Genomic DNA, 62,500 nt, shown 5'->3' on the forward strand with positions numbered 1-62,500 from the left:
GTGTGTGTGTTACGGCTACTCTTGCGTTCAAAAAGGTTAAAAAAAATAAAATTAAAGATAGAGTAGTCCTGAAGAGGAGGTCTATGACCCACTAAATTCCTTAATAAGCACTCACGGACATATTTATGGATTCCAAATGATCATAATTTATTTTCACAAAGAAAAATATTCTCCATGGTTGACTTCAAAATCATCAAAATAACACTTATATAGCGGTAAATAAACTGTCTCACTCCTCACTCTTTCAACATGATAGACAGACAAAAGGAGCACCCGGCTGACCTCTCTCCTTAATCATAGGAGACGGACGGTCCCACCAGGAGGAGGACCGGCTGAAAACAATTAGTCAATCATAATTAATCCAAAACATTCAACAATTAATCAACATCATCATTGGCATTATTTGATTTACCATTGTCAAAACAATTAATAAATAAATAATAGGCTCCAACAATATGTATATGTGTATGTATATAATATATATATATGTAAATGATATATATAAATATATATATACACATACATATATACACACATGTATGCATATATATATGTATGTATATATATGTGTGTGTGCATATATATATATATATATATATTATTTTTGTTTGTTTGTTTAGTTTTGTTTGTCACCCTCAGTATAAAACATTTGGATGACTGATAATTTGTACATTTATACAGTAGATAGCGTTACTTTGTCTATTTGAAATAAACCTATAAGAAATTGAAGGGCCAAATCAGACAGAATTAGATAAGTAATTAAATATTTTTTTTATGTGTCATTGATTGATTGAGTATTGCTGACACACACTGGGATGTGAGTTCTCCTTGCCCTCATGTGGGTTCTTCCGAGGATGTCGTAGTGGTTTGTGCAGCCCTTTGAGACACTTGTGATTTAGGGCTATACAAATAAACATTGATTGATAATAAATAAATCAGGAAATAATTACATCCAAATTAATTAAATTGTGACATGGTTAATTAAAGGCCTACTGAAACCCACTACTACCGACCACGCAGTCTGATAGTTTATACATCAATGATGAACACACAAATGCCAATACGGCCGTGTTAGTTTACTAAATTGCAGTTTTAAATTTCGCGCCGAAGTATCCTGCTGAAACGTCGCGGTATGATGACGCGTGCGCGTGACATCACGCATTTTGTTCCAGCACCGTTCCCAGCTATAAGCCGTCTGTTTTCATTGCGTAATTCCACAGTATTCTGTACATCTGTGTTGCTGAATCTTTTGCAATTTGTTCAATGAATAACGGAGGCGTCAAAGAAGAAAGCTGTGGGTGGGAAGCGGTGTATTGCGGCCGCCTTTAGCAACACAAACACAGCCGGTGTTTCATTGTTTACATTCCCGAAAGATGACGGTGAAGCTTTACTATGGAACAGAGCGGTCAAGCGAACACGGTTGGATTGGACCACACACACAAAGTACAGTGTATTATGCAGCCATCATTTCGAAAGATCGTGTTTCAAAGAGGGTCCCTTGCGAAGGGCAGAGATGGGCATCGCCACCACCCGTCGACTGGTGCTAAAGAAAGGTGCAGGGCCGACCTTCAGGTGGTACAGGTACGACCATATAATCTCACTAAAACACTAGTAACACAATAAGCAGATAAGGGATTTTCCAGAATTATCCTAGTATATTTAATAACATCTGAATCGCTCCCACTGTATAGTCTTTTTTTTCCCCCCCCTAGTCCTTCACTCTCACTATCCTCATCCACGGATCTTTCATCCTCGCTCAAATTAATGGGGAAATCGTCGCTTTCTCGGTCCGAATCGCTCTCGCTGCTGGTGGCCATGATTGTAAACAATGTTCAGATGTGAGGAGCGCCACAACCCGTGACGTCACGCGCACATCGTCTGCTACTTCCAGTACAGGCAAGGCTTTTTTATTAGCGACCAAAACTGGCGAACTTCATCGTCAATGTTCTCTACTAAATCCTTTCAGCAAAAATATGGCAATATCTCGAAATGATCAAGTATGACACATAGACTGGACCTGCTATCCCCGTTTGAATAAGAAAATCTCCTTTCAGTAGGCCTTTAAATCATGAAATTCAAAATTAAGTGACACATTTAAGTAGCCATTTAAATATGTATTTGTTCATTTAATTATGTCTCGTTTGGCTCCTCAATACAAGTGTGCTTTACTACAAAAATATAAAGTGTGTGTGGCTATAGATGTTGGTATGCATGTTTACTGTTTTATATACAAAAACAGTGGACTTATGTTAAACATTGACCCTTAAATATCAAAACATAAATACTGTAACATTTTATTTTATTTATTTCAGGTATAACTAGTTTTATAAGTCAGATATGTTTAAAGTGGGAAAAAAAATAGTTTTGGGGAAGCTGACATTTTTGTCATGCTTGTATGAGTGAAGAGTTTTAAATGACTTCTTAAGGGTTATGGATAGAAAATAAGTCCCTTTGACGTATTTTCATATACTGTTGATGTATATAATATCACCAACCATGTACGGATAGTGTACAAATATTGTACATTATTATTTTATACAGCCTATATATAAATGTCTGTGAAGGGCTGTTTTCAAAAGGCTCCTGATGGCTAATTAAAACAAATGTTGGATTTTAGCCACACCCACAACTCTGAATGCTAGGAAAAGGGTCAGGCAGGCACAATAGGAGCATGACTCACCAAAACATTATCATAAAGAGAGAAGTTTGTGTATTTTGCAGTCAAATTTCTATCCATCCATCCATATTCTACCACTTGTCCCTCTCGGGGTTGCGGGGGTGCTGGAGCCTATGCCAGCTACAATTGGGTGGAAGGTGGCGTACACCCTGGACAAGTCGCCACCTCATTGCAGGGCCAACACAGATAGACAACATTCACACTCACATTCACACACTAGGGCCAATTAACTGTTGCTAATCTGCATTAAATCAACTACATATATAACATTTTCCATTAAAACCACTTCTTGCTTTAAGAAACATTTATCTACAAAAACAGGTTGAACTTTAAACAGATGGAAATGTAATTATTGAACCGTTTAAAATGTTGCTCAAACTATTTCAAGTTTATAAATGTTGCCAATAAATATAATTTACAATAAGTGTTAAACAGGAATGATGAACTGACAGACCAACAAAATGCATTTTCTCTAGAACATTCTGCAAGTATGTAACGTAATTATTCCTCACAATGGACCAAACATGCCACTGCAGCTTCTCCACCTCCAAATGACCATTCTTAAAGCGTTAAAATAGATCATTGAGCTTTTATGGCACACAAGGCTGTCTGTAATTAAACAGTAGGCCATAAAATGTCATCTGATCTTCACTCTTCTTTTGAGGGGAGAGTATTCACTATAACTGCCTTTGGCGCTATAATTCTGTTGGTGTTATTTCCATCTGATTACTCTCCAGGTACGCAAACATAACTGTAAATATTAACTGTACCGTACATTTTATTAGGTAAAGTGTACTGAACATTGACCTAATTGCATGTTGTTAAATATTACTTAAAATGTTAATTTAAACCGCCTCGCACACTGGAAAAAAAAAAAAAATTGAATTTTATGCCCCATCTTAATATTTGTGTTACTTTTTAGCTTATCCCAACAATACTTGATTGTTGTTGTTTTCAATGTTAATAAAAATCCCTAACAAATACTTAAATACACATTTAAGTCATGTCCCTGGGTTTTCACTCTATCATGTGTGTAGTGTCAACATGCTATTGTTGAGAGTTACAAAAAAAAATGGTATGGCCATTCAGTGGAAGGACAGAGATATTTGTTTGTGTGAATAGAATAGAATTGAATAGAAAGTACTTTATTGATCCCTGGGGGAAATTCAGCACCACAGTTCGCTCACAATAAACAATAATAATAATAAATGATATATGACATATATTATATATATAATATATGAATAATATAAATATATTCTACATTTAAGTGCAGTCAAGGAACATATACAGTCTGATGGCTGTCGGTATGAAGGACGTCCTGTGTCGTTCCGTGTTCCATTTTGGGAGTCTTGGCATTCCACTGAACGTGCTCATTCTCTCTGCAGGGTCCGAGTGTAGTGGGTGAGAGGTGATGGCTAGGAGTTTTGCTAGACTTCTCTTCTCTGACACCACCGCCAGAGTCCAGCTCCACTCCCACCACGTTGGTGACGCTACTACTCATAAACTGCTGCACACAAAAGGGTGAGCGTCTGTCACAACATGCACCCTTCAGTGTCACCTATGCTATCACTTTCCTAACACACAACATGGTGGGGCTGTTTGTAGAATTGACTTAAATATTGTCGCACGGCCCGATGCACTCCACAGACATGTGTTGTTTACTGGAATCACCATAAAATGTGATCACACCGTAACGGGACAGACAAGCAAGTGCAAGTCAATTTGTTTTTACATGTATTCAGCCTATATTTAACCAGGTAAAATCCTATTGAGATCAAAAATCTATTTTCCAAGGGAGACCTGGCCTAAAGGGCAGCAGCAAGGTTACATTAAAAACAGTAAACACATAAAACATCAAATTTACAACATTAAAACACTTGCTCACATAACACATGCATACAGACAAGGTAGACTGCAATCTTTTACAGAAGCTTTAAATTCATTTTATGTAACAAGGGTTTGACGTTGAAGATTTGATTGTAGGTTATTCCAAGCCTTCGGTGCTGAAAACCTAAATGCTTTCTTGCCCAGTTCAGTTCTTACTTTGGGGATGACAAATTGCAGAACATTCATTGAACGAAGATTCTGACTTCCTTGTTTCTTTGTTAAAAGACAAGACATATAAGATGGAGTGATACCCAGAATTTTGTAGATGAAAACATACCAATGATAGAGGCGTCGAGCACATAAAGACGTCCAGTTAACCATTGAGTATAAGACACAATGGTGAGTAAGAGGAATGCAGTTGGTGATGAATCTAATTTGCCCCATGGTACACACTATCCAGCTTGTGGAGACAACCAGCAGTAGCATTCATGTACAACACATCTCCAGAGTCAATACCTGTTTCACAGTAAAAGAAAAGCAATACTAATAAAATCCCAGTAAAAGTTTTAGGTTTTTTTTACAATATACTAAATGTGCTCCTTAAAACTCAAGTGGTCATCAATTAAAAATCCTAAATATTTAAAAGAAGATACTAACACAATGTGTTGCCCAATTCTTGTTAAAATGTCCTCACCCAGTGCTGATCTTACAGTTTTTGATGTGGTAAAGGACATACACTTTGTTTTCTCTGCATTTAAAACCAGTTGAAGATTGCAAAGTTGTTCTTGTACTCTGTCAAATGCATATTAAGAGGCCTCAGCATGAGTGGGTGCTGTGCAGTATATGACAGTATCATCGGAGAAGAAATGGAAAGTTGAGTTCTGAATATTCTGTCCAAGATTTTTTATGTAAATAGTGAATCATAATGGGTCCAACACAGAACCTTGAGGCTTACCCCTTTTAACTTGCAGTACATCACCCTGAGTTCTACTTGTGAGGTATTTTGCAAACCATCTAACTGCTTTTTGAGAAAAACCAATAGCTAAAAGACGTTTGATTAAAATGACATGATCTACAGTATCAAATGCCTTTGAAAAGTCAATAAAGAGGGACAGACAGCACTGCTTCTTGTCAAGATTTTCAGTTACATAATTTATACACTTCATAGCAGCAGTAACAGTACTGAGATGTTTGCGAACACCTGACTGAAATGGTGACAGAATGAAGTTTGTGTCCAAAAAGTCTTTTATCTGTTCGCTGATAAGGGATTCAAGCACTTTTGCCAGAACAGTGAGTTTAGAGATCGGTCTGTAATTATTTAGATTACTAGGCTCACCTCCTTTTAATAGGGGGATTACAAGGGCAGATTTCCAAGCCAAGGGGATTCCATTTGAAATTAGAGTAAGGTTAAAAATGTGAGTCAGTGGTCCAGCTATAATTTCAGCTGCCAACTTTAAAAAGAGCGGCTCCAACTTATCTGAGCCAGCTGGCTTTCTAGGTTTAAGTTATTTTAGGACCCTCAAGACCTCTGTTGTGGTAAAGGGCGTAAAGTTAAAAAACTGGGTATTTTCAACGGTTCTTTCCGGAGTTAGCGGAACTTCAGTAGAGTTGTCAGAATTATAGAGAAAACCAGAGGAAATAAAATGATTATTAAACTGATTACCCATTTCTCTTCTGTCACTTACTCTAACACCTTCAACAAGTATACTAGGTGGCAGATTGACTGAATTACAGCAAGCGGACAAAGTTTTGATGATTTTCCAAAACTTCTTTGGGTGTTTGAGATTTTCAGTTGGGGAGAAATACAATTCTGCTTTTACTTTCCGAAGGAGAGAGGTGAATTGATTTTTTAATTGTCTAAAATTCATCCAGTCTGCTACTAACCTTGACTTGCGTTCCCTGGCCCAAGCAGCATTACGCTCATGCAATACATCTGACAGGTCCGTTGTAAACCACTGATTGTCACGTCCTTTAACCCTAAATTTCTCGCATGGCCCGATGCTCTCCACAAACATGTGGTGTTTAACTGAATCACCATGAAATGTGATCACACCACAACGGGACCGACAAGCACATGCATGCCAAATTTAACTAAGGTCAGGCCAGGATTTCACACCAAATTGTCCATAAGTAGGGATGCTTACCAAATTTGGTACTTTCACAGCAACAAACCGAATCTCGTCGGTACTACTCGGTATCGGTTCACTTAAAATCAAATGCTGCCATATTTCGATACGTTTGTTGCTTGTGACCTTCTGTCCATTTGCAGACTAAACACAAACAATTGGCAAGGCAACAATCGCTCAAGCAGCACTCAAAGTAGACTCAGACAAACTGCCTTTAAGTAATGTTGCAATTTTCAATGCTAAACAAGAAAGTATGTATGCCTGATAGAAAATACTCAAATGTAAAATTAGGCTCTATGTTCCAAAATGTGCTTGCTGATGCTAAATTTCATTGGCTTTGATATTAAAATGCTACTGTTTAGTATGAGTGATTTTGAAAGGCGATTTCAACACCTCCAAATGAATTCAAACTAACTGACATGCACTGTACAATCAAAGTTTGTAATAGGTTCAATACTTGCAGTATAAACACTTTGTAGGGAACACCATTGGAATAGACAGGCATACAAAGACTACTTCCTAGCTAGGCAAGACACTGTAGTCTATACACTACTGCCTTCTAACGTGTAAGTGCATCTGCATGCAAAATCTACTATATAATGATTGCAAATGAGACTCAGAAATTCAATAACTTAGAAAACAAGATATGACAACTCGACAACACATTTATAATTAGCCCATGTTTGAATGTTACAAAAAAAAAATGCTATTAAAAATACCATTTACTAACTCAAGTACTGAAATTGAGTACTTGTTTAGATCACCAGGTGCCGGGAATTGCCACCTTTACATTTTTATGTTTTTTTTATTTATGACCATTTTACTATTTTTTTGGATATCCTTTTTTCATTCTTAGGAAAAAATACGTGAAGCTAGGTAAACACAAATATACGGCGCTAAATATATCCTGTGGTGTACCCCAGGGATCCATACTAGGACCAAAAGTGTTCAATCTTTGTATAAATGACGTGTATAAAGTTACAAAAGATTTAAAGTTAGTATTATTTGCGGATGATACAACAGTGTTTTGTTCAGGAGAGAACACACAGAAGCTAATACAAATAAAAGAAATGAACAAAAATAAAAAGACTAGACTATCCTTAAACCTCAGTGAAAGTAAAAAGTTAAAGTTAAAGTACCAATGATTGTCGCACACACACTAGATGTGGCGAAATTATTAATAATTAATTAATTATTAATTATAATAAGGATATAATTTTTAATATTATTAATATCAATATAATGATTATAATTGATAATAACTTTATATTAATAAAATAATGCTATTCGGTAACCGTAGAAGGGAAAGACAAACACAAATAGACGGAATCGAAATTAAAAAGAGTAAATGACACCAAATTTCTAGGGTATAATGATTGATAATAAAACGAACTGGAAATCTCAACAAAAACGTCAATAATGAATAAAGCAAAACATGTTCTAGACCAAAAATCACTTCATATTCTCTACTGCTCACTAGTGTTACCATATCTGAGTTATTGTGTAGAAATATGGGCAAAAAGCTACAAAAGTACACTTCAGTCACTAACAGTGTTAAAAAAAAATCAGTTAGAATAATACATAATGTTGGATATAGAGAACATTCAAACCCTTTATTCATTGAATCGAAAATACTGAAATTCCACGACATAGTGAATTTGCAAACAGCTAAAATTATGCACATAGCAAACTATAACCTTCTTCCCAAGAATGTACAACAATTCCCTTCAAACTTAGTGTTTACAAAATACAAAGAAAACAAATCATGATTAAAATTCTGAATTCATTCCATTCATCCATTCATTTTCTAGATAATTTTATTTATCTTACCATATGAAATATAACTTACTTAACTAATTATTATTTATTTATTTTAAATGATATTGCTTATGGAGTATATTGTGAATACTTTGAAAACAGGAAGTGAACAATGTGTTAGCAAATGCCATGTAAAGGAAAAGGGGTAGTTCTGCTTCTTTCTTCTCCTTTTTAAACATGTTGAATTGAAAAACTGGAACTTGTGATGCATCATGTTGTATGCTTGCATGTTTGAAATAAACTCAAACACAAACAGAAATAAATAATTTCCCTTGTTTTTAATGAATATTTGGGCCTACTACGATACTATTATGTTGGTCATTATGGTGGTACTTGGAGAGCCAAGTGTTTTCTGTTTGTTTATTTATTTATTTAGCACATTTGAAAACAAACCCAGTTGGCCAATTGATGTACAGACATAAGCAATTAAAACAAATAGTGCAAGCAGTGTCACATTTACATTGTAACACATAAGGAGGAATTAAATACAATAGTAAAATATACCTTTAAAAAAGTGCAAAATCCATCCATCCATCATCTTCCGCTTATCCAAGGTCGGGTCGCGGGGGCAGCAGCCTAAGCAGGGAAGCCCAGACTTCCCTCTCTCCAGCCACTTCGTCTAGCCCTTCCCGGGGGATCCCGAGGCGTTCCCAGGCCAGCTGGGAGACATAGTCTTCCCAACGTGTCCTGGGTCTTCCCCGTGGCCTCCTACCGGTTGGACGTACCCTAAACAACTCCCTAGGGAGGCGTTCGGGTGGCATCCTGACCAGATGCCCGAGCCACCTCATCTGGATCCTCTCGATGTGGAGGCGCAGCGGCTTTACTTTGAGCTCCTCTCGGTTGGCAGAGCTTCTCACCCTATCTCTAAGGGAGAGCCCCGCCACCCGGCGGAGGAAACTCATTTCGGCCGCTTGTACTCGTGATCTTATCCTTTCGGTCATGACCCAAAGCTCATGACCATAGGTGAGGATGGGAACGTAGATCGACCAATAAATTGAGAGCTTTGCCTTCCGGCTCAGCTCCTTTTTCACAACAACGGATCGGTACAAAGTCCGCATTACTGAAGACGCCGCACCGATCCGCCTGTCGATCTCACGATCCACTCTTCCCTCACTCGTGAACAAGACTCCAAGGTACTTGAACTCCTCCACTTGGGAAAGGGTCTCCTCCCCAACCCGGCGATGGCACTCCACCCTTTTCCGGGCGAGAACCATGGACTCGGACTTGGAAGTGCTGATTCTCATTCCGGTCGCTTCACACTCGGCTGCGAACCGATCCAGTGAGAGCTGAAGATCCCGGCCAGATGAAGCCATCAGGACCACATCATCCGCAAAAAGCAGAGACCTAATCCCACGACCAACAAACCGGAACCCCTCAACGCCTTGACTGCGTCTAGAGATTCTGTCCATAAAAGTTATGAACAGAATCGGTGACAAAGGACAGCCTTGGCGGAGTCCAACCCTCACTGGAAACGTGTCCGACTTACTGCCAGCAATGCGGACAAAGCTCTGACACTGATCATACAGGGAGCGGACCGCCACAATAAGACAGTCTGGTACCCCATACTCTCTGAGCACTCCCCACAGGACTACCCGAGGGACACGGTCGAATGCCTTCTCCAAGTCCACAAAGCACATGTAGACTGGTTGGGCAAACTCCCATGCACCCTCAAGAACTCTCCCGAGAGCATAGAGCTGGTCCACTGTTCCACGACCAGGACGAAAACCACACTGTTCCTCCTGAATCCGAGGTTCGACTATCCGGCGTAGCCTCCTCTCCAGTACACCTGAATAAACCTTACCGGGAAGGCTGAGGAGTGTGATCCCACAATAGTTGGAACACACCCTCCGGTCCCCCTTCTTAAAGAGAGGGACTACCACCCCGGTCAGCCAATCCAGAGGTACCTCCCCCGACGTCCACGCGATGCTGCAGTCTTGTCAACCAAGACAGCCCCACAGCATCCAGAGCCTTAAGGAACTCCGGGCGGATCTCATCTACCCGAGGAGCTTTTTAACTACCTCAGCAACCTCTGCCCCAAAAATAGGAGAGCCCACCACGGATTCCCCAGGCACCGCTTCCTTATAGGAAGACGTGTTGGTGGGATTGAGGAGGTCTTCAAAGTATTCCCTCCACCGATCCACAACATCCGCAGTCGAAGTCAGCAGAACACCATCCGCACCATACACGGTGTTGATAGTGCACACCTTCCCCTTCCTGAGGCGGCGTATGGTGGTCCAGAATCGCTTTGAAGCCGTCCGGAAGTCGTTTTCCATGGCTTCCCCGAACTCTTCCCATGTCCGAGTTTTTGCCTCCGCGACCGCTAAAGCTGCACACCGCTTGGCCCGTCGGTACCCGTCCACTGCCTCCGGAGTCCTATGAGCCAAAAGAACCCGATAGGACTCCTTCTTCAGCTTGACGGCATCCCTCACTGCTGGTGTCCACCAACGGGTTTTGGGATTACCGCCACGACAGGCACCAATAACCTTGCGGCCACAGCTCCAATCAGCCGCCTCGACAATAGAGGTTCGGAACATGGTCCACTCGGACTCAATGTCCCGCACCTCCCTCGTGACATGTTCAAAGTTCTTACGGAGGTGGGAATTGAAACTTTCTCTGACAGGAGACTCTGCCAGACGTTCCTAGCAGACCCTCACAATGCGCTTGGGCTTGCGAGGTCTGTCCGGCATCCTCCCCCACCATTTCAGCCAACTCACCACCAGGTGGTGATCGGTAGAAAGCTCCGCCCCTCTCTTCACCAGAGTGTCCAAAACATGAGGCCGCAAATCCGATGACACAACTACAAAGTCGATCATGGAACTGCGGCCTAGGGTGTCCTGGTGCCAAGTGCACATATGGACACCCTTATGTTTGAACATGGTGTTTGTTATGGACAATCCGTGACGAGCACACAAGTCCAATAACAAAACACCACTCTGGTTTAGAGTGGTAATTTTTCCCAATCACGCCTCTCCAGGTTTCATTGTCATTGCCAACATGAGCGTTGAAGTTCCCCAGTAGGACAAGGGAATCACCCGGGGGAGCACTTTCCAGTACTCCCTCGAGTTTACCCAAAAAGGGTGGGTACTCTGAACTGCCGTTTGGTGCGTAAGCACAAACAACAGTCAGGACCCGTCCCCTCACCCGAAGGCGGAGGGAAGCTACCCTCTCGTCCACTGGGTTGAACTCCAACGTGCAGGCTTTGAGCCGGGGGGCAACGAGAATTGCCACCCCAGCCCGTCGCCTCTCACTGCCGGCAATGCTAGAGTGGAAGAGAGTCCAGTCCCTCTCGAGATAAGTGGTTCCAGAGCCCTTGCTGTGCGTCAAGGTGAGTCCGACTATATCCAGCCGGAACTTCTCTACCTCGCGCACTAGCTCTGGCTCCTTCCCCTCCAGTGAGGTGACGTTCCACGTCCCAAGAGCTAGCTTCTGTAGCCGAGGATCGGACTGCCAAGTGCCCTGCCTTCGGCTTCCGCCCAGTTCACAATGCACCCGACCTCTATGGCCCCTCCTATGAGTGGTGAGCCCATTGGAGGGATGACCCACGTTGCCTCTTCGGGCTGTGCCCGGCCGGGCCCCATGGGGACAGGCCCGGACACCAGGCTCTCGCCATCGTGCCCCAACTGCGGGCCTGGCTCCAGAGCGGGGCCCCAGTTACCCGCGTCCAGGCAAGGGAAATCTGAGTCCATTATGTTGTAATTCCATAGAAGTATTTGAGCTCTCTGAGCTGCTACCTTACCGTGGTAGAGGAGTTTGCGTGTTCCAATGATCCTAGGAGCTATGTCGTCTGGGGGCTTTCATGCCCCCTGGTAAGGTCTCCCAAGACAAACAGGTCCTAGGTGAGTGATCAGACAAAGAGCAGCTCAAATACTTCTATGGAAAGTGCAAAATATCCATCCATTTTCTACTGCTTATTCCCTTTGGGGTCGTGGGGGGCGCTGGTGCCTATCTCAGCTACAATCGGGCGGTAGGCGGCGTACACCCTGGACAAGTCGCCACCTCATTGCAGGGCCAACACAGATAGACAGACAACATTCACACTCACATTAACACACTAGGGCCAATTTAGTGTTGCCAATCAACCTATCCCCAGGTGCATGTCTTTGGAAGTGGGAGGAAGCCGGAGTACCCGGAGGGAACCCACGCATTCACGGGGAGGACATGCAAACTCCACACAAAAAGATCCCGAGCCCGGGATTGAACCCTGACTACTCAGGACCTTCGTATTGTGAGGCAGATGCACTAACCCCTCTTCCACCGTGAAGCCCACATTACATAAAAATACTAAGATTTAATAAATAGATAAAAAAGTAGAAAAGAAGAAACAAAACGACCTAGATGTCCTGCCTAACTGGAATTGAACACCATCGAGTAAAAATTTGTTTTTAGCTATATGAGAACCACTTTCCATGTTTACCTTTTGTAAATGACTTCACTAAAATACAAGAAAAGACTAAACTTGTGTACTTGTTGGAGGACATTTAGATGTTAGCTGTCCAGTTTTACACAAGTAAGCGCGCTGCAGGACTGCTTGTATCGGACATTTTAGATGCAAGCTGATATCATCAGATATTTGTTTTTTGCGGATATTGGGTCGATATTCAATATAAGTATCAGATTGGGACGCCCCTAAGTTAAACATATTCTCGTCACATTGACTCAGGATATCAAATCTGTAAAACAATTTATACATATGAGCATACTTGCCAACCTTGAGACCTCCGATTTCGGGAGGTGGGGGGCGGGGGGTGAGAGGGCGTGGTTGGGGACGTGGTTGAAGCGGGGCGTGGTTAAGAGGGGAGGAGTATATTTACATCTACAATTCCCCAACTCGAGTATTTTATATATATTTCATATATATATATATATATGTATGAAATACTTGACTTTCAGTGAATTCTAGCTATATATATTAATTTTATTTTATATATATATATATATATATATATATAAATAAAACAAAATAGTTGAATTTCAGATGGCACCTATCAAATACACAGTAATAAAAACAAAGTTCTTCTACTAACTGTACTCAATAACCAGGCGAGGTGATGAAGTTACATCTCTTTACTGTGGGCTTCAGAACAGACTCCCTCACTTGCAGTCAGGTGCGCAACACAACGTAAATTGTTGGCCAATCAAAAAGCAACCCCATAACGCTATGGCCAACATTCACCAGGAGATGGCAACAGACAACATAGGTCACTCTATTACAGACAGCGTCGCCATGGCTGTAACTTCCTCGTTCTTCTGCTTCGTCTCCTTGTGTGTGCCGAATGTTATTAAAATCCGTTGACGTTGTAACGTGATTGGGCAGGCAAGCTGTTTATATAGTGGGAAAGCGGACGTAAAAACAGGCGGGAGATTTTCGGGAGAAAATTAATTTCTTCCGGGAGCTTTTTGGGAGAGGCGCTGAATTTCGGGAGTCTCCCGGAAGGGTTGGCAAGTATGCATATGAGGCATTTATACATGAACATTCTTATACAGTATATTTACTGTAGCCATCAATGCGATGTGGCCCACAATGAAAAGGTATTTGACACTCCTGCCATGAGTCAATAAGCCCTTGTCTAAGGATGCCCAAACATTGAGGATCTGTAATACAATTGCATGTCTTCCGACTGCAACTGAATGGAAACACTCATAAAACTCAATTCGGTTATTACCTGGCAGCCAAGTGGTGTGGTTGTTAGGAAACCAAACCTATTCAAGAAACACCCCTTCCTCATGCTTTGGCTTGATCTGCAGAGTTTGTCATACTGCAAACAAATAGGTCAATGAAACATTGTTTCTGTTCTTAACCGTGTCCAAAGTCCAACATGGGCTCTGTGACCATATCAACATGAACAACAGAGACAACTGAGGGCCAGTTTTAGTCTTACTGATTCACCCAAATAGTGGAAGCTTGAGGATGGGTTAAGTTTAATTCAATATCCCCATGCAGAGCACATGACTCATGACTTTTTCAAGTGCTCTCAACAAACCGAGGATTGTCTGCGGTGCAGGAGTGAGTCACATTTACCCGCGCTGCCTATCCCAGACCTTTTGTTTGACCACGTTATCTGCTTGTTACTCCACCTCCCACACCCTAACAACAGAGGGCAGGTAGACAAGGGCAGCACAGTTCCCTTGCAGGGTCAGTAGCTATATGAGCCAGACGGAGGAAGGAGTTTTTTTACTAAGACCAAGAACTCTTTTTCATTTTCCCCCTGTTGATGTTTGCTGTCATACCTGTGACAACATGTGCACTGGAAGGTGTTCACGTTGCATTGCTGTGACTTTGTACCCGTTGGCACTCATATCCATCATTTGTAATATCGTGTTGTTCTTTCCTGATGCCAACACCAAGTACGCCAAAGACGGACATATTACTGAGGAGGTGAAGTACATGGGAGGTCTCGTCGGCGGCGGAATCATGGTGAGTTGTTTTCAACATGTCTGTGGCGTCTTATGGCGGGTGTGGCCGACCACGTGCTCTTGTGCATTCCTTTGTCAACATTACTAGTATGTGCAAGAAATGTACTTAAATCCACATGTGAAACAGGTATTCACGTACCCATATGCACAACGGCAAAGTATTTGACCTTGTTTGTATTTTGCTTACCTCAGTTAGGCACATATAAGAGCAAAATTAACATTTCACTGTACCTTGTTTTAACAGAATGCATTATTTATATTCATGTTTTCCTATCTTCTTGTGTTTTTCTATAAATACATGTTGAGAGAATATTATTTGAAAACGTGCAGTATTAAATGAATATAAAAAAATGTTTGGCCTATAATATATACATTTTTATTTATTCTTTTCTGAAATGTAAGTTTAGAAAAAACATTTAGTTAGGATTTGGTTCTTGCTAGTCCTAGTATGACAAGCCTGTGCACTCACAAGTCAACCGTATTTGAAAATTATTTATTTTACTGTTTTTATAAGTTTAAAACATATTGACAGTGTTAAACAGTCAATATGAGCTGACTTATTACAGTATATCACACCATACTTGCTTATATATATTGCAACATATTTTACTTTATACACTTTGTATATAATTAATACATTTTTTTTGCTACAAATATATAAAATAATTAGGCTATTGTTTGTTTCTACTTTTTTCCCCCAGTTTTTTTCATTCAAACCTGTGTTCTTAGTATTCATATTTCATTAAAATATTTGAACATCATATGTGTTCTTAAACATATTAACATTGTTAAATTATTGCTTTCCCGACAGTTGATATATATTTTCATAACTTTTTATATATTCAATACGTTTTGTTTAACAAATCTGGGGAATTGGGTGATGGGGTTTGGGGGCTGTTTTTTTTCTAGGCTATTATAGATTTATTTTCTTACTTTTTACTTTTCATGTTTCAATAGAATTAACTCTGAACAGTGAATATATTTATTTCGGAACATATTGACATTGTTAAATTAATACTTTTCTGACAGTCGATATATATTTTAATGATCTGTATATATATATATCTTATCCATTTAATTCATCTATAAATGTGGGAAAATACCATTTTCTTTAGGGTATTTTTTTTATTTTAATAGATTTTAGTAAACAATGTTGGTTTTCATGCTTTCATAATCAATACAAAAGATAACTCATTTTAACATTACTCTATATATACATATGTATTTCTTGTGCAAAATAAGACTTATTTAAAATAATGGTTTCAGAGTTGAAGTGTTCAATCATTTGATACCATGAAGGCAGTTTTATTATTCAGTATTTTTGAGTTACAAAGAGTAAAAAAAATATCCATCCATTTTCTACCACGTATTCCCTTTTTGGGTCACAGGGGGCGCTGTTGCCTATCTCAGCTACAATCGGGCGGAAGGTGGGTTACACCCTGGACAAGCCGCCCTCATCGCAGGGCCAAGGGGAAAAAAAACATGATTTAAAAAATTTTTGATTTAATATCGATGTGTGCCAGGTGTTGCTGCCTGCACTTTACATCCACCTGACAGGAAAACAAGGATGCTGTGGGAATCGCTGTGGGGTAAGTGGAAATTAATTAAATCACAATGAAAAGTTAAATATTAAAATATAGAAAATGTGTTTGTGTGTAAAGTTGTGTTGTTTAGCCGTGTGACAAATTTGTAACGTGATGCAGGCTACTTTTCAAGAAAATATGTGAGGAATGTTCTAAGCGTACTAAATGGACCGTTAAGGGAGTGTCGTCTTCTGGGTCATCAATCTTCTTAGACACGTTCACTTTGACCAAGATGTTCCTGAACTTTGCTTATCTTTGAACCCTCCTCAGATGTTCTTATCGATTGCATTCGCAGCAGTGGGCGTGGCCGGGGCCTTGTACAATTTGAGCGTGGCCGCGCTCGGTTTGAAGAATGGTCCCCTTTGTAAAGTCCTCCTGATATGGAGCACACCTTTCAAAGACAGGTAAAATCCTGGTTTTAGGGTGTGGAAATCATGCGATACTTTCAGTAGCCATTTTTTAAATATTGGGACGAATCTGTTATCTGCTTGTTGTAACTATCAAAAGTCAGTTAAACACTTTTTTTTTTCAACTCTAAATCTAATAATACGTATATTGAAATACTTAAAATCTAAGGCACATTTATTTAAAAAAATTTTTTCCAAGTCAGAGATGACTCATATTTAGGTAACATGAGTTTTTAACATAGAATTAGCAAATACATGAAAAATAGCCACAATACTTTCATGCTAATGGCATGTTGACACAAAGCAACCCGAGGGTCACTGGTTCAAATCCCACCTAGAACCAACCTCGTCACGTCCGTTGTGTCCTGAGCAAGACACTTCACCCTTGCTCCTGATGGGTGCTGGTTGGCGCCTTGCATGGCAGCTCCCTCCATCAGTGTGTGAATGTGTGTGTGAATGGGTAAATGTGGAAGTAGTGTCAAAGCGCTTTGAGTACCTTGAAGGTAGAAAAGCGCTATACAAGTACAACCCATTTATCATTTATCATTTAAATAACAATATTAGGTATTTCGATAACAGGACTGTACTGAGTTTAACCCTTCATCATGATAAAATATAATTGAATGTACAGGGGAAAAAAATAAGTAAACTGCACTTGTTGATCACTTGTCCTGGGTGTACCCCGCCTTCCACCCGATTGTAGCTGAGTAAGGGAACAGCGCCCCCCGCGACCCCAAAGGGAATAAGCGGTAGAAAATGGATGGATGGATGGGCACTTGTTGATCTTCCCATGGATCTGAATGATCCAACTTCCTCTGGACCATTTCACAATTTTTATACGAGGCAATGTGTTTTAGAGCAGTGGTTCTCAAATGGGGGTATGCGCACCCCTGGGGGTACTTGAAGGTATGCCAAAGGGTACGTGAGATTTTTTTTAAATATTCTGAAAATAGTAACAATTTAAAAATCCTTTATAAATACATTCATTTAATAACACTTCAACAAAATATGAATGTAAGTTCATAAACTGTGAAAAGAAATGCAACAATATTCAGTGTTGACAGCTAAATTTTTTGTGGACATGTCCCATAATTATTGACGTTAAAGATTTATTTTTTTGTGAAGAAATGTCAAGAATTAAGTTCATGAATCCAGGTAGATCTCTATTACAATCCCCAAAGAAGGCACTTTAAGTTGATGATTACTTCTATGTGTAGAAATCTTTATTTATAATTGAATCCCTTGTTTATTTTTCAACAAGTTTTTAGTTATTTTTATATCTTTTTTTCCAAATAGTTCAAGAAAGACCACGACAATGAGCAATATTTTGCACTGTTATACAATTCAAGAAAATCCGAAACTGATGACATCGTGCTGTATTTTACTTCATCTCTTTTTTTCAACCAAAAATGCTTTGCTCTGATTAGGGGGTACTTGAATTAACAAAAATTTCACAGGGGGTACATCACCGAAAAAAGGTTGAGAACCACTGATAACAGGACTAAGTGAGAACCCATGGACAATACAAAATTGTGAGCTTTAACTTAATAGTAGCCTATGTACACAATTTACAATTTCTAAATAATTGTAATTTTTTTTTATGGTAGAATTTCTTTTTTAGGAATCTGAGATAGGCAGCAAGTGTTATGTTTCCCCAGTATTCAAATTAGTTAAAATTATTATTTAAAAAAACATTGCGATCAGATTAGGACTGGCTATTTGCAAGGACTTTGAGTGGGGCACCTGTGCTTTACATAAGTCACGCATATTTTGCGTGAACAAGCGCATGTAAAATGTCAACTGACAATGACAGGGCACTTCATTTGAAATTTTACCGGTTTCCTAGCCTCTACCTGCTCTGTCACTGTAAAAAATAGAATGGCACATTTTACCCGACTTTAAAGGTTCCTCCTGTGGTGTGCAACAGGCTCGTTTCTAAGTCGAACACCTCGACCATCAAGAGCAGTCATTTTTTTCCCCCCCCCGTCAACCACTTCCTGCCTACACAATGATAGCGCGACACGAGTCACATCCGGTCTAACTGCGCTAACAAAAAATGGTTTACACTTAACATATTTATTCATGATGTTCCAATCAATTACAGTAAAAGTTATATGTGCAGCTTGTATATTTATGTGGAAGGCCTGTGCTAATATACCCCCTTGTGTGCTCAGTGATTACCTGACTGACGACACTTGGTGGGTGAAGTGCACCGAGCCCAGGAACATTGTGCAGTTCAACACTGGACTCTTCGGCACCCTGCTGGCGTGTGGCTGTCTGCAGCTGGTCCTGTGTGCCATCCAGATGATCAACGGCCTCTTTGGTTGCCTGTGTGGAACCTGCAGCAAAAAAACAATCATCTAGAAGACTGCGCTGACAGGTTGGAATCTTGTTAGCTGGGGGATTACTATTCCAGATGTCAGTGTCTTTTTGTTTGCATCTTCCATACGCCCTCTGCTGGTCCACATGACTACTTCACTAATTTCACCAATGTCCTACTAACATAGGTATAATTCACATTATTCCATCAATTGTTCATTGTTTTGCATTAGAATGCACGCGACAGCAGTTGCATTAAAACAAACACAAAGTAATGCTTCTACAGAGAAAAGTTTATTAATTTTCTAACTACAATATCAAGTTTGTTATATATAATGTACACAAATACTTCCAGCTGTTGGCATTTTTGTTAATAAAACATCTGTTAAAAATGAATATGACTTGAGAATTGTGTCCTGCAAAAAGAGTGGAATAACCCTGTTCAGAGAGCAATTAGCACAACACTAAGTGATATTCGGAGGGGAACAAAAGGTAAAAAGACTATTTAAAAGGCAAGTTTTGTGTTGAAACGACAATGGACAGATGGGAAACAATTGAGTTATGTTGGAGTGTTTTAGCAGAGCTGACAAATGATTTGGCTTGGCATCAATTACCCTAGGAAATCAGTTTGTGCAATAATGACACTACTTCTAAAACCAAGTGAAGAGAGAAAGATCAAATGTATCAGAACAGTGAGCACCTATACTTAAAAATCTTTGTGCGTTAAAAAGGAGTGTTTGTACTTTATGTAATATTTGTGTATTGAGGTAGGCAAGGATGGAGTGCAGACAATTCCACATGATCTATCTCTCACAAGTACTGGCAGTAGAATCTCTATAGGGCACTCCCATGTGTTAGCTCAAACAAATAAAATACTTTGAAAGGATGTAAACAAGAAATGCAGATCCTTCACATGGTTCAACATCAGTGGGAGTTTTCATGAGCTAATTAATACACTTCAAAGCTTGTTGAAAAAGTCTGCATCATTCACTCAAACTGCTTCATCATGATCTTGCGACTGGCCTCGTAGCCCAGGAAGAGGGCTCCATTAGCAGGAAAGGTGCGCACCATAGTGGGGGTGAGACCCGAGTAGAGTGCTCTCATACCTAAAAACCAGAAAGAAAGCTGAAGAGAACTTTGATGCATTAAAACTGTAGTCCTCAACTGGTTTGGCTGTGGGCTGACACCCTTGATGACAAGCAACTACTCACATTTGTCTCAATGAAATATTTCTAAAATGTATTTCCTACTAATTTTAAAGACTATAGTTTACAGCTGATAGAACACAGTATCGCATAGAATTTGAAAAACGGACCAAAATATCAATATTGTAAACTACTACAAACCCCGTTTCCATATGAGTTGGGAAATTGTGTTAGATGTACAAACAGAATACAATGATTTGAAAATCCTTTTCAACCCATATTCAGTTGAATATGCTACAAAGACAACATATTTGATGTTCAAACTGATAAACATTTTTTTTGTTGCAAATAATCATTAACTTTAGAATTTGATGTCAGCAACACGTGACAAGGAAGTTGTGAAAGGTGGCAATAAATAGTGATAGAGTTGAGGAATGCTCATCAAACACTTAATTTGGAACATCCCAAAGGTGTGCAGGCTAACTGGGAACAGGTGGGTGCCATGATTGGGTATAAAATTGGTTTCCATGAAATGCTAAGTAATTCACAAACAAAGATGGGGCGAGGGTCACCACTTTGTAAGCAAATTGTCGAACAGTTTTAGAACAACATTTCTCAACAAGCTATTGCAAGGAATTTAGGGATTTTACCATCTACTGTCCGTAAAATCATCAAAAGGTTCAAAGAATCTGGAGAAATCGCTGCACGTAAGCTGATATCACGGACATTTGATCCCTCAGGCAGTACTGCATCAAAAACCGACACCAGTGTGTAAAGGATATCACCACATGTGCTCAGGAACACTTCAGAAAACCACTGTCAGTAACTATAGTTGGTCGCTACATCTGTAAGTGCAATTTAAAGCTCTATTGTGCAAAGCGAAAGCAATTTATCAACAACACCCAGAAATGCTGCCGGCTTCGCTGGACCCGAGCTCATCTAAGATGGATTGATGCAAAGTGGAAAAGTGTTCTGTGATCTGACGAGTCCACATTTCAAATTATATTTGAAAAACTGTGGATGTGGTATCCTCCAGAACCAAGAGGAAAATAACCATCCGGATTGTTTTGGGCGCAAAGTTCAAAAGCCAGCATCTGTGAAGGTATGGGGGTGTATTAGTGCCCAAGGCATGGGTAAGTTACACATCTGTGAAGGCACCAATAATGCTGAATGGTCCATACAGGTTTTGGAGCAACATATGTTGTCATCCAAGCAACATTATCACAGACGCCCCTGCTTATTTCAGCAAGACAATGCTAAGCCACGTGTTACAACAGCGTAGTTTCGTAGTAAAAAAAGTGTGGGTACTTTCCTGGCCCACCTGCAGTCAAGACCTGTCTCCCATCGAAAATGTGTGGCGCATTATGAAGCATAAAATACGAAAGCGTAGACTGTTGAACGACTGAAGCTCTACATAAAAAAAAATGGGAAAGAATTCCACTTTCAAAGCTTCAACAATTAATTGCCTTAGTTTCCAAACGTTTGAGTGTTGTTAAAAGAAAAGGTGATTTAACACAGTGGTGAACATGCCCTTTCCCAAGTACTTTGGCTCATGTTTATCAGTTTGAAAATCAAATATGTTGTCTTTGTAGCATATTCAACTGAATATGGGTTGAAAAGGATTTGCAAGTCATTGTATTCTGTTTATATTTACATCTAACACAATTTCCCAACTCATATTCACACGCTGAATAAACGAACTGTAAAAACTGAGCCTTTAATTGGTTGATTTTAAAGAAACAACTTTTGCACCCCACTCTCATTTGTTGAGGTTGCGTGATGTGATGATTTTATTTATTTATTTATTTTTATTTTACCTCATTTTATTTTAATCTTCTATTTTTTTCTCCCATTACCCCCCTTTTATACCTGTATCTCATCTTTTTAGTAAGGAGCGCTGGAAGCCGGCAGACCCGTCAGCGATCCTGTTCTGTCTCCCTGTAATGTTTGTTTGATCTTGAATGGGATTGTGCTGAAAATTTAAATTTTCCTGAAGGAATATATAAAGTACTATCTAATCTAATCTAACCTAATGTAAACGATATACTGTAAATGATGTAATGATAATGTATGTCGATGACACATTCTATCTGTAATGGCCACAAGCAAACAAAAGCCTCTTTAATGCAGAGTCCTCGCCAACTAGCTGTCGGCTAATGTACCTCACAGTGCATCTTCTAAATCACGAATCCTTGCCTCTATAGTGCCAAATGACATGTGTTTTTACAAGTTTCATTAATACTGGAAAACTAGAGGACAAGTAACAGATAAACATGCTACATTGTAATATGATGCAAAAAAATGATTGCAAGAGGCTGCAATGTATATCGCAATATAGATTTTGAATTAATGCCCATCCCTAAAATTCGCCAGTCACCAGTTAAAGACCACTGCATCAGACCACAAAACTGCGGTCAAGATCGTCAGATACTGTACCTTCAGTCCGTGCGATGGTCATAAAGGTTTTGAAAAATCCACTCTGTTTACCCGTCATTGACATGACCTGGATGCGAGACTTGACACAGTCCATCGGGTAGACCACCAGCCAAAGACATGCCCCTCCCAAACCACCGCTGAATACAATTGGAGCCACGCCTACACAACATGCACAGTAAGACACAGAAACATGGAACAGCCCGCAATTGGGCTTTCATGATTATCCTTCACCTATGTCGTCTTTGTCACACTTCATGTAGTCGGCAAAGGCGCTGCGGCTGAGCTCGTAGGCACCAAAGAAGCAGAAGTAACCGGGGACCTCTCTGGCGATGGTTGTGGTCAGGCCCTGAAAGAAGCCTTGCGGCCCCTCATTCTTCATGATGGACTTTATCACCGACCACACCGAGCTTCAGAGAGAGGGCACACAAGCTACGTACGGATCAGCCGAACAAGACAATCAACAAGAAATACGGTTTTTGGACATAAACCTTTGCAAATTGTGTTGAAAAACTAAATACTTTTGTCAATCTAGTGTTTGTATTTGAATAATAAAGATGTGTAAAATAAATGAAAAAATTCATTTGTTGTCTAATCAACTAAGTTTTGGGGTGATCAAAGCTAAAGGGTTGCACTTCTTTGCAGAAACCAGCAGAGCGAACTGATGCTCTTTCCAGTGCATTGGTGTGTGAGAGTGACCGGAAGAAAAGCTCTGACTCACTCAGCCCTGGCACCAAACGACTCAGAAGTCCTTTGGTGCTACCTGTTGGTTTGTTTGTTGAATTGCTAGTCAAACAAATATTAGTGGAGCTATCTCATACTGTAGTGGGGTCAGTCTGGTATTTTCTCATTCAGCCAGTTTTTATAACAATGACAATAACATACAGGACATGCCCAATAGGCTAACAGAGAAAAATAGAGAATCAAATACCAATATTCCTAACATTGCATACGGTCAAAACTTGAAGTCCACCTACTTCTGGCTCCTTGCTATCTTGCCTGAGAGCTCCATCTCATACATGGCCTGTAGCCGACACTTGACCAGCTCCGTGGGGCAGAGAACCAGCGAAGAGAAAATGGACGCCACTGAGCCAGCACACGCTTTCTGCACATCGCTACCAAGCAGAGAAACAACCAGCTAAGAGATCCTCAACGCCTTCACTGCGTTTCATCATCCTACCTCAGCACGGCGTCACTGTGCAAACCCGCTGCAAAGCGGATGACCTGCTGGCAGAAGCCGTAGCTCATGAAGAGCACGGAGTTCTCTGCAATGTTGGCCATCAGAGCCGGCGATGTTCCCTGGTAAAGGCCACGTACGCCAACGAGCTTGTAGGTCGACGTGATGCAGTGGATGAAACCCCGGTAGAGTGTGGGGAAGGTCTGCATCTTCACCTTGGCTGTGTCCAGAGGTTGACCACTGAAGACACACGCAGCCCCACCTTGGAAAAAAGTGTGAAAACAAATATGTGGACAAAAGTATTGGTATTAGGGCTGCAACAGTTAGTCGACAATTATATTATATTTGTAAGCTTTATTATTCGACTAGTCAACTAATCGTTAAGATAACCGTTGACTAATCGACTATCAAAATAATTGTTAGTTGCCACCGTAATTGTGATGCATAAAAAGAAAATGTAAATTTATTTGATATGGGGTTTTAGTTATTAAACTGCGCAAATAATTCTGACTAAACCTCTCTGTACAAAATGAATGAACCCCATTTATTCAGGTGAACGGTGTGTTTTGTTGATCACATAATTTGTATAGGAAACATTGTACACAGCTTTTCAGCTTTTGTGCGCAGGACTTTACACTATTGGATTAGCGATCCCATGATCAAGATCGGGGGCTGATATTAGCCTTTTTTAACTGATCGGCAACAAGCTGATGAGTTTTGGAGCTCACTCAATCTTTACCACAGCGGTATCCCAGCGTTTACATGGCTAGAGAAAGTGCTCCCATGAAAGATTATTTCAAAAGGAATGCGTGCTCAGGGAGACAATTACATTTGCAGATTACACACAAGTTGCATTAATTCCAGGAGGGGGCATGTCTTGCTAAAATACCGGCTCCAATTTGAGAGCAAGCTGCAAAAAACACGTCATAAAAGCACATTGCAAAATCGCTTCTAAGATACTAATCTTCAACACAATGGCAGAAAATAATTTCTTTATTACCTCTTAAGGACTAGACGAAAAGGAATGACTAAGCAACCACACACTAGAAATCGACTGAATATCGGCCGGGGCCATTTTTGGTGCCGATATTTCGCATTTTGAGGTATGTTGATATCGGCATCTTTTTGTCGTTATTTGCCATTTTAATACAACAGAACTACATCAGCAGATACAATATACACATACATATGATACCAGTATTCAAAATAGAAAATATTAGTCAAGTAAATCATTTTAAACACTGCTCAAGCACCAGCCCAAATGCACTGCATCTGAAGGGTTGCCCTTTTTTTTTTTTTTCCACTGCAGCGCTTTTACCAATTTTCCCAGGAGATTTCCGATATTTTGAAATGCAAATGATGATTCTCTGCAGCATCAGACACACGTGATAAAAGTGTGGCAAAATCCCCTGATGTTGTTTGGCACAAAATTTCTATCAGCACAAATTGCTGCCAACTAACCCATAAAAGAAAAATTTGAAAATCAAGACAACATTTCCTGCAATGGGTGCATTTGTACACTTTATTTTACCTTTACATTTATTCTCATCTACCAACCTCTTTTGGCTATCTTTTTGACACTTACGGTACATGTCCCATGTAATGTACCACATAATTAGTTTTTTTAATTAGAACATTTACGAACATTATTATCATAATGTCAAATTCTATAACATGCATGCAAACAATTTAGATAACGTTTCCCATTTGGCAACTCTATCCCGTCGCCACGCCCCCTCGGTAATATACTTCCGTTGTTGTGTCCTCTGTTTACATCAGTCACGTGAAAAATATATCGTATCGCTGGCAACTAATAATTGATCTACAACTACAACTGGTTTGAAACTAACAGTGTTGTGATTGGAATCATCAAAATATGATTAGCAGCAAAGTAGAAAATCGACACCATTCGGGCTCGCAGAGAGAACACAGGCGACAAGTAAGCAAGCTAGATGATGCTAACTATGCTAACGAGCAGGCTTGTTTCAGCACTCCTGGTCATCTCCCTGTCCTGCAATTCATCTGACTCATAACAATACTAGACAATTCTACATTTGAAAAAAATATGATTTTTAAATATGTGTTATTGTGTTTACTATAGTCACTTGCTATAAAACATTTTCACTTCTATATTTTTTGTCAGGCAGATGGGCCTTAATGTTGGCAATGTTTAAATCCAGGCTTAAAGACATTTTTTAATTGTGCAACTGAAAGTATTGTGTCTACACTCTGATTTAAATTTGAGTTATGATTGTTCATGGTGTTTTTGTTTTATGATTTTAAATTTGAAATATGATTATTTTTGCTTTTTTGTAATTTTCTGTAAACCTCTTTGAACACAATTCTTAGACTGCCTTGAGTAAGAATCGTGCTCTGTAAATAAACTCGCCTTGCCTTGTCAAAGTATCGCATCAGGACTCGAAATTTGATCAGATCGGAGGCAAAAATGTTGTTTGGAACATCCCTAATTAAGAGTCCACTCTTCTTGGGAGGATTTTCAATATAGTTGTGGTGGTGAAGGTGTGTGTCTCACTACTATTGTCGCTTAAGTGTACAACCAAGGGAAGGCCAATTCACTGAGGAGAATGCTCAGTGGAAAGGAGAAGCAAATGAGCCAGAAAACCAAGACAGATGTATATGGCCATTTGCGCTCCACTTTATAAGTAGAATCAATATTTGCTAACATTCAACCTTTAAGAGACTCCCTAAACACAAAATAGATCCTGTATTGTGTGATTCTGCCAGCATGGGTACCTATTGCTCCGGCAGAGAGGTCAATGATGGCTTGGACCACCGGATGCGGGGCCATACTGACCCAGATTGTCAGAAGAGTTTTCTCTTTCTGTCAGGCACCTGTCAAAGACATAAAAGATATTTCTTAAAAGTTAAGTCAATGTTACTTTTAACACACCAATTCATCACAACAGAGTAAACATCAAGCACTCTCCTTACAGATTTTAAAATGTGTTCTCATCTATAAAGCTTGGGTACAATGTTGTCATCAATAAAAACACATCCACTCATTGGAATGAATGGTTTTGGGTTTCTGGCTAACGGAGATAGATAGAATTTAACATGCAGTTATACAAATAATACTCCAATGGCCCTGTGACGTGGTGACTTGTCCAAGGTGTACCCTGCTTTCCGCCGGAGCGCAGCTGGGATAGGTTCAAAACCCCCCCGCAACCCTAAGAGGGACAAGCAGTAGGAAATGGATGGCCACCTCATCACAGAGCAAACACAGGTAGGCAGAATAAATATTGCGCTATGTATGTTATTTAAATGTTGACAAAACAAAAGATTTGCAAACAATTGCATATTGTCTAAACTTTATAACTTTTTAATCATGCAACAAAATAATCAAAAATAAATACCGTACTTTCCGGACTATAAAGCGCACCGGTATTTGAGCGCCACATACTAAATTAGTGTGTTTTCCATATACTAGACGCACCGGACTATAAGTCGCAGATACATTGTGAAATTAGTTATTTACACAGAAAGATTTTGTAAATGTTTCTATACTTACCTTAATTGTTTACAAACAGTGCCTGTAAGGCTGATCAAACAAAATGAAAGTCTTTGTCATGGACCCACTAGCTGCAGAAGCTAGCTCTCCAATCAGCTAAACTCCAAGGTGACGTTTTGTTGAATTTACTGGAGGAATTTGTGAAACTGAAACAATACAGAGAAAAGGCCATTGTAAGGTATTAAGACTGATACAGACACTCGTAAACGTGTTAACTTAGGATAACAACGCTAGCTTGATTACATTACGATAGTACGTACAAATTTGCATGAAAACACTTGTATAGACATCTCACATGAGACGGTTTATTAAGTATGAATAGCTTTACATATATTGTAAAACTTACAAACGTTTCTTGGAGTGATGAATGGAAATCCATAAGAGTAGCGACGCTATGAATGACTAAATGGCGGAACGGCCCTAATACTTCCGGTTCAAAGGACTAAACAGAAGGAAATACTGTAGACGTTCACCCCGCAGCACCTACAGCAAGCGAACTCGCCTAAAAGAGGGCACCATAGCACAAACAATAACACACCTTTTCAGTGTCTCTGCTTGTGTATAAGTACACCTATCTGTTAAACATAACATAAAAAATCAATTAATTAGCCGCACCGTTTTATAAGCCGCAGGGTTCAAACTATAGGAAATAAGTAGCAGTCCGGAATTTTTGGTACTTAATTTAGAAGATATGAAAGCAATAATGGAGCATTGAGCATATATCATGGTGCATACTCCTGTTTTTTTTGTAGTATGTAACCTAAGACAAGGTTTTATCAATTGAAATTAGTCAAACCGAAAACAATGGTAGGTATGTAGAACACTGACCTATTTATAATCAACCTTATGATAGACTTGATACAGACACTCGTAAACGTGCTGTCTTTAAGTTAAGGTGGGGTAATAATAGTTTTTGGTGACATTTGTCGGCCACAATAATTCATGGGGTTAAGCTCATGATGCAGTAAGTTAAATGATGACTTTTGTTACTGTATAATTTCTAATATGCTTCTATCATTATTCTATACTTGTTCATATTGAAAATCCTGGTGTTTTGGACTGCACTATTGTAAGGACACTAATTATGTATGCCTATCTTGTTTGCTTATCTGTTGTGTAGCTGCTAGCTCCTACTAGCCTATAACCTGCCATGTAGAGGATTTGACTAAAATACAAGATCAACTGTGTGTGTTTATTGGAAGACAACTAGATCTTAACGGCCTGTCCAGCTTTGTACATAAGTGTACACACTGCAGGACATTTTACATGCAAGCCGATATAATCCAATATTTGGGCATCCTTTTTTTGCTGAAATAGGACCGTATCGGGCAATCCTTAGTATAAATATCTGCTTTTCACATTAATTTGTGATTTAAAAACAAATAAAACAACATGATAAATATAAAGAAATTACAGAAAATCATAGCTGAGATAGGCACCAGCGCCCCCCGCAACCCAAAGGATATAAGCGTTAGAAAATGGATAGTAAAAAATTACACTAAAAAGCTAATGAAAAATACTTATTTTGTAAATTAAATCCAGTTGTTCACTTTGACCAGTGTCCATCCATCCATCTTTTTTCGCTTATCCGAGGTCGACTCGAGGGGGCAGCAGCCCAAGCAGGGAAGCCCAGACGTTCCTCTCCCCAGCCACTTCGTACAGCTCCTCCCGGGGGATCCCGAGGCGTTCCCAGGCCAGCCGGGAGATATAGTCTTCCCAACGTGTCCTGGGTCTTCCCTGTGGCCTCCTTCCGGTTGGATGTGCCCTAAACACCTTCCTTAGGGAGGCGTTTGGGTGGCATCCTGACCAGTTGCCTAAATCACCTCATCTGGTTCCTCTCGATGTAGAGGAGCAGCGGCTTTACTTTGAGCTCCTTCCGGATGGCAGAACTTCTCACCCTATCTCTAAGGGAGAGCCCCGCCATCCGACAGAGGAAACTCACTTCGGCCACTTGTACCCATGATCTTGTCCTTTCGGTTATAACCCAAAGCTCATGACCATAGGTGAGGATGGGAATGTAGATCGACCGGTAAATTGAGAGTTTTGTCTTCAGGCTCAGCTCCTTCTTCACCACAACGGATCGATACAGCGTCCGCATTACTGAAGACGCCGCACCGATCCGCCTGTCCATCTCACGATTCACTCTTCCCTCCCTCGTGAAAAAGACTCCGCTGTGAACAAATCCAGTGAGAGCTGAAGATCCTGGCCAGATGAAGCCAAAAGGACAACATCAATCACAAAAGCAGAGACCTAATCATTTAGCCACCAAACCAGATCCCTTCAACACCTTGACTGCGCCTAAAAGTTCTGTCCATAAAAGTTATGAACAGAATCGGTGACAAAGGGCAGCATTGGCGGAGTCCAACCCTCACTGGAAACGGGTCCGACTTACAGCCTGCAATGCAGACTAAGCTCTGACATTGTTCATACAGGGAACGGACTGCCACAATCAGACAGTCCAATACCCCATACGCTCTGAGCACTCCCCACAGGACTTCCCGGGGGACACGGTCGAATGCCTTCTCCAAGTCCACAAAGCACATTTAAAATGGTTGGGCAAACTCCCATGCACCCTCAAGGACCCTGCCGAAAATATAGAGCTTGTCCACAGTTCCAAGAGAAAAACAGGGCTCAAATTTAACAGCGGCATTTGCCACGACCGCCCTTGTTATTTGCTGTAATGTCCTAAAAATACACCAACATTTATGGCAACAACATACCGTGACCGCCCTTGACTTTTTACTTGTTAAAGGAGTAGGGATTTACCGATAAACAGTATAATGACAGACAGTGGTAAAATTCCAGACGGTTATTAACGCCGTTTAAAGGCCTACTGAAATGAGATTTTCTTATTTAAAAGGGGATAGCAGGTCCATTCTATGTGTCATACTTGATCTTTTCGCGATATTGCCATATTTTTGCTGAAAGAATTTAGTAGAGAACATCGACGATAAAGTTCACAACTTTTGGTCGCTAATAAAAAAGCTTTGCCTGTACCGGAAGTAGCAGACGATGTGTGCGTAACGTCACCGGTTGTGGAGCTCCTCACACCCTCACATTGTTTACAATCATGGCCACCAGCAGCTACAGCGATTCGGACCGAGAAAGCGACAATTTCCCCATTAATTTGAGAGAGGATGAAAGATTTGTGGGGTAATGCATTTTAGGCAACTGCTTACTTCCTGAATACTGAAGCGCCGCAGAGTCTGCGCATGCGCACTTGAGCTGTTGGGCTCGGGAAACATGGCGGCAACTCCATTGAATTTGTTTCGAAATTGTTACCTCTGAGCGAACGGAGCCGCTTCGTTTCAATCGCCTCTACTTCTGCGGAGTCTCAGCATGTGATTACGAGCCCAAGGAGAACAATATTTGATGTTGCTCTTTCATTTTGAATGTGCAGCTAGCATCAATCCATCAGCTGCTTGGACTGAGAGTTAGCATGCATAAGGGGATGTGTCGGGAACGTTGTCACAACTTGTTTAAAAAGTTTGTAATTTGTTTACTGGGATGTTCACTCATCCTTTATTTAACTGCTAACTTTGTTAGTGTTCCAATAACATCAATACTAACTGAAATGTTGAGTCATTTCATCGAATTGAACGCTGGTTGTGTTGTCCGGGAGGCACAAACATTGTGTGTTAGATGTGAGGTATCACTCTTTTTTATTTTTGCTGGCCAAACTGTTGCACTGAAGTACATGGTTGTTGTTGAAGAACAAAGTTTGTTTATTTGACTTTATTTTCATTAGCCAAACTGCTTTGTGTTTTATATACCATCCACCCATTTTCTACCGCTTATTCCCTTCAGGGTCGCGGGGGGTTATTGATATCAAAAAGTAAACGCCATGTTTTTTTTTTACATTACTCGTGTTTTTCATTCCACAAAGTAATTACTTTAAAAACAATTCATGTGACATAGCATTTTGTTAATGTTTTACGGCGTATAGTTAATTCCTATATGACATATTTCTACTCAAACTCTCAATTGATCTGTCTTGATACAGCGTGCACATGACACACATAAGTACATGTTAATGTACGTAACTTAAAAAATACCTCTCTCTATGAAACTGTAAAACTAGAGATAAAGGCATCATGTAATTACAAATCTGACACGCTGATACTAGTAATGAACAAAAACACAAATGTGTCTTTAAGTATATAGACCCAGAATGTACAGCATTTTTATTAGATATTACAAATTACATGATGCGGTCACATTCACATCCCAACACTGCTTTACCAAACATTGTGAATAGTCATGATTAATAATCGTGATTTCAATATTGAGAAAAATAATCTTTATTATTATTTTGTCCATAATCATACAGTCCTACATATAGGATTTGACCTCATGTATTAACACTATTTTTATCTATATGGACAAAAAGTGCATTTAGGGCTTATATCCTCAAGATGCCATCTTGAAAATTTTTCACATTTATTTTCATTTATTTATAGTTCCTGCAGTCCTGGGTTCAAATCCAGGCTCGGGATCTTTCTGTGTGGAGTTTGCATGTTCTCCCCGTGAATGCGTGGGTTCCCTCCGGGTACTCCGGCTTCCTCCCACTTCCAAAGACATGCACCTGGGGATAGGTTGATTGGCAACACTAAATTGGCCCTAGCGTGTGAATGTGAGTGTGAAAGTTGTCTGTCTATCTGTGTTGGCCCTGCGATGAGGTGGCGACTTGTCCAGGGTGTACCCCGCATTCCGCCCGATTGTAGCTGAGATAGGCGCCAGCGCCCCCCGCGACCCCAAAAGGGAATAAGCGGTAGAAAATGGATGGATGGATAGTATTATTTTATTTCTGCCATATTACTTTGCTTATAATGCGTGTGTTGCTTTCATATGGACATTGAGCTTTCTACTTGAGTTAAATATATACATTTTGAATGTGTGTTTAAAAAAAGGTTAATAGAATTTCAGTATTAGTAGTTTTTGAAAATTTTGAGCACATTTAAAATTACCGCGATAATAATAACATGACAATGTTGGTCACAATAACCGTGATAAATGTTCACATCGTTACATCCCTATAATGCAGTGGTTCTCAACCTTTTTTCAGTTATGTACCCCCTGTTAATTTTTTTTTAATTCAAGTACCCCCTAATCAGAGAAAGCATTTTTCGTTGAAAAAAAGAGATAAAGAAGTAAAATACAACACTAAGTCATCAGTTTCTGATTTATTAAATTGTATAACAGTGCAAAATATTGCCCATTTTTAGTGGTCTTTCTTGAACTATTTGGAAAAAAAGATGTAAAAATAACTAAAAACTTGTTGAAAAATAAACAAGTGATTTAATCATAAATAAAGATTTCTACACATAGAAGTAATCATCAATTTAAAGTGCCCTCTTCGGGGATGGTATTAGAGATCCATCTGGATTCATCAACTTTAATTCTAAACATTTCTTCACAAAAAAAGAAATCTTTAACATCAATATTTATGGAACATGTCCACAAAAAATCTGGCTGTCAACACTGAATATTGCATTGTTGCATTTCTTTTCACGGTTTATGAACTTACATTCATATTTTGTTGAAATAGTATTCAATAAATATATTTATAAAGGATTTTTGAATTGTTGCTATTTTTAGAATATTTTTAAAAAATCTCACGTACCCATTGGCATATCTTCAAGTACCCCCAGGGGTACGCGTAACCCTATGTATATATATATATATATATATATATATATATATATATATATATATATATATATATATATATAACCTTGACCTTAAAAAGTTATAATTCGCGGCCTGCTAAAGCATAACTGCTTCTCCTGAATCCGAGGTTTCCAGTGTATTTACATTACATTTATGTGTAAACAAAAGTTAGCATACCGTTAGGGCCATATTAAAGAGATGGTTAAATCGGCCTGATAGGGGGGAAAATAAATGTGCTCTTAGTACACATATTTAAGTAATTAAGTGTACTATTTGGAATTACATTTCTTAAATAACTACGTAAAAAAACACTTTTGCTAGCAGCACACCTGCATTCCGACAATCATTACTAAGCCAAACACGGATAAAAGACGACGTTTTTCTGTCCATACACACTCGATTAAATCAGAAAAAAGACATGTATGGCAGTACATCAAATAAAAGAATTGAATAACGTACCTCTAAGAGGAGGCGGCCGGCACTTTCACGCCAAAGTGACCTCAGTGGTGTAATGACGCCGGTGACGTGCTAGCCACAGCTAACAGTACTGATCATGCTAACGTATGCCAGCCGTCCACACATGATTGTCTCAACTCTTATCTCTTTTGTAACATCATCTCCGCCTCTCGCATTAGTGTGCCGTCTTCAAACCAATGCTTGGAAGATGGATAGAGGCGCAGACCAAGAGGAGAATAATACAACGGGACTACTGGAAGTGATGTTGCGACACATCAGCGAGGAAAAGCTCTCAAGAGTTCCCACTCTGCTCCATTTTCCACGGACCGAAATAGTTTCTTCTTTGTTCTTATTTGGCCGCAACATGCTGTTTGAATGTGCAACACTGAAACTTAAATCAATTTAGAAGTAAATGACAAACAAATATTTGTAACTACATTCCGAAAAGTACAACAGTATAAGTGGTCTTACTTTTCCTTTACTTTGTGAACACGGCAGCTTCCGGTTCGCAGTCTGAACTGTTTGCAGTTGGGCTCACAGTGCTTTAGCTCCCCCTGCTGGTGTTTTTTTTGTCAAACCTCATTTTAGTGAGTTTGATTGATTGATTGATTGATTGATTGATTGATTGAGACTTTTATTAGAAGATTACACAGTACAGTACATGTTCCGTACAATTGAACACTAAATGGTAACACCCAAATAAGTTTTTCAACTTGTTTAAGTCAGGGTCCACGTTAATCAATTCATGGTATAAATATATACTATTAGCATAATACAGTCATCACACAAGTTAATCATCAGAGTATATACATTGAATTATTTACATAATTTAAAATCCGGAGGGTGGGATGTGGAGGGGGTTGGCGCAGTGGGGTTTGGTTTGGTTGATATGAGCACTTCGGTCACCAACAATTATATTCCATCCATCCATCCATTTTCTACCGCTTATTCCCTTTGTGATTGCGGGGGGCGCTGGTGTCTATCTCAGCTACAATTGGGCGGAAGACGGGGTACATCCTGGACAAATCGCCACCTCATCGCAGTCAACAAATATATCATCTGAGTAATGGACATTGAAACAGTGTAGGTCTGACTTTGTAGGATATGTACAGCAAGCAGTGAACATAGTGAGCTTAAAAAGCATGAGAAAAAGTATATACATATGATTGTTTACATTTGATTAATTACAATCCGGGGATGTGGGATGTGGTGAGGGGAGGAGGGTGTCAGTCTAGGGTTTAAGTTGCCTGGAGGTGGTCTTTTAGTGCACTTGTGTTGGGAGTGCATTCCATATTGATGTGGCATAGAAGGAGAATGAGTTAAGACCTTTGTTTGATCGGAATCTGGGTTTAACATGGTTTGTGGAGATCCCCCTGGTGTTGTGGTTACGGTGGTCATTTAAATTATGGAAGTAGTTTGACATGTACTTAAGTATCAGGGAGGTGTAGCCAATTTTATAGACTAAGCTCAGTGCAAGTTGTTTTACTCGGTCCTCCACTCTGAGCCAGCCCACTTTGGAGAAGTGGGTAGGAGTGAGGTGTGATCTGGGGTGGAGGTCAAGAAGTAATCGGACTAGCTTGTTCTGGGATGTTTGGAGTCTAGATTTGAGGGTTTTGGAGGTGCCGGGGTAACAGGAGGTGCATGCGTGATCGAAAAAGGGTTGAATGAGAGTTCCCGCTAGAATCTTCATGGTGCTTTTGTTGACCAGAGAGGAGATTCTGTAGAGAAATCTTGTTCGTTGGTTGACCTTTTTGATTGCCTTGATTGCCATTTTATCACAGGAAAGATTAGCCTCCAGGATGGAACCTAGGTAGGTGACGTCATCTTTCCTGGTGATCAAAATGTCACGTGATGAGTCATAAGTTGACGTTTCGGGTTGTTTATAACTAGGGACTAGTGTGCATTATTAAACAAACAAAAACATTTAATACAGTTTTACATTGGACTAAAACTAGTGCATGTGTACAATCTGTGAACAAATGAAATTGAAGGAGCATTATTCAAATATTTCGAAACAAAATGTGCAAGCACAGCACTGTGTGTTCAAGAGTGGGACAATGACACAAACAAATCAGTGTTGCCGGGGTCAATGTTCAGGTGTCGTATCACAAAAACACTGATGTCCTGCAGACTGATTGATTTTTTTAATGATGTGACCACAGCACTTGTATTTATCTGTCTATGGTTTCATTTACTTGGTTGAAACCAGTAATGGGCAAGCAACTTGGAACATGTCCTCTCAACAAGTTACTTTCAGTTAACTAAGTGACAGGGGACGCAAAAGTAGCTTGCTACATCAAAGCAACATTTAACTGCATTTGTATGGTCCCACATGTATAAAATCAATGTTAATGTACAAACCTTGTTTCCATTTGAGTTGGAAAATTGTGTTAGATGTAAGTATTAACGGAATACGATGATTTGCAAATCATTTTCAACCCATAGTCAGTTGAATGCACTACAAAGACAAGATTTTTGACGTTCAAACTCATAAACTTTTTTTTTTTTGTAAATAATAATTAACTTAGAATTTCATGGCTGCAACATGTGCCAAAGTAGTTGGGAAAGGGCATGTTCACCACTGTGTTACATGACCTTTTCTTTTAACAACACTCAATAAACATTTGGGAACTGAGGAATCTAATTGTTGAAGCTTTGAAAGTGGAAATCTTTCCCATTTTTGTTTTATGTAGAGCTTCAGTTGTTCAACAATTCGGGGTCTCCGCTGTCGTATTTTACGCTTCATAATGCGCCACACATTTTCGGTGGGAGACAGGTCTGGACTGCAGGCGGGCCAGGAAAGTACCAGCACTTTTCTTTTACGACAGCGGCGAAAAAGGTGGCGCTTAGATGGCAGCATATGTTGTTCCAATACCTGTATGTACCTTTCAGCATTAATGGTGCCTTCACAGATGTGTAAGTTACCTATGCCTTGAGCCCTAATGCACCCCCATACCATAACAGATGCTGGCTTTTGAACTTTGTGTTTACAACAGTCTGGATCAGCTCTGCTCTTTAAATGTCTCTAATGTCCAATGTTTTCTTTTATTTTTGATCTTGTAAGAGGGATGTGTACTATGGCTGTGAGTTGTTTTCTTTCCCTTAGACCAATTTTTTAATTTTATTTGTTTACCTGTATCTCACCTTTCTGTAAGGGGGCCGGAAGTTGGCAGACCCGTAAGCGATCCTGTTCTGTCTTCCTGTAATGTTTGTCGGATCTTGAATGGGATTGTGCTGAAAATTTAAATTTCCCCTCGGGGATTAATAAAGTATGTCTGATTCTGATTCCGATCTACTATCAATGGTTTCGCGCAGGGCGTAGTTAAAATTGTTAGTGAGGTTATCAATAGAGCCCACATACTTTGGGAATGGTGCCATTACTGAGGGCAGTAGGCCAGCAAGAGTCGTCGTTGTGGCAGCATTAATGTTGCGGCTGCTATAGCAGTTATTATTAGTATTAGCTTGCCGAACATGAGTCTGAACTTCGAATTGTATAGGGTAATGATCGGAAAATAATTTAGTATATGGGAGTATCATAACTTTGGAAACGGTGATACCTCTGACAAGCACTAGGTCTATGGTATTACCGTTGCGATGTGTGGGTTCATTTATTATTTGTGTAAGACCACAGCTATCAATTATAGTCTGGAGCGCCACGCACGGTGGGTCCGATGGGGTATTCATATGGATATTAAAGTCCCTCGTTATAATTATATAATCGGCGTGCGTCACTAAATCAGCAACGAACTCTGAAAATTCACTGATAAAAGTCTGAATAGGGTCCTGGGGGGGCAGTAGATAACAGCCAGGTATAGAGGCAGCGGTGTGACAGACCTCATAGTGAGCACCTCAAACGATTTATATTTATTATTTAGGTTAGGTCTAAGATTAAAGTTTTCGTTGTATATTTGTATAGTTAGGAGGAGAAGCCTCATTTACTGCAAAAAAGTCGTCTGGTTTAAGGAAGGTTTCGCTGAGACCGATGACGTTAAGATTGTTGTCTCTAATGACCTCATTAACTAATAACATTTTGGGAGACAATGATCTTATGTTTAAAAATCCCATATTATAGGTAGTGGGCTTTTTTAAGGAGTTTTTGATCAAATTATCCGTAATATCAATATTAATAATGTTGCGTTTATTATTCGTAGTGCACTTAAAATAATTACGACCATATCTAGGAATTGATATGATGGGTATTTTCAGATTGTTTGCTTGGTGCTGCGATAAACTGAACACATCATAATTTGTCACCTCAGTAGAACGCATGTCCAACTCTGGCACAGTCATAGCAGGAAAAACATTATGTGAGTTGTGTATAATTCTAAGAAAATTTCTATGTGTACAAGGATTATCCAGCCTGGCGCTGGCTAGTTCTAATTTAACTGACTCTTCACCCAGACTAGCAGGCTCTGTAATTGCCTGTGACCGGGCTTGCTCTAGTGCAGTTAGTCAAATGTGACTCAACGAGAAATGTATTCTCTAGACATGATAGCGCCTTCCCGGTTAGGGTGAAAGCCGTCTCTCATCAGCAAGCCAGGTTTGCCCCAGAAGGAGTGCCAATTATCAATATACGTTAGTCCCTGATGTCTACAGAAGCTAGCCAGCCACTTATTAAGCGAGACTAATCTGCTATACCTCTCATCATTGCCTCTCGCAGGGCAGGGGGCCAGAGACAATTACTCGATGCCTGGACATCTTTCTGGCGAGATCACAAGTCCTGGCTATGTTTCTCTTTGTAATCTCTGATTGTCTCATCCTAGTGTCATTGGAGCCAACGTGTATAACTATGTTCGCATAACTAGTGGTGCGTTAGCTTGTCGTACGTGTTTACTTGGCCTGTTGCGAGTTAGCTCCCTAAGATTAGCTTCAATGTCAGGTGCTCTGGCCCCGGGAATACACTTAATTGTGGCTGGTTTGCTAAGCTTTATATTTCGGGTGATGGAGTCCCTTGTGACTAAAGTGTGGTGCTCGGTGGACTGGGGTGTAGGATTAGCTAAAGGGCTACATCTGTTATGCATCTCAACCGGTACACCGTAGCTTATAGGTCGCTTAGGGCTGATACAAGCTGGGCTAGTTAGCTCGCTACAGCTAACGCTAGCAGATGTGTCCGCAACATCTAAAGTTACGAAATTACACTGCTCTAACTGGCGGACACGGCTCTCTAGCAGAGCCAACCTATCCATGAGTAAGGTGCACAAAGTGCAGGAAGCCATACTCACAAACTTTCTGTCGCCGAATGAAGTGCCAGTTGTTTTCTGGGAAGTGGTGCAGGGTAGCTCCCTCGTCGTAATTTGTGACGATAATAATTTTGCTTCCTGGTTTCGATGACCCGCCCTGTCTTGCCTCTGATTGGACAGTGTGTAATGTTTTGCCCAAACCTTAGCCAATTGAGACTCATCAAACGAACACAAACCAATTATTATGGATTTTCTCTGTTTGTATGGATGGGTTGGAATCGGGGGTTGAATCACCAAACACCTCTACCGTCCACTGCTCCCCTCACCTCCCAGGGGGTGAACAAGGGAATGGGTCAAATGCAGAGGACAAATTTCACCACACCTAGTGTGTGTGTGACAATCATTTGTACTTTAACTATTTCATCCAGGACATTGTATTTTCTCCATATTTTTGGCTGGGGCCTGGATTTCAATTCCCTTTTCTCTCTCTGTAGCTTTGATGTAATCTACCTAGCTACACGGGTGTAAAAGTAGCAAAGCTACAGAAAAAGCTAATCGTCAAAAAAGTAACTAGGCTACCGCCAAGCTACTGGAAAATGTACTTAAGCTACGTATCTTAGCTACATGTGGCTTGTTATTACCCATCACTGGTTAAACTTAGGTTGTGATATTTTGGTCAAATATAGCACTATTGGTCAGTTTTGTATTAAATCCCCATATGCCTGCATGAGTAGTCAAAAGTGAATTATGCTCAACATTTTGAGCATAATTACACACCACTTGATCTGAAGAATGTCTACAAACATGCAACATACACTAAAAAAGACACACCATGAAGGTATGATCTTGCCAAAATACCATCTGTTGGACCAAAGGAATCTGGGATTAAAAATATAAAGTCAAGCTAATACCTTAAAAAGTCAGATCAGTGATGGCTTACAAAAGTCTGGACAGTTTTGCACTAAATGTTGACTTTCGGCAATAAAAGACACACACGTCGTTTTTTGTATCACCTTGCCTTTTTATATATGCTGTATATAAAAAAAAAACATTGAGTAGGTTGTCTACATCACAGACAAGAATCATCAATATTGTGTTTGGAACCATTTTAATAAAATGAACCCCACAGAAGCCTGTCCCCGCAAACTCCTCTATACACATGATATTTTACATTGTTCGTGTTCAGTCTTTGTACATTTTACATCATTATCAAAGTGGTATCAATAGCTTTAAAATACATAGAATGCTCTTTTAATTGTCATCTTGATTGTACATCAATATCACTTACGTTATATAGCTTTTTATTGATATATTTTGCCCCTATTTGATGATATCCTGTAGCTGTCTCAGACTGTGAGAGGGGGTTTAACTACCAACTGTTTCGTCTGTAAGATTTGAGATTATGAGGTACAGTCAGCGAGGCTCTGTAATCCCTAATTAGAAGAATTCCACCGATGGCGTAACAACAAGATTATAAAGGAGCACTTCAACCAAGTCAATAGTTGAATTTACAAGAGTTTGGCAGTATGAACCACAACCTGTTGGCAGTGATGGGCTATGTTTTTTTAGAATATAAATTATTTTCTACAATATAATTCAATGCCATCTTGATTTGTGGGCCTTATTTTGATTTTTGTGACATGATTCTGTCCATCTATTTTTGGTATTACTGGAGAAATACTATTTTTCATGCCAAAATTACACATATTTTGACCAAATTAAAGTGATTTAAAAAAAATTCAGCTGTAAATGACACATTAAATTGGCAAAAACTGTAAGGCCGTGTGTTGTGGTATTATTTTTTAAAATAGAACATCGTTTTGGCAATTAAACACAGTATGTCCACCAATATTCTTTCTAAAGGTGCAAAATAAATTAGAATACCATGCAGGTATTTGATTTTAATACAGTTCAATTCAAACTTACATGCTAAAATAAAGGCTTGGAAAGTATTTGCAGCGATCCGCAATTTGTGACTATTTAAAAAATTCTACAAGAAACTCAGTGTTGGGACTAACGCGTTACAAAGTAATGCGTTACTGTCACGCCTTTAATTTTGGCGGTAACGAGTAGTCTAACGCGTTATTTTTTATATTCAGTAACTCAGTTACCGTTACTACAAACCCCGTTTCCACATGAGTTGGGAAATTGCGTTGGATGTAAATATAAACGGAATACAATGATTTGCAAATCATTTTCAAACCCATATTCAGTTGAATATGCTACAAAAACAACATATTTGATGTTCAAACTGATAAACATTTTTTTTTGTTGCAAATAATCATTAACTTTAAAATTTGATGCCAGCAACACGTGACAAAGAAGTTGGGAAAGGTGGCAATAAATACTGATAAAGTTGAGGAATGCTCATCAAACACTTATATGGAACATCCCACAGGTGTGCAGGCTAATTGGGAACAGGTGGGTGCCATGATTGGCTATTAAAGCAGCTTGCATGAAATGCTAAGTGATTCACAAACAAAGATGGGGTGAGGGTCACTACTTTGTAAGCAAATTGTCAAATAGTTTTACAACATTTCTCAACAAGCGATTGCAAGGAATTTAGGGATTTTACCATCTATGATTCGTAAAATCATGAAAAAGTTCAGAGAATCTGGAGAAATCGCTGCACATAAGCGATGATATTACGGACTTTTGATCCCTCAGGCGGTACTGCATCAAAAACCGACATCAGTGGGCTCAGGAACACTTCATAAAACCACTGTCAGTAACTACAGTTGGTCGCTACATCTGTAAGTGCAAGTTAAATCTCTACTTTGCAAAGCCAAACACATTTATCAACAATATCCTGAAACGTCGCCGGCATGGCTGGGCCCAAGCTCACCTAAGATGGACATATGCAAAGTGGAAAGGTGTTCTGTGGTCTGACGAGTCCACATTTCAAATTATATTTGGAAACAGAGGACGTGGTGTCCTCAAGAACAAAGAGGAAAATACCCATTCGGATTGTTATAGGCGCAAAGTTCAAAAGCCAGCATCTGTGATGGTATGGGGGTGTATTAGTGCCCAAGGCATGGGTAACTTACACATCTGTGAAGGCACAATTAATGCTGACAGGTCCATACAGGTTTTGGAGCTACATATGTTGTCATCCAAGCAACGTTATCATGGACGCCCCTGCTTATTTCAGCAAGACAAGTGTTACAACAGCGTGGTGTCGTAAAAAAAGAGTGCAGGTACTTTCCTGGCCCGCCTGCAGTCCAGACATGTCTCCCATCGAAAATGTGTAGGGCATTATGAAGCGTAAAATGCGACAGCGGAGACCCCGGACTGTTGAACGACTGAAGCTCTACCTAAAACAAGAATGGGAAAGAATTCCACTTTCAAAGGTTCAACAACTATTTTCCTCAGTTCCCAAACGTTTATTGAGTGTTGTTAAAAGAAAAGGTCATGTAACACAGTGGTGGACATGCCCTTTCCCAGCTACTTCGGCACGTGTTGCAGCTATGAAATTCTAAGTTAATTATTATTTGCAAAAATAAAAAAAAAGTTTATGAGTTTGAACATTAAATATCGTGTCTTTGTAGTGCATTCAATTGAATATGGGTTGAAAAGGATTTGCAAATCATTGTATTCCGTTTATATTTACATCTCACACAAATTCCCAACTCATATGGAAACGAGGTTTGTACATGGTGCGCTACTGCGTTATTTTACGTATTTTTTTATATAGTATCGACTAGAAACTGAGATGATCTGAGAGTGTTTTATTGGAAAATTGCAGTGTCGTCCTTCTGATTCTTCCTGTGTCACAAGGAAGTGAAGAGGCGCGCTGTGTGTGTGAGTGTGTGTGTGTGTGGGGGGGGGGGGGGGGGGGGGGGGGTTGTCTGTGTTTACTATCAAGACATCAATGCAGAGCCAAAGCCGAGTTTCTTAATATGGAGATATTCTCATAAATTTTCTTAGGTCAAGCACAAAGAAAATAGCATTTTAGTTAAATGTAAGTTGTGTCTTGCATCAAACATCCCATCTACTGCCCAAAACAGCAATTCAAATCTGCTGGAACAGCTACAAAAGCAACATGCTTCGACAAAGCTAGTAAAGAGAGACACACTTCACCTAATGATTTTAACGGAGGGACTGCTAGCCAGGTCAACATTGATAGAGCCATTGCTGGGTATGTGCTTGAAGAGATGCAGGCTATTTCTACAGTGGAGTCACCCGCTTTCAGGCAGTTAAATAGCATTATAGCGGGCGTCAAACGGCAAATGGCACGAAAACAGTTTCCAAGTTCCTGGACAGAGTGCACAGTGAGTACATAATCATGTAAAGAAAACAATCCAAACTCTTCCACTTTTCTTAATTCAACACTGGAGGTACACACACACTGTCAATTGTCTTATATACTCTTTCATTATAGACTTCTAGAGTGTTTGATAATCACATCGCTCTAAATGTATAGATTATAAAGTTCACAAACAAAGAGGTATCCTAGTGGGCCAGGCCAATCTTTCCTTTTCTCTAAACTAAAACTTGGGAAATGCATTGTGTTCTGGGCTTCACTGAATACATGATTTTATTTCACAATTCCTTGACAGAAAAAAACACCTGGTTAGGCGTGTGTATAGCAGTATGTGTGCTTTATATAGTGACATGACATATAATCATGTCATGTCATGTGTGCCTTCCTTGGGTGAAGCCAGGTTTACAGCTATGTTGTGACATGTTGTGACTATGTGGTTTGTTACTTATGTAAGTGATGTTGCAGCTATTTAAAAAAAAAATAGTTTGGTCAATTTGTTCTGGCCCAAAATAAATTGGCCCTTTGAAACATAACATTGTGTGTTGTATGTAGACCACATTGCTTAGCAGAGTTCAGTGATGAAAATGCATGTCAAGTTGATGAACATTTTGTATTATTCTCCAGTGCAATAACAGTACTGAAATGAAGGCTAAAAGGGCATTAATGGGAGCCTTAAAAAAAAAGAAAAAAGTAACTTAATACCGGTAGTTACTTTTCATAGTAACGCATTACTTTTTAGTGTAAGTAACTGAGTTAGTAACTGAGTTACTTTTGAAAAAAAGTAACTAGTTACTGGTTTTCAGTAGCTAACCCAACACTGAAGAAACTATTGTCATTAAAGCCGCAACGATTAATTGATAGAACCAAATAATTTGATTAGATTTTTATTCTGTATCTTGGATTCATTGTTTAATGAGTTTAACTGAGTAAAATGGATAATATTTTGACCACTTAGTGTTCCCGGAAGTTTAAATAGGCGGATTCATGCACACATGATAAAAATCAAATTTTAAATGTTGACAAATGTGCACTTATTAGAAAAAACAGTAGAGGTTACACCGGGCAGAATATGATTGTTTATTTCAAGTGCTTTCCCTAACATACACAGTGACCATTCTTGAATTTCTTTCTGAGTTTAATTTTTTAATTGGACGACCAAAATTAATAAACTAATTAAAGATATTCTAATTGATGCACCTGAACATTTAGATCTGTAAAAAATGTTTTTTAGACATTTGTTTGGAATGGTGCAAAGGATTGAGTTTCCTAATCAGTGTTAATGAATATAAAATATATTTAAAGCGGTAAACAGCGTTGAGTGCACAGCTAATTCAGAAAGTGACCATTGCATTGCTTCAGGCTGCCATCTCCATCTTCAGTTATTAATGTTGACATTTTTTTAGGTGACTCCTCAGACTGACACCACATGCTGAGGTGTGGGCTAAAATACTTCGTAATAAATCATTCTTCATCCGTCTAGTATCTGTGATTTTAATTTGGGCTCAATCGTTTAAAGTCCCCAGGAAGAGTTTGTCAGAATCCGATCCCTGGTTTTGGGGCCAAAATGCCTGATTTCCTGTTTATTATCTGTTCTTTAGATCAATTTTTTGGTCAAACTGGTGGCAGGGGCTAATTTAAAAAATATATTTTATATTTTATAACTGTACTTCAAACACAACTGCTTACAGTCTTTTGACATTTTTTTTTATTTCCTTCTAACACAGACACATTCCCTTTTAACATCAATGGAGCCAGTTAAGGCTTAACTGTAATAGTATTCTTCAAGAGCCTTTTCACAAATATGATGCTACCAGTGTGAACCATATTTTTCCTTCATACCCTGTATACACACCACCAGGAAACCCACTGAGTTTTGTCGTTGTAGTTACTGAAGCTTTAGGCATCATTGTGTACAGATGTGTGTTGTCATCTATGTAGACAAGTCCTGAATCAATGTATTCATCCCAAAAAAGTCCTTCTTTTTTATAACATGCAACAGGTCATAAAAACACTCTAAAAATATTCCGTTTAAAATTGTAAAACATATTTTGGCCCAGTAGCTCTCAAGTGGTTTGGACTAACATGAGACTTTTTTGTTGTCTCTACAGTTTACAAATGCTCTTTAAAGTGGGCCGACGCTTGCTGTCAGACTTTTATTTTTTGGCAACGAGTCTGACAACAGCAAAACCAACAGAAGTTGTAGAAAAAGTAACACGTGGGTTAGTGTGAACGGAACAGAGTTAAAAGAAGGAGCACTATTTACACCATCTGGGGACCGACTCCACATCCAAATATAAAAAACAACATGCACACACACACCCACACAGCGCATGTTTGACATGTTTTTTTTTTTTTTTAGCCCAGATAAGCATTTAGCTGCTCTGAAGAGTTGAAATCACCTCCACTCGTGTTTGCGTTCAAAATACACCGCAGGTCTAAATCAATACATTATCATTTTAAAGTCCTGCTTTGTTTGTAGATTTATATACAAGCCACTAACAGATGTTGCTTCACTTTTTTGGCCCTACAAGTCAAACTTGCTGACAAAGTGGTTTAAATGTTACCCCGCCCATTAAAAAAATAATTTTCAGATAAACAGTAAGGCAAACTAGTTTACTGATATCAATATTCATGTGTTGACTTTTTTGTCTGTGTATTTCCACAACCCATTTTAAGATTACAGTGTAAAACAGCTACAATCAAAAAAGAGGCACTTTAAAAAAAGGGTATATTTTAAATATCTAGGCTATGAAGAATTAATCCTTATACTGTATGTATACTGTGTATTTTATATGCCGCCGTCATGTACTGTATCAAACTATATTTGCATAAACTGGCGTGAATAAGGAAAAACAAACTGTTTGTATATGATAACAATTAAAAGTGTTTACACTCCGACTGTTTTTTTTTTTATCAAACTCATTTTGTTTTATTTTATACACATTTTATTGTAATTGTAATCTTTTTATGATGTGTGACATGTATCATGTCAATAGGTCAGACTAAACAGTGCCTGCAGAAGAACGCCTTGCAAATGTGCCAATTGGTATGCAGTCTTGGCTACCAGGATGAATACATAAATACATGGAGTATAAAAAAAGAGCAAAGGAATACGGCTTGAATGCAAAACAAGAAGAAATCAGTGTAAACGTTAAATCCTCTATTTTATAAACCTCGTTAAGTTGTGCAGAAAAACATAGTAACGGCTCAAATTGCAAGTCGAACTGTACCTCGAAAGTCAAATAAAGTTGTCGTTGTTCATTATGTCACAGCCAAAGTGGTGCATGAAAAACATTTAAAAATCATCAGGCAGCATAATTGTCTTAAGTGTTTTGTATCAGTCTTTTGATTAATAATACAGGAAATGGATGGATGATGTTGACAAAAACAACGTCTTACATTAGGACTCCATACACCAAATGGACACGTGTCATTACTGAGTTGTCACATTTGCTTAGCTGCCGATCATAATGGTATCAATTTGGGAAAAGATATGTCACAACTGAAGCAAAAGTGTGACACTTTACTGACTTTATGGCTTTACTTGATTGTCAGATTGTTGTACTGTAACACACGCCATCTTTTCACCTCTAGTTATCTGATCGGACCTCAGTTTCATTTCAAATGAGGCATAAATCGGCGTTTTTCCTACCGTGTGTGTTTGCGTGTGTGTGAGTGTGTGTTTGGCACATGTTTGGCAAAGAGAAAATGGCAAACAAGATGAGGATGAGGTTTCCCAGGAATCCAGTGTTGGGACTCGGTTGTGTTGTGGCAACAGTTGGGCTGCTGAGCGTAGACCCGTCCAACGAAGATTTGAGCACAAATCAACAATCTGGAGGAAAACAATCAAACACAAGCAATAATTTAATGTGGAGACAACACCCTTTCTTGTTTTGACCCTATATAATTTTATGTGTATTCCCTGTCCAATAATATTCTGTTATGTGGCCTACAAAGAGGTCAGTAAAGTTTATTTCCTTTAAAACATAGAATCAGTGGCTGCTTGTGTACTGTAGACATCGCATGATGTATGATATATTTTTAAATGGATTTTTACAGATACGAACCTGAAGCACAATTGCGCACGTATTTGGCAATCACAGATGAGAAAACACCTGAGCACTGCGATAATCAGCTTGCAACGGCTGTGTGTGTCCCATAGTGATCCACTGAGACAAAATGACCCTCTCTTTAATAAAGCTCATAAAGCATTAGTTCGTACCTCAGGGGGCACTTATGGATAAAAGTGCTCATACATCAACTTGACTCAGGCTCCATAAGAGGCAAATGATGGTGCGAAACACTAAAAAACAGGCTTAGTTCAGCTGTGATTCAGAAATGCTGGCATCCATCATTATTACCGTCTTGAACACACAATAACATATCAACTGAATCTCTACTAGGTTCAATATAAGGACTTATTGAATATGTTTGCTGTTTCCACAAAAACTAAATCTTGGTATAGCTATTAAGTAGAGCTCTAATTTGACAAGATTTAGGACTAGAGCTGCCTGAAAAAGGCTGTATTGCCCAAAGACAGATTAGGACAGCTCTCGTCCAAAATCTAGATTCAGGATTTAGCTGTAGTCTTAAATCTAGTCAAATTTAGGTCTAATTAAACTAGATTTGGGATTTTGCTCTAGTCTTAAATCTAGTCAAATTACATGTCTAATCTGAATAGATTTAGGACTGGAGCCTTTCGATATAGTTTGAGCATACAGTACTTCATCACTTAAAGCTCAAAGACGGGATAGGACAGACCTAAGCTTAAATCTAGTCAAATTTAGGGTCAATTCGACTAGATTCAGGATTCAGCACTAGTCTTAATATTAGTCAAATTAAGAGGTCTAATCTGACTAAATTTAGGACTAGAGCTGTCCGATATAGCCAGAGCAGGCTTAATCAGCTAATGTTCAAAGATGGGATAGGACAGGTTTACTCTTAAATATAGTGAAATTAGAGAACTATTTTGACTATTGATTTAGGATTCAACCCTAGTCTTAAATAAGGCAAATTAAAAAATCTAATTTGACCAGAGATAGGTAGGACACTATTACAGGTAATTTTAGTAGTAGTAAGTCATCAACCAGGGTTGATGAGAAGTGAAAAGTCTTCTAAAACAGCATTTATTAGTTATAATTCTAGCCAGACAACAGCTACCCTACCTAGTTAGTCATAAGTCTAGTCGAACTATAGCTGTACTACCTAGTCCTTGGACGTTAACTGATGACGGCTGCTTGGCTGGGAAGTGCAACATCTTCTAAAACAACCTGTATTAGTGCTATAGTCCTAGGACATATCTAACGACTTATCTCTTATGATTGGAGATGTAATTTCAAGTCCTTGCCCACTGACCAATGAAGTCTACTCTGACAAGAGGGGAAACCTTTTCTAAAATAGCGTTTGTAAGTCATAAGTTTCATTAGACTAGAGATTTCCTATCTAGTCTTTGAGCATGGACGAATGAAGACTGCTCCGGTGAGAGGTGAAAGGTCTTCTAAGATAACCTGACTTAATAGAACAACTCTAGTCATAAGTTTAGCTAGACCAAAGTGGTCCTATCTAGTCTTTGAGCATGAATTGATGCACAGATTTGGGAGTGGAAATGTCTTGTCAGACAACAGAATGGTCAAGTTGCGGACAGTATAATGCCCTGAGAATACAATGAGCTGGATATGTGAAAATATTCACAGGCATGAATTGAAATGTCTTATTAACATCATTGTATGCCTGATGATTAAAAGCTAACAATAGCTATTATTATGTATGCAAAGTTTCATGCTAAATGCTTAAAATAGAGATGAAACAAAGTTTATCAAAGGAGATGCAGCACATAACAGCATACAAGCTCAATGGGGACATGTATAGGAGCTATTGACAGAATATTACAAGAGATTTACACTCTATGCATGTTAAATGCACAAACCCGCCATCCCCAGTTTTAATAATTAGGCAATTATTATGGCCAGACATGCGTTCGATGAATCAATTATGGAAATTACGAATGAATTAGATGCAGAAATGGTGTGTTCCTGTCCTGATTAATATATTAGAGTTCCTTGTTGTTTATAGTGCAATGTACACTCCCTCCTGACCACCTCATTAGGAACACTTCCACAAGTGCAGTGAGAGCCAATACAAGGGCTGCCCCTTTAAAGCTGTATTGATTTAACAATACTGTGTTTACCACTGCAGCTCTGCAATTAGCTGCGTAACAGGGTCATAATATTAGAAACATCAGTCAGTATGACTGGCCGCGGTATTGCGATAACACTCCACGAGAGCACCAAGCCTTACATACACATGCAAAATCCATCCACGGAAATTACACGTCACACACACACACACACACACACACACACACACACACACACACACACACACACACACACACACACACACACACACACGTTCTCCAGGCCGCACGTCCCATGCTTTCAGTGCTTCACCCCACTATGTATGACGGAAAACAGAGCAGCGATTCTGGTTGCGGCAGCTTTGATTCGGATTCCCGACCCCTGCCTCCTTGTTGCAAGTCTCGAGTTGTATGTCGTAATATGGATATGTGCTTTACTCAAAGTTTTTTCGATCACACTTCATGCCTTTACAAAGTAAACTAAACTTAACTTTAGTTTGGGACTTCCTTTTCCCTTACCTTTACCATTTTTCCTACCATGTAGCGACACGATCAGTGTTCCCGCTCTGACTACACTGTAACTGTATGTCGTTCTTGGACGAGTTAGTAGTGAAAATGTAATTTTGTTGTACTTTTTAAGTGCAATGACAATAAAGTTCTACCCATCCAAACTACAACCACGGTTAAAATTGTTTTTACCTTACAAGGTGGTATCATGCTGGAAAGAAACTGCTAAATTAGAATTACGTAAGATCTATCTACCTATGTTTAAAAATGCACGTGTAAACATAATATTCCGGATATTATTGTATTAATACCTCTCGAGCAGTATCAATGAACACTGGGCATTATTATTTTGTAAAGACATGCATTATGATTGAATAGGATCTCATGTGTTGTATCTGATGAAGTGCCTCTCAAAGATGTTATTTCTTAACACTCGAGAGCCACTCATCTCTAATGTGCTTCAGTGCGCATCCATCAAAAACACACTTCACCGTTATATGACTTTTAGCCGGGCACAGCATGATGGAAAACCTCGACGTTGCCGTCTGAACCGGCAGGGTCGACACCTCGCCCCCACACACGAGCACAAAGTACCTGGCCTGTGTCCCCTTCCGTCTATCACCGTTTATGTGAAAGGCTCATTACCAGCGGCAGACACATAAATTGGCCGTGCTCGCACTCGACACCCACTCGTGATAAAAGGAGACCTTGCAGACAACCAACAGTTTGGAGACGTCGCTGCAGTGCTCCGACCCACGCCAGTTTTGTCTGCGCTTCAATGTGGACAAATAGTCAAACATTTTGAAGCAAATTTTGGAATTGGGAAATTGAGAAATTTAGCTCATATTTGTAGATTTGTCCAATTTTGTTTGCTTTTTAGCAGGATCACATTATAACTTTGTAAAGTCAACTAAATTTAAACTCTATAGGTGGACAATTTAGCCCCTGGGGAAGGCGTGGCAACCTCAGAATCGTGGCCGTGCCAGCATTCTGAGGGTTACTGGTTCAATCCCCACCTTCTACCATCCTAGTTACATCCGTTGTGTCCTTGGGCAAGACACTTCACCCTTGCTCCTAATGGGCCCTGGTTAGCGCCTTTCATGGCAGTTCCCGCCATCAGGGTGTGAATGTGTGTGTGAATGGGTGAATGTGGAAATACTGTCAAAGCGCTTTGGGCTCCTTAAAAAGGGGTAGAAAAGCGCTATACAAGTACAACCATTTACCTTAAGCCCCAAGATTTTTTTTTGTGAAAGTTGCGCAAAACTAATATTGAATAAACTTGTGATTTTCTGAATGTGCTACCAATGTTTTGATCTTTTTTATAACCTCAAAAAGCACAGGATTTCAACAAATCCTGTGTAGATGTTTCATTCATCTTTGACCACACTGACTTAAAAGTAGTCATTACATGGCAAAAAAGTACATACTTATTTCTGGGTATTGTGGCCAAATAGCTGATTTTTTTTTCATATGACCACATAACTTTCCTCCAGAAGGTCTTATATTTGTCCATGTGATGTCAGATGGAAAAAAATGTAGTTGTTTGGCCACAATACCCAGCAGTATGTATGGAGGAGAAAAGGTGAGGCCTTTAATCCCAGGAACACCAACCCTACCGTCAAGCATGGTGGTGGTAGTATTATGTTCAGAGAATGTTTTGCTGCCAATTTAACTGGTGCTTTACATAGAGTAAATGGGACAATGAAAAAGAAGGATTACCTCCAAATTCAGGACAACTGGAAATTTGTGAATACTTTTATTTAGTTCTCAGTAAGAAAACTTTTACCTCACAACCCAGCAGGTCTCCATCATGTCCAAACTAGAACAGAACTACCATATAGTAAATTATTTATCAATAAGCAGTACATCTAGAACAGTGGTTCTTAACCTGGGTTCGATCCAACCCTAGGGGTTCGGTGAGTCGGCCTCAGGGGTTCGGCGGAGGTCAAAACACACCCGACTCATCATGTAAATACAAACTTCTCCCTATTGGCGTATTACGGATATGGCAACAGCAGAAGTCAGAATGATTTGCAGGTAAGTAATTTGTTTTGAGTTTATGCACTGTGTTGGTTTTGTTGTTTGAACAAGGTGATGTTCCTGCATGGTTCATTTTTTTTGCACCAGTAAAAAAAAAAACATGGTAACACTTTAGTATGGGGATCATATTCATCATTAATTTGTTTATTATAAACATGCAAATTAGTAACATATTGGCTCTTAACTATTCATTAAGTTCGTATTAATGCCTTATTCGGTATGGCCTTATTAAAACCCTAACCCTCTAACCCTGACCCTAACCCTCACCAAATAACTCTAAATTAAGTCTTTATTCCTTAGAATTAGTTCCCCTAGTGTCCAAATAACTCTAAATTAAATCTTTGTTACTTAGAGTATGTTCCTCAAACTAAAGTGTTATCAAAAACATATAACTTTGTCTTGAATTTGAAAAAAAACTAACATTTTATTTTTCACTGGTGGGTTGAATAGAAAAACATTCCAAATGAGATAGATCTATGTTCCAGGAGTCCTTACCTTGATCATCCTTTCTTCCACTCTGGTGTGCTCTCAGTTCTTCTGACTTGTAGAAGTCAATACTGGCATACATGTTGAGGCTGGAGCCGGCACTGCTACCCACAGCACTTGCTCCGATGTAGTAGCCTGCAGAGGAACGCTCCCCTCCAGGTGGAGGGTTATCTTTAATGGCCAAGTCGAGGTCAATATAGTTAAGGCCTTGTTCAGCAGAGGCTTGCAGAGGTGGCGTGGCAGACAAACTAGACCCCTGACCGGTTTCCCAAGGAGAGCAATCCAAAGCATGCCGGGGGACCACCGCCTGGCCGCCTTCTGCGAAGACTGTGGTAGTGGAGGGTGGGTGGCTCGATACAGATGGAGGGGAGTTAAAGGTCTCTGGGCGGTGAACGCGTCGACACTGGTTCTCAGTTCGGACAAGTCTGCTGCTTTGCTCGGGGGACTGGAAGGACTTGACCGGAGAAAAGCCCAACCCTGTGTCGTCCTCCATGGACACAAGTGTACCAGAGTGGGTGTCAGGTATTGTTGAAATGCTAGGATCTGAAGCTTTTTCTGTGAATGAACTATGGGTGTCTGCTACAGTCTTTGTTTTTGATCGATAGGCAATGTTTCCTTCAGCTGCCAGAGGAGATGATGTGCCATGTTCTAGTCGACCCTTTAGTGGTACAGTTTGTGGGCCCTGCAGTGAGGGGCTGAATGTTGACCTAAGGGATGTGGATGACTTCCCGACATCCATGCTCACGTACTCAGCAGAGGTGGACAACGGTGCAGAAAAGCTGCGAGGCAGGTTAGCGACATTGTTGGGGTCAAGGAGGGGCTGGTTCAAAGGGCGTAGGGTTCCGTGAATTACAGGCTGCGCTCTTTCGGACCCGGCATGTCTTCCACCATCATACTTTTTGTCCCCCTTGAACACAATACTCACATAGTCACCGACGTTCTGAATTGCCATTGGGGGCAGATTCTCCTTGACCCTAGGGAGGGTGTTTGCTTTACTAATTTCTGAAGACACACTGAGGGGGCGGCCTTTTCTTTGTTGCTTTGGGCTCTTGCAGCTTGATCCCCGTTTTTGTTGGTGGCGGCCTTCTTTAGTGCATGTTCCTGCACTCTTGTACAAACTTAACCCTTTCCCTGCTGATATTGTCTTGTCCTCCAGGCTTTCACTGCTGGCCGAGCTTGAGGAGAAAGACGAGGAAGACATGGAGAGTTGGAAGCCTCCACACGACCCCACTCCTGTTTTGTTTCTTTTGCTGAACCCTGCTGCACTACCCCCTACAGCACAATCATCACTGCCCTTTTTGTTCTCCCCTTTGTTTAAATCCTCCTCAAAACGACTATATAGGGTATGTTGATAAGCTCTAGGCAGAGAGAAGTACGAATTGAACATTTTTGGTTGAAGTTGGTACGGTTCAGGATGGGAGGTTGGTGTGCTACAAGCAGATCGTCTACTGATGGGTGAGACGTTCATGTAGTCGCTGGCGACCCGGCTCTCCATGCCCATGCTGGTATCCCACATGCCCAACTCTGCAGAGACGCTACTATTGGGGGACATGACCATGTATCCCTCTGTGCTGGGCTGCCGCATATGCTGAGGCGGGGAAACACTGTTGTTGGGTGTCATGGCCATGTACTCGTCATCTGCTGCTGGAGATGTGACTCCAGGCAGCATTGACATGTAGCCGCTATCCACTGGAGCTCCTGCTTCAACTTCCTTCCTTTTTTCAAATCTCTTTCTGTTCTCCCCTACTGCATCTCGCCGTCCACGCCCCAACGCCACACCGCCAGGACCTTCTCTGTTAGCACAATGTGACATGATGGCATATTCTTCATCATCCTCGTCGTCATCTTTCCGATGCGGGACGAGCCTTTCATGGGCAGCCAAAGGCAGGGAAGCCCTCTTACTTAGCAGTCGTCGTTCTGCCTCAGAATCCCGACTGGATGAACGTCGAAGAATCTGTCTGCCTTTGGAGCGATGATGGGAACCAAGAAGGCCCTCTCGCTGACCCATGACTATATAGCTGGAGGAACCTTCTCCGTGCACATGATGGGCAGCCATACTGGGCATGAGTAAGGAGTGCTCACCAGGACTGGAGCCATATTCATCTGAGGAGCCATAGTCGCTTGGTGAACCCGAAACAGAAACTCTCTGAGATACACGAGTGTAGGAGCACACTGTCATGCCTCCCACAGCTGCCCCTACTAGGCCACACTCAGAGCCGTGACCAGAGCTGGAGGAAAGGCTTGGAGCAGGTGAGGGAGCGGGGTTAGGTGTGTAGCGAGCAAGACTGAGGGTAATCTTTGCAGGGGTGGGAGCTCTGGTGGGCTTGGGTCTAAGGGTTGGAGTAGTTGAGCAGGATCCGTTAAGACTTGGGCTCGAGCTGGCCCATGTTGATCTGGTACTCACTCCACTCTCCTCTGACCTGGCCCCGATGCTTGCCGTTCGTGCCCGTGGGAAGCCGTGACGTGATGTTGGCGAGGTGCTGGTGCTGCTGCCGCCGGGCGTCTCAGTGCGGGCTCGCCTGGTGAAGCCCACCTGACTTGGTGGCAGATTGGGATGATGTCGGCGGCTGGGAACACTAATGGGGTTTGACACGGTGCCTCCACCACAGGAAGTGCCCACAGATTGAGACTTACTGCGTTGCCGAAACTCCTCGCTGAGAGCTTTCATGGCCTCCAGCAAGGTCTCATGCATGTTCTGAGCCACCACAGAGTCATCAACCTGCATCCAGAATTCTCCTGGCCCGGTTATGGCGGAACGTCCCACCTCAATGAAGAAAAAGTTCTCTGAATGGCCACACCTACGGACGTTCATGAGCTGAAGCACCACAGCAGCAATGTCCGAGTTCAGCTTGACAAAGTTGACGGTGTTGTCAGTTAGGCACAGACGGTAGATGCCCACTAAGTTCCTGGCATGTCCAAGACCTTTAGGCCAAACTTTGACCTGCCACACTTCTTTGAAAGTAGGAATTGGAGAAGGGGAGCTACACTCTCCACTGCTGCCGTAGTCTTCAGGAGTTTTACCTGTGAGTGGAAAGACAGGCAATAAATGAGCATGAAAAATTAAAGTAAAGTAGAGGACATTAAAAGTTTTGTCCAATATCAGCTTAAACTTCACACATGGGAATCAGGGAATCCATTTTAATCCCTTAAGATACAACTTTACAAAGGAAAAATCATGCAGTGAAAAGCTAAGCCTACAATAAAATAATGTATACCCAAAAATACTGCCTTTACACTTAAATGATGGATTGACGCGATTTTTTAAGGATCAGCATTTGTCTTAGTTTCTTTGATAGACAATGGAAAAAAGAAAAAAATTAAATATTGATTTCGATTTGGAGGGCAAAATCTTTCTTTGTTTCCCAGGTGAGTTACTTAAGTCCAGGGGTTCTTAACGTTTTTGACCTCGGAGTCCACATTTTCCAAGACATGGGCCCCCAATATTTACACTGAATGTGTAATCTTAATCTGGATTTTAATAGTATTCAATAACTTGATCTAATCTACTTACAGTTTACAAGATGGTCAAATGATATGAAACCATGTGTTCATCACAAAGTTTATTATTCATTTAACACATAAACTTAGGTTTAGGTTAGGCTGATTAGAAAAATAAGTACTAACAAAATATATTGCAGAAGAAGGGACTCATAAAAAACAGACAACAAGTACATTTAAATAAAACTAGGTTGTGCTTAAATAAATAAAATGTGTTTCTGAACTAGACTATCAATAATATTAAAGTGCAAATGAAAATAGAGCTTCACCACTTTAGTCATAATGTTTGCGCTTACGAAACTTCTCTATGTCTTTAGCTCCAGACTTTTTTGTTTGTTTGATATTGCCATTACTGCCACACGTCATGGTGAAGTGTATTACAACTGAGTAACGCTGTGGGCCATACAATTGTTAGGAAACACTGTTTTAGTCTATGTTGTTAAGTATTTGAAGACACTGATAAAGTAATTGTGTTAACTGACTCAACAGCACCTTTGCTGTTTGCAACCAAGTAGTGCATTTGTTTTTGTCTCTTGCTTTCAGGCAAAGGAGCTTGGAGTGTGGCTTGTTCTTTTATTGGAATGTAGCACATTCAGCGAAAAAACAGCAGGAAAAATTTAGCAAAACGGCCTAATATATAAAAGACTGTAACACAATGGTTCAATTACACTTTTTTTGTTTTTTTCATTTTATTTTAATACTGCTGTTTCTTTCATATGAGGATAATGAATCGGGGATTCTAATTTGGCTGAATTGTGTACACAAAGAGTACTTTTGGTTTGTTATGTTCAAAATAAATTAATGGTAAAAATGTTTTGTATTTAAATATAGATGTCTTTTTTAAAAAATTTTTTAATTAAAATGTCAATTTTTAATCAAGTGATACTCAGCCACACCAAAACAAGATATGAAGAATATAATACAAATATATTGGAATGATATTACAAACCCCGTTTCCATATGAGTTGGGAAATTGTGTTAGATGTAAATATAAACGGAATACAATGATTTGCAAATCATTTTCAATCCATATTTTCTTGAATATGCTACAAATACAACATATTTGATGTTCAAACTGATAAACATTTTTTTTGCAAATAATCATTACTTTTAGAATTTGAGGCCAGCAACACGTGACAAAGAAGTTGGGAAAGGTGGCAATAAATACTGATAAAGTTGAGGAATGCTTATCAAATACTTATTGGGAACATCCCACAGGTGTGCAGGCTAATTGGGAACAGGTGGTTGCCATGATTGGGTATAAAAACAGCTCCCCAAAAAATGCTCAGTCTTTCACAAAAAAGGATGGGGCGAGGTACACCCCTTTGTCCACAACTGCATGAGCAAATAGTCAAACAGTTTAAGAACAACGTTTCTCAAAGTGCAATTGCAAGAAATTTAGGGATTTCAACATCTACGGTCCATAATATCATCAAAAGGTTCAGAGAATCTAGAGAAATCACTCCACGTAAGCTGCATGGCCGGAAACCAACATTGAATGACCATGACCTTCGATCCCTCAGATGGCACTGTATCAAAAACCGACATCAATCTCTAAAAGATATCACCATATGGGTTTAGGAACACTTCAGAAAACCACTGTCACTAAATACAGTTCGTCGTTACATCTGTAAATGCAAGTTAAAGGTCTACAATGCAAAGCGAAAGCCATTTATCAACAACATCTAGAAACGCCGCCAGCTTCTCTGAGCCCGAGATCATCTAAGATGGACTGATGCAAAGTGGAAAAGTGTTCTGTGGTCAGACGAGTCCATATTTCAAATTGTTTTTGGAAATATTCGACATTGTGTCATCCGGACCAAAGGGGAAACCAGCGATCCAAAATGTTATCGACGCAAATTTCAAAAGCCAGCATCTGTGATGGTATAGGGGTGCATTAGTGCCCAAGGCATGGGGAACTTACACATCTGTGAAGGAACCATTAATGCTGAAAGGTACATACAGGTTTTTTAAGAACATATGCTGCCAACTAAGCGCCGTCTTTTTCATGGACGCCTCTGCTTATTTCAGCAAGACAATGCCAAGCCACATTCAACACGTGTTACAACAGCATGACTTCGTAAAAAAAGAGTGTGGGTACTTTTCTGGCCCTCCTGCAGTCCAGACATGTCTCCCGTCGAAAATGTGTGGCGCATTATGAAGCGTAAAATACGACAGCGGAGACCCCGGACTGTTGAACGACTGAAGCTCTACGTAAAACAAGAATGGGAAAGAATTCCACTTTCAAAGCTTCAACAATTAGTTTCCTCAGTTCCCAAACGTTTATTGAGTGTTGTCAAAAGAAAAGGTGATGTGACACAGTGGTGAACATGCCCTTTCCCAACTACTTTGGCATGTGTTGCAGCCATGAAATTCTAAGTTAATTATTATTTGCAAAAAAAAAATAAAGTTTATCAGTTTGAACATCAAATATCTTGTCTTTGTAGTGCATTCAATTGAATGTGGGTTGAAAATGATTTGCAAATCATTGTATTCCGTTTATATTTACATCTAACACAATTTCCCAACTCGTATGGAAACAGGGTTTGTACATGTATGAAAACAACACATTGAAATTAAACATAAAAACTGTACAAACAAAACAAGACTGGGGTTGTGCTTCGTGTAAAAAGTTTGATAACAACTGCTTTACAACACCACTATAAAAAACAATTCAACACAATAAATCAATTCTTACTAAGCAAGTCCATCCATCCATCCATTATTTCTACCGTGTGTCCCTTTCGAGGTTGCAGGGGGTGCTGGAGCCAATCTCAGCTGTATTCGGGCACAGTCTTTTTATCTTATTTTCGACATCTCTTTTTTGTACCCCGTCTTCTGCCCATGTGTGGCTGGGATAGGCTCCAGCACCCACCCACCACCCCATAAGGCAGTGCTTCTCAACCTTTTTTCAGTGATGTACCCCCTGTGAACATTTTTGTAATTCAAGTACCCCCTAATCAGAGTAAAGCATTTTTGGTTGAAAAAAAGAGATAAAGAAGTAAAATCCAGCACTATGTCATCAGTTTCTGATTTATTAAATTGTATAACAGTGCAAAATATTGCTCATTTGTAGTGGTCTTTCTTGAACTATTTGGAAAAACAGATATAAAAATAACTAAAAACTTGTTGAAAAATAAACGAGTGATTCAATTATAAATAAAGATTTCTACAAATAGAAGTAATCATCAACTTAAAGTGCCCTCTTTGGGGATGGTAATAGAAATCCATCTGGATTCATGAACTTAATTCTAAACATTTCTTCACAAAAAAAGAAATCTTTAACAACAATATTTATGGAACATGTCCACAAAACATCTAGCTGTCAACACTGAATATTGCATTGTTGGATTTCTTTTCACAGTTTATGAACTTACATTCATATTTTGTTGAAGTATTATTCAATAAATATATTAATAAAGGATTTTTGAAGTGTTTTTATTTTTAGAATATTTAAAAAAAAATCTCATGTACCCCTTGGCATATCTTCAAGTACCCCCATATGAGAACCACTGCCATAAGGGACAAGCGGTAGGAAATGGATGGATAGCTGTGTATAACACCCTCCTGTCACTGAATTTAACAGATCACTGTAGATCAGTAGTTCTTAACCTGGGTTCGATCAAACCCTAGGGGTTCGGTGAGTCGGCCTCAGGGTTTCGACGGAGCCTCTGCCACGGAAGTATAGACATATCCGAATTATCGTGTAAATAAAAACTTCTCCCTATCGGCGTATTATGGATACCCCCAAACAATGTTCCCTCTAAGTTTCCATCTGATTTGCAGGTTTTTTGATTGATTGATTGAAACTTTTACTAGCAGATTGCAAAGGAAGAGAATACATCATATGAAACAGTACAGTTTACACAGTACAGTACATATTCCGTTCAATTGACCACTAAATGGTAACACCCAAATAGGTTTTTCAACTTGTTTAAGTCGGGGTCCACATTAATCAATTCATGGTAATGTGTGTAAGGTGTGTAATTTGTTGTGAAATCATGCACTGTGTTGGTTTTGTTCTGTGAACAAGGTGATGTTCATGCACAGTTCATTTTGTGCACCAATAAAAAAAACATAAGTTTTTCTTGAATTTGAAAAAAAAAAAAAAAAACATTTTATTTTTCACTAAAGAAGGATTCGGTGAATGCGCATATGAAACTGGTGGGGTTCGGTACCTCCAACAAGGTTAAGAACCACTGCTGTAGATAGTGTTTATACTCATGTATTTCACGCTATGTCTAGCTCCAATTTAAAAAAGATTAAAGAATATAAAGACTTTTTTTTTAATGCCAATGTTCATGTGAAGACCATGCAGGGCTGGGAAAGCTCACCGGTGAGTGCACCGAGAAGGGGGAAAGGAGGGGTCGTGCTGGTGCTGCTGGTGCTGTTCTGCTCCCCAGCAGCATCAGAACGTGAAGGTAAACAAGACGAGGAGATTTTGCACATCCAGAAAAATGATGTTTCTTCTTCCTGGCATGCACGCAGGCTAGAGAGCTGGATGCTGATGGCGCCTTCTGCACGAATGTAGGTTATTAGAGGCGGGCGGGTTGTGCAGAAAAACAACAACACGGGCGAGAGTGGAGTGCTCCACGATAGGTTGGAGCTATATGATGCATGCCGTGGATGGTTGCTATATGCCCACTGCGCCATGCAAAATAAGGCTGCACCTTATTCGCTAGAATACACGCCACTGAGTGGATCGTCGCTGCCATAAAGTCCTAAAAATGCAGTCCTATATGTGGAAAAGACGTTGGCTCCGTTTGCTGGTCAAAACAAAGAAATAAAAACACCTCATAATTCGCAGCTCCACACAGAGGAGGTAAATAAGAACACATCTGAGTAATAACATGCATTGGAGTGCATGCAATGGCCGAGGCAGATGGAGAGCAAAAAGAGCCCGAGGCAGGATGGGCCCCATGCAAGAAAGCATGAGAGAATAAAATGGAGGATTATTTCTACTTTTGCCATCTTACAGTTGCACTGGAGGTCCAGCATCGCCTGGTACCACTCGTTCTGGACCTCCTCGCTGTCCGCGGCGATGGCGAAGCTCTCGCTGCGGGTGTACAGCACGACCAGGTGCTTGTTTTTGGAGTCGGCCCGCTTGTTGATGTTGAAGCACGTCTCCAGGTTGAGCACTTTCTTGGCCACGGGGGATTTGCTGCGGAATTTCTTCTCGTTCTCGTAATACTCCAAGCGGGCAGGACCGTGCTCGGAGGCCGCCCTCAGCACGAAGAAGCGCCGGTGCATGGATTTATGCTTGCGGAGGTAGCCGCTTTTCTGCACGTCTTCGTAAGTGTGCGGCTCGGTGCAGCCCTGGTTCTCCATGACTAGACAGCGCTAATGTCTGAAAGCAAACATGTGAAGTCCTCCGTCTTTAATCCATCGCCACTACATGCCGCCTCCTCCCACGGTCCACGCTCCGGCATGTGCGCGATGCTTATGGATGAGAACCGAGCCGGAGCATGGTTCCGATCATCCAGCAGCTGCGGCCGGACGCAAAACACCGCCCGCCGGCCCGGTTCCGCACCGATTCGAGTCTAAATACGGTGCTCCTCAGCCGCGGAGCGACGTCTCCTCCACCTGTCTGACTGAGGGTGCACACGGTCTGTGCAGCCCCAGCAGGCAAGTTAAGCAGATTCCGGCAGAGCATCCGGTAAATGGGTTTCAAAATAAAAGCGCCATACGTTTGTTTGATTGAAGGACAATGTGCAGTTACTAGAGATGCGCGGTTTGCGGTCTCATCGGTGGAGTCCGCGGATAAACCGGGGGTTGGGCGGTTGACATGACGAAGAAATAGATTTTAGTTAGATTCGGGCGGGTGGCGGTTGAACCATCCGGAAATATTTGATATGCATGGTTCTATGATCGGTGTCCTTTGCCATTCAAAGTGCCATTTAAGACCATAAAGCGAAGAAGATAATAAGAGACGATATTATTCTCCTGAATGACTGCCGGTAGTCAACTAAGTATTAGGGCGTGCTATGAAGCCGTTGGCTTTGTCGCTTTCTACAACATGTACGATCTGCTTGTCAGTCCAGCATCATGTTTTGTGTGGCGTCCGCGGCAACATGCACACACACGACTGCAAGGAATTCTGGGTGACACAGAGTACACTAATGGTTGTGATATAAACAATTTTAACACTCTTAGTAATATGCGCCACGCCGTGAAGCCACACCAATTGAGAACGACAAACACATTTCGGGAGAACATCCTCACAGTAACATAACATAAACGCAACACAACACATACCCAGAATCCTTTCTATTCATGACAACTCCTGACTATTTTATACACCCCGCTAGCAGCAAAACCCCCTCCCCCCTGTGCATCGGTAAGGTGGGCGGGGTTGGGGGCATGGGGGTGTAGAATATATTCAGGAATTGTCACGGATACAAAGGATTATGGGTATCTGTTGCGTTGCGTTTATGTTGTGTTACTGAGGATGTTCTCCCGAAATGTGTTCGTCAATCTTGTTGGGTGTGGCTTCACAGCGTGGCGCATATTAGTAAGTGTTAAAGTTGTTTAGATCACAACCATCAGTGTACTCTGTATCACCCAGTATGCCTTTCAATCTTGAACGTGTAATTGCGGAAGCTTTACACAACATGTTGCCGGACCAACAATCAGTTCGTACATGTTGATGGCTTCACAGCACGCCCATATTCTTGTAATCAGGATGAACGCTATTGGATAGTCGCGGGAACGTTAGCGGCTCCAATTGTCATCATTACTTTGTGAACCAGGTTTAAATAGCTCTGTGAGTGGTAAAGGCGGACAACCTATGATGTATTTCAGCGGG

At 40.2% G+C, this 62,500-nt stretch overlaps 3 protein-coding genes across 6 annotated transcripts; 1 reads left to right on the forward strand and 2 right to left on the reverse strand.

Moving 5' to 3' along the window:
* Positions 1-14,485: 14,485 nt before the first annotated feature.
* On the forward strand, positions 14,486-19,570 carry tm4sf21a (transmembrane 4 L six family member 21a). Its single transcript, XM_061897644.1, has 4 exons — positions 14,486-14,866; positions 16,389-16,454; positions 16,719-16,852; positions 19,030-19,570. The coding sequence occupies exons 1-4, from the start codon at positions 14,597-14,599 to the stop codon at positions 19,217-19,219; spliced, it is 660 nt and encodes a 219-aa protein (XP_061753628.1). The 5' UTR covers positions 14,486-14,596; the 3' UTR covers positions 19,220-19,570.
* Positions 19,450-34,100, reverse strand: slc25a15b (solute carrier family 25 member 15b). 4 transcript variants are annotated; one of them, XM_061897640.1, is made up of 8 exons: positions 33,588-34,100; positions 27,457-27,604; positions 26,684-26,779; positions 23,933-24,191; positions 23,730-23,867; positions 22,987-23,162; positions 22,756-22,914; positions 19,450-20,280 (listed from the first exon to the last, which is right to left on the reverse strand). In XM_061897640.1, the coding sequence occupies exons 3-8, from the start codon at positions 26,736-26,738 to the stop codon at positions 20,162-20,164; spliced, it is 906 nt and encodes a 301-aa protein (XP_061753624.1). In that variant the 5' UTR covers positions 26,739-26,779; positions 27,457-27,604; positions 33,588-34,100; the 3' UTR covers positions 19,450-20,161. The 4 variants fall into 4 exon arrangements, with proteins under 4 accessions (XP_061753624.1, XP_061753623.1, XP_061753625.1 ...); XM_061897639.1 differs by having other exon boundaries at positions 26,684-26,782; positions 27,459-27,604; positions 33,588-34,099; XM_061897641.1 differs by lacking the exon at positions 27,457-27,604 and having other exon boundaries at positions 26,684-26,782.
* Positions 34,101-45,929: 11,829 nt separating this feature from the next.
* si:ch211-284e13.4 (insulin receptor substrate 1-B) lies at positions 45,930-61,286 on the reverse strand. The gene is made up of 3 exons (XM_061897646.1): positions 60,672-61,286; positions 52,207-55,218; positions 45,930-46,860 (listed from the first exon to the last, which is right to left on the reverse strand). The coding sequence occupies exons 1-3, from the start codon at positions 61,021-61,023 to the stop codon at positions 46,853-46,855; spliced, it is 3,372 nt and encodes a 1,123-aa protein (XP_061753630.1). The 5' UTR covers positions 61,024-61,286; the 3' UTR covers positions 45,930-46,852.
* Between the last annotated feature and the right edge of the window lie 1,214 nt (positions 61,287-62,500).

This window comes from Nerophis ophidion, linkage group LG04, assembly GCF_033978795.1.
Source record: "Nerophis ophidion isolate RoL-2023_Sa linkage group LG04, RoL_Noph_v1.0, whole genome shotgun sequence".
Lineage (NCBI taxonomy): Eukaryota > Metazoa > Chordata > Actinopteri > Syngnathiformes > Syngnathidae > Nerophis > Nerophis ophidion.

Coding starts and splice junctions, on each gene's coding strand:
- tm4sf21a (XM_061897644.1), top strand. CDS start 14,597: ATGAGCCAGACGGAGGAAGGAGTTTTTTTACTAAGACCAAGAACTCTT. Junction 16,455..16,718: donor GCTGTGGGAATCGCTGTGGG/GTAAGTGGAAAT, acceptor AACCCTCCTCAG/ATGTTCTTATCGATTGCATT. Junction 16,853..19,029: donor AGCACACCTTTCAAAGACAG/GTAAAATCCTGG, acceptor TTGTGTGCTCAG/TGATTACCTGACTGACGACA.
- slc25a15b (XM_061897641.1), bottom strand. CDS start 26,738: ATGGCCCCGCATCCGGTGGTCCAAGCCATCATTGACCTCTCTGCCGGA. Junction 24,192..26,683: donor CCTCTCTGCCGGAGCAATAG/GTACCCATGCTG, acceptor CTTTTTTCCAAG/GTGGGGCTGCGTGTGTCTTC. Junction 22,915..22,986: donor GTGTGACAAAGACGACATAG/GTGAAGGATAAT, acceptor CATGTTGTGTAG/GCGTGGCTCCAATTGTATTC.
- si:ch211-284e13.4 (XM_061897646.1), bottom strand. CDS start 61,023: ATGGAGAACCAGGGCTGCACCGAGCCGCACACTTACGAAGACGTGCAG. Junction 55,219..60,671: donor GCTGGACCTCCAGTGCAACT/GTAAGATGGCAA, acceptor TTCCACTCACAG/GTAAAACTCCTGAAGACTAC.